Genomic DNA, 60,948 nt, shown 5'->3' with positions numbered 1-60,948 from the left:
GTTGAACTCATATGTGGTGACATTAGGACTTGAGCCAATTAATGATGCATTTTATTTGTTACTGACTTTGTCTTAACACAGATACAGCAAAACTAGGTCATCCTGTTTTTACTTTAGATTTGCCTTAGTGATGTGAAGCGTTACAAATGCACAACAAAGCACCTTTAAACTAATTATTTTTTATTATTTAATCACTCTGTATGCAAGAATAAAGAGAAAAAGATTGTAAACAACTGGTGCCTCCTGTGGCTTTCTAAAGAACACTATGAAGAGAAAAAATAAATACTTCCTTCATGCTCTAGATGTCAGCATAGATTTTAAGCCATTTTCTCACATTGAGGCAACACGTCTCAGTGTGAGCTTTACCTCTCCACTATCCATTAGGGTGTGCAAATGGGCGTAATGTACAGTATGTGACCGATGGAAATGAACCGACTGACCCCTACACAAGCGGTGGCTTTTGATTAGTGAACCAAAAGTATTTTATAAAGCTGCACTGCAAACATGCTTAGTCAATAATCACTTCAACACTGTTTTAATGCACTGAGCAATATTTTGGGCAACTTTATGCATCAACATTGCTTTAAGAGATGCTGCAGTGATACAAAAAAGTATATTTTTTAAATCTGTCTCACTTGTGAGGTTTGGGGTTTGTCACTGACTCTATATATTACTATAGTCAGAAAAGGAAGGACCCCTGAAATCTGTAGAGACAGAACGCGGGCTAATGTAAACTTCAACTATATTTTCTTGCTAATTCAAACTCTCTCAACTAAGAGAAGTTGATTTGCACCCCCGGTGTTAGCTGCTAGCAAGTCATGCTCAAGGTTACTCAGTTCTGACCCAGTTATAGATCTAAGCTGCTTTGGTAACAAGCCCAAATCTATCCAGGTAGGAGTCAGTCAAGATTACAGTTGTGCCACTCTGGATTTAACAGGAGCTTTAAATTTAGCTTTACAGAGAAATTTGGTGGAAATATACCGGGAGCTCCCAACACCTATGGTGATTAACATAGGTTTTTGACCACAAGTTGGAAACATTACAAACATCACTGTGGTTGTCAAAAGCCTTTTGTGCAGAGAAACACACCTGCTCGCCTGGGCTTTTTCTTTTTTTAAATCAGGTTCCCAGCATCCTCAGGAAAGAGAGGAGTCAGAAGTCAGGGAACGACAGACACAATTTCTTCTCTCCAGCACTCTCTCCAAGTTCACACACACACACACACACGCACACGCACACGCACACGCATACACACACACACACACACACACACACACACACACACACACACACACACACACACACACACAGAGGTCCATTGTGTGTCTGTTTCAGTGGCTTCTCCTCAGGAGGCTCTTGTTACCATCTCTTACGGCAAACAACAAAGAGCTGAATGTCTTTGCTATCAAAGAGATGGATGAGAACAAGCGAGGAACATATCCACAAGGTATTTTAAAACATTTGAAGGCTCAACACTGCCTGTGTGTGTATGTCCATGCGTGTATGCATATGTGTGTTCATCAGTGTACGAGTCCCTTGAGGAGTTGTCAGTGTTGCCTCTTAGATTCTAATCTTACAGTATCATACCTGTATCAAATGAGAGCAAATACCAAGAGTAGCCGATATATCTGTGTATGATGTACAGAGATCTGTGTTAGTCTCTGTAACAGTTCCCTTCAGGTGAATCAGAAAACAATGAAGAAATGCATGTCAACCTCTCACAGTATCTTCAGCAGGCAGGTTGTGCAAACTCTTTACAAGTAAAGAAAATGAGAATAAATTCATTACACATTGCTGTACAGGAAATATGGCCAAAGTCAAAGGGTGACAGATTAGCTGCCGACCATGCTGTTACAGTAACATAGAAAAACAAGCATTGTGCCCATGTGTCACTGAGCACATAATGGCAGTCGCAAGTTCAAGCCTCAGTGTTGGCAAGTATCGAGTTAACACCTCAGTGAAGTGTCCTTGAGCAAGACACTGAATCTCTATCAGCTCCAGGGGGCTCGTCTTTTGCAGAGGGGAATTATCTTGGCCATTCAATATGTCATTATATCAAATCACTTTCAAGAGCTGAAAGTTAACAGCAAAAGTTTTGTTTCAGAGAACATCATCAGAGGCGTTAAGTAACTTGTAACAGTCCCTGTTATGTTTTCAGCTTTTTCATGTTCTTCATTAAATGATCTATTTTGTAAGTCGTGTGGTCTACAGTGGAATGATGATGAAGAATTTATGATGAATGAGGAATTCATTCAATATGCCCTTAACCACTTTCCCTTCTAAAATACAGTAATGTGTACATATGTAACAAGGTAACTGTTACAGAAAGGTCTTCAAAAGACTGCTTCTTTACTTTAAAGCAGCTATAATCTGTATGTTTTGATAACAATGTATCTAATGGCAATGTGAACAGAATAGGACAATGTGAAAGGGGGCCCTCATAGCGTGAACCTACAGAGAAGTATTACCTGAATCTAAAGCTCCTCTCAGCTTTAAGGAGCTTTAAGGAGTTGTGTAGTAAGTTTCAACTCATTGTTTAGCTGTCCGGACTACAACTTTACTGTTTTTCGTTCACTCTCACCGCTCTCATAGCATTGTTTTCAGCCGCAGCAGACAGCTGTATTCAGCAAAAAGGCTCTGGTAAACCCGCCGTACACTACCTGCCCAGCACCAAATAGCAGACAGACCGAGTTAGTGACTAGCTGGTGAAGATAGTGGAAACCAAAAACAGAGCTTAAAGAGAGAGTGAATATTGGACTTACATTATACAGAAACACAGCTCCAAATAAAGGATAATGTGGCTCCGTAACTGCTAAATGAGCAACTGCTTTCTAACAAGTTTGCCATATCAACATAATATGTCAATGTTGTGTTCACAACTTTTCTTCGCGTCCCCTAAGTGGCCAAAAGAATTATTGCATGTTAAAGTACAGTAGATTTAAAGCTTTAGTGTGTAACTTTTAGATATTAATAAACGTCCGTTACATTCAAGCCATTGCCAAATGAGTTGCTACAAGGCTAATTAAATTGCTCTTCTTAAACTTAGAGCTTAGCCTTGTTTTAAATGTGTTCTCTGTCTTGAGCTCATTAAAACACCTATCATGAGCTAATGTTCTTATGCAGTCCCCTTCCGTGCTGTAATGCACACACAAACACAAAAACAAACAAAACAAACATATATTTATAGATACGTGCATATGACCTAAAAACATTATTAACCAATGAAATCCTTTAATGAAGTTCTTGGCTAATCTATGGACTGACAGGAAATAGCAGCTGTATGGATGTGTGATGTTACCTGTCAGCTTGTTACTAAACACAAGGAGGTGTGTTTGCCAAGACACATCCAATCTATTTTAGGTCTGTTGTGCAGAATTGATGAGGTGTAACTAAAAACTACCTTGTTGTGAAGGTACTTAATGAGCCACATTACAAGTCTTTGATAAAGTATATTAAAAATATTCTCTACCAAGTGTAAAACTTAAGTTGAGCTTGTTACAAATGCTAAAAAACTCCCCATGTGTATGAAAGACATACAATACGAACAGAATTGCCTGAGGGACCAATGGAAAGAAATCTAAAGTTTTATGTGCTTCAAAGCTCAACTGCATGAGTGAAAGAGCACGTACTTTCCTCTAGTTCCTGTGCTAAAGCTGCACTAATGACTCAGCAGTTCAAATTCATAAGTGTCCAACACTCAGACTACCTGCTCTACAGCTTCAAGACCCCCCAAGATGTTCACTTTTCCACCATCTCACCCTGATCGTTTCTATCTCTGACCTTTGACATTTACTGGCAAAGACTTTTAGTCTCACATTCTGTTCCCCCCTATTCCTTTTCCGACAGAAAGCTAAAGTTTAATGACCTAATGAGGACAACAGAAAAGACCATTGTTGGCAAGACAAGAGAGAAAGATGAGCATTTTTTATTTATTTATCCAGAACCATTTTAACTGAGTAAACTTAATAAGAAGAGTTAGCTACTTCAAAATAATATTTCCTTAAATTGCTGTCTAAATGTGTTAAATTGTTTAAGAACAATCTTTAATTGCAATACATTCAAGCCAAGAATTCAGTGTGGAGTCAGCCTTTCAGCATACAGCATTCACACCTCAGTTTCTTCACAAATTGCATTCACTAGTTGCAGTACAACGTCTCCTGTGGAAACAAGCTATCTCCCACTAATGAGCTACTTACTCAATTAGTATCTCTGAGCTTTCTTGCCTGATCTTACTGTAGATTTAAAACTTAGATTAAAGAAAGCCTCAAATTGAAATTACATGAAAATATTAATAATTAATAATAATTAATTAATTAATAATAGCAAGCACACCTCAAATGTAGATAGTATTTTAAATTCTATAGAGCCATTTTAAGTCACTCTTTAGATACCGACTGTTAACATTAACAGTTAACATTAAAGCTACGTAGACACACAGTCTCTAAGGAACATCTTTGAGAGTTGGCCTGCGAACATAATTAAAGCTTTAATCTCTGTTCTTGGCTAAACAGTTTTGATGTAGTCCTGTGGCTTTGTGCAGGAGAACCCTGTGACCTGTGTATCTCGTCAGATAGTTGTTGATAATGGTTATTCTCAGCTGCCTTCTTCTGTTTGCTGAGTAACCACGACAGGACTGAACACTTTGTGAAAAAAAGATTTTAACAATTCTTTGCAATCAGAGGTCAAAAATCTTGATGGACTGTAAATACTAAGTGTGATATACAGAGTTATGTAACCAGATAATAATGATTTAATTCTTGGTGAACCATTGTTAATACAAAACACTCAACATAGCTACTATCAAATTAATAAGACGCTGTGACCTACAAGAACTGCATTTGCACTGCATTTTCTGCCACTAACATCTCTAAAAAGCATTATTAAGCAAATAAGAAATGAAGCACACTGCCCTACACATCCTTCAAGCCTAGTCTAAGCTGTACAGTACATATGTGTCCATGTGAGACATTAAAGCAGGTTGGATAATCCCAGTTGTGTTCCCATATGACTGTGTGACCCTGTCGGACCTGACCTCATGTCTCAATGGACAGAACAGCTGACGTAAGAGTAACTTATAAGAACACACATACAGTACATGCAGACACACATCATGACATGCTCTAATTGATAAGCAGGGCTTGATTAACCCTCTGGGCGCCTGGGCACTTACTGACTTTTTAGGATACACTTACGATAAGTCCCCCTATTTAGCATTCATAAGCAGTTTATAAATATTGTGCATGTGTGTCTCTTGATACAAAACTAACATTGTAAGTGATTGGTAAGGGCTATCTTCACAGTTCAGGGAGGTAAAGGGATATGGATGTTTCAAATGCAGTTTGAAAGGTAAAAATCCCAGTCTGCAGCCCCAGAGCAATTGCTTTGGCTGGTTGGTTCTTACCGTCTGTATTTTGAAAAATATTACAAATATTTTAAAGCTATATGGTACAAACAGTATCTAGCAGACAATTCATCCTCCTAATGCTGTGTGAATGGTGTCAGTTTGTCCTCCCAAATCTATGGGTTCCAATAACATGAGGAATTCCTAATTTGTAACAAACAGTAATTTTAGGGCAAAAACAATCAAGATGATTGATTGGTGAAATACACATACACATACATATATGTTGGTAACCAGGGCCACTTAGACTGTAAATAACCACTGTAGAGATACTGTGGGAATACACGTAGCAGAAAGTGTCTCAAATGAACAGTTGACCCACTGATGACCTCAGAGGTCAAAAGTCACTGGCCTGCCTGCTGACGGGTGATGGACACGTCCTAACAGCCAGTCATAGCCTGTGTCAGCTGGTGCTAATGAAAAGCTGACACCAAACCACACAAAAGCAATTCTTTATGAACACTACTGAACAAAGAGCTTGTTGCACAAAGACACACAAAGTAACATCACAAACTGAAACAGGGCTCTAGAGCTAAGCATTGTTTTCAGTATAGATTTTGATAATACACTGAGGGGAACAATGCATAACATCTTGTGTAAAACAAAACTTGTCTCTAAACCTTTTCTGGGCAGAAAAGATGTTAAATTGTCAAAAACAGTCTGAGTGTGTTTCTTTTGTTTTTTCCTGTAAGTTCATACACATTCCCCGCTGACTTAATGTAGATATTGAAATGGGAATTTAAGAACCTTTGAATCAGGTGAGTGGTCTTAACAGGCGCTAAACTGTGGCTATTTTAAGAGGTCAGCCAGCCAGCATAATGTGTCATTTGTTTCCTCATCAGAGGTCTTAGAGGAGGAGGAGGAGGAGGAGGAGGAGAGAGAGGGGGGGGGGGAGAGAGATATTTCATTTCCTAATGAAATACATAACTAACTCCAAAAAGTCCTGTCTTCTGTTTGTAAAACACATTATACTCACATTTCTACATCAAACAGGAAAAAAATGAGTATCCTAACTCACAGACTTGACTGTAAACTTTGGGTTTTATTTTATTCAACAAACAGTCTTTGTCTGTAGTAAATACGGGATTGGCCTTCAACAAAAAGATAAGATTAAAACAAACCATCCAGTTGCTTTCATGTCAAGGACTTCAAACTGACTGAAGAATTGTTTTAGTCTCTGAAAGCTGGAAGGATTCGGGAGAGAAAAGCTTTGACCTAAATAACAGATTTTAATACTTCAACACATTGTTTGACTGTAATGGGGGAAAAAAACAAGAGCTAGATTTAGATTTTTATGTGGTGCCTGTGTGTCTTTCTGTATTTTTGATTAAAAAAAAGAAGAAAAAAAATTGGGCCTAGATTTCCTCTTAATCTTTCCAGGATTCCTGGTGCATCAGATCAGAAATACCTATGGCAAAACAGTTTCTAACAGGCCTACTGTACATTTAGATATTATTAGGGCGATTAACAATTCAGAGTGAAATATTGAAAATTTTACTTTACTCCATTTCCATGACAGCTATACTTGCAGATTAAGATTGTACATATATATATATATATATATATATATATATATATATATATATATATATATATATATATATATATATATATAGCCTATATACTGTACATATATGTTTTTGTACGAGTAACTTACTTACTCAAGTAAAGTATCTATTATACTTCTTCCACTACTGAATAATAGGTCAGAGTATATTATTCAAACAAAAAACGGATTTATCTATTTTAAATACAATTTGACTCCCTGGTCAGTCAGCAGCTTCCAAATATCCGTTCCGTGTTTTTCCAGTCATTCAGAATATGAAGAAGTTACTTTATTCTGCATGAATGCGTAACTCAATGCTTGCATTGGCCAGAGATGAGACGTATGACCCCTTCCTCCTTCTACCATGGCAACTTCAAGGAACCGGAGCAGCGGGGAGACTGTGGGAGGAGCGACGGGTTGAGATCCAGGTGGTCGAGCCTGCGTAAAAACGCACCAAACACAAGTCAAAACCGAAATAGTGAGTGTCATAGAAAGAAAGCTCGATGCTCGCACTCCTGGCACTTCTATGAATGAATAACCTGTGTTCCGAGAACGCCTCCTGGATCTGCTGCTGCAGAAATAACCAAAAGAGCGGAATGCGCTACGGTGGTGCGTTGCTGCCATCTCCACAGAAAACGGACAAAACAGGACCAAACGGTTCGTTGTGAACTCCAGATTTGTGACCGAAGAAGGCAACTTGTATTTAAACAATCAAGACGGCTTGTTTCAGCGACAAGTGGAGATATGTTCAAGAAAAGCAAGAGTAAAGTCCTGGTGGATTATGCGTCAGAGGAAGACGACATGTCCTGGCACTATCATCACTCCTACAAGGTAAAGAGACGGATGGCAAGGAAACAATTCACCACTAACAATGACCGTCACTTATGTTGGGTTTCTTTCCTACAATAACAGGGTTAAAACATGGCAAAAGGATCATGTGTTACTCTACTAGAACGTATTATTCCACTTGTTCAGGCCATCGTTTCACTTGTTTAAGTTTTTTTAACAAGTGCCAACATGAGGCTCAAGGGCTAAACATCAAAGCTGGGCCAAAACCCATTGTTAACAGTTTTCACCAGATTTATTTTTGAAACAGTTTAAATTATCAGATCATTCTTTTTTTCAAAGATATTTTTATTGAAGCCTTTTTTATATGTATAATTTCACAAACAAGGCAAACAAAGGAACAGACATACAAATCAGAACCCCTCATTATCAGATCATTCTGATGGATTTTGTTTTGGACAAGTGCTCAAACTCCTGTCAGCTGAGAAGGAAAGTGACAGAAAATGCTGAGAGGTCAAAAAAAGAGTTAGCTCATTGTCTCCCCAGAGAGAACCAACGTGATATTGGAAAAAGAGAATTACCCACCACACACACACACACACACACACACACACACACACACACACACACACACACACACACACACACACACACACACATACAGCTTAAAGATCAGCTTGGATTTACACATAGCACTTGATATTGGAAAAAGACAATTACCCACACACACACACACACACACACACACACACACACACACACACACACACACACACACACACAAACAAACACGCTCCTTCACACAAATCTACGTTTCTCAGGTGAGCAGCGGTGTGTGAGGTCTAAAAGCCTCTGTATCAGCACTTGCTAGCAGCTGGGCTCTGTCAAGGTGCTGGACAGCATAGTGGACAAGCCATGATAAGCCAATGACAGGAGAGACAGCACAGTACTTTGCAAGCCGTCTAGCCCCCTTTTTAGGCATCCCAAGTTGTTAAAGCCCCCTTACGACCAGCATGTGAGTGTGTCCTAGGCTGCCAAATGGGAAAACAAGTAGCGTGCTCCTATCCAGTTGTGAGAAGGTATTTAGGAGTAGTTGGCATTAAATGGCCTTGGTCAGAATCTAAGGTGCAGACTACCTCTAGAACAAACACTTTTTTGGACTTTTCATTGACCACTGCAACATCTGGTGTATTACCAGAAAGATGTGAAAAAGTACCTGGGTTACTATTGCAGTGATGAAACATGAAAGTTTTTTTTTTGAAAGATAATTTTTTGTGCTTTTCCGCCTTTATTTTGATAGGACAGCTAGGTGAGAAAGGGGAGAGAGAGGGGGAAGACATGCAGGAAATTGTCATAGGTCGGAATCGAACCCTGTACATTCTCACTGAGGTTGGAAAATTGTTTGATGTGTCCTTTACTATCTGTCATGATGTGCTATGTACATTTCTTTGTAAGCATAACAGCCATTCAAAATGTGTGACATTGTTTCAGTGATCTGTTTTATGGTGCAACCCAGCATGGTGTTATGCCAACAATGAGGAACCTGAGTAGGAGTAAACTAGAAAGAAAGGTTGAGTCTGGTGGGAAGGACTTGTTGTCTAACTATGAATGTGACATTGTCCTCATTGAGCGTAGTGTTCTTAAGAATTCATAACAAATCATCATTTTATGGAGAAAGCAAATCAATATATTTAAGCATTCAAAGGCTTACTAACATGACAATAGGGCATGTGTTACAATTCTTGGATCAGTAGATGATCAAAAAAGAGACAACGCAGAGCAGTCAAACAAAAAAAGGGATAATTTTGAACACAGAGAAGAAAATTATTTAAAAAGTTCATTTTTAAACGTGAACTTGTGATAAAACATGTTTTAACCAGTGCTTGTGTTCAGTGTATTGCCATACAGCAGTCACTGAATGTATAAATGTGTCATGTAGTAGGCAATTGGGAAGATCAACCAACACCACTTCCCAGCATTTTCCATCTGTTGTTGTGATAATGTGGAGATCTTCGACCCTTGGCTGGGTTTTATTGGCCATTCTTGACATCCAGCCTGGGAACCAACGCACGCCACAACGCATGTGGCCCTTAGATGCTTTGAGTTCAGTTTGTGACGCTGTCTCCAGTGGTGAACTACTTTAGATGATGAGAGCTGATCTGAGATCTGAACAGTAACTTATCCTCAGAATTCCTGGGAAAGTCATCAGGGAGGTCTCCGAGAGTTGGCATGGTGATTAAGTACATGAAGCGGTCAGGGGTCGGATCATAAAATGTCGTAAACACAGTGAAAAGACAGATCCAGCCTAGCAGTGATACAGGATGAAGCAAGGATAAAGAGTTATGATAACACAGTCTGGATATGCAGGCTTTTCCTTCCCCTGACTGTCTGATCTGAGTGAAGCAGAGAGGCCAAAAGATAGATTATCTGGAGCATCTCTGCATCACGATCATATTGCATGAATCTTTTACCCTCTTTTTGAATTCTTTTGAAGTCAACAAAGATATTCAGACTGTCAGACTTTTTAAAGTGTGAATTGAGACAGATTCAGACATACCTATGAAATAATGAAATTAAGCCTATATATGTACAAAGTAGTATTTTCTGTACTTATAGTCATTACAAGATGCAGTAAGTCTTGTTCTTTTGCACTTATTTATTGTTATCTCTGTAATGGCAGAACAGATGATCTTCATGTCGCACTAACCATCAGCGTCACCCATACAGACAGACACAGACCAAAAAACCAGCAGGCAGATAGATGGAGACAGACAAGTATACTGTAATAAAGGGATAATACATCCATAGACGCACAGAGGAAAAGAAGGGGAAATTAATATCTGCCCTCCCTCCACAGTGCTCTAGGGCGACTACAGTGCAGGCCCTGTGCCGCAGCTTGCTTTCTCTCACTCTCTATTGAAGTTCAACAGGCTGAAAGAGGCAGCTGGGAGCTTGCAGGAGGTGCGTGTGCCTGTTTGTCTATGGCTTAAAGCGGTAACACACTTAATACTTCAATAACACTACTCTAATACCACGGTTGAGGCCCTCTTTGTGAAGTGGGATCATGAGAGTACAGATCAGGTCTGAGCAAAAACTTCAGACGGCCTCACATGTAAATCATTAGGTGTACGGGAAAAGAAAGGTAAAGCTGTGTGGATCATCTATTGAAGGAAGGGGTTAGGGTTAAAATTGTGGAAATCAAACGTTTGTGAGTTTTGTCTTACACGTTCAAACCAAATCATCATGATGTAAAAAAATGTCTGAAGCCTTTTTTAATTTAAAACAATATTTTGACTTTCAAAATATGATTATTATTCTTACAGAGATTTAGACCAGAAGATTGATACTCTGCTCTCATATCTGTACGCTAAACATGAATTTGCAGCCAGCTTAGCACACAGACCGGAAACGGGGAAACAGCTAGCCTGCCTCTGTTCTCATAGCTAACCATCTCCCGGTTGTGTAGCTTCATATTTAGCGTTCAGATATGAGAGTGGTGTCAATGTTTTCATCTAACTCTCGTCAATGTTGAAATATTCATTTAAATATATTTGGTCAAATGTTTGGTGAAACATACTGCAGGCAAAAATACTTTTTTGACACCCTGGGCTTGGAAAATGTGGAGTAGGCCTACTGTTGGTGGTGCAATGGCTTTTGGAAAGTACTGTTGGCACTTTTTAAATTCAATGTGTGTCTTAAGTGCCTAGTAATCTGGCTTTTTTAAAGACAACACTGCAGTAACATTTACACACTTGCACACAGACACAGTCAAAGAGGGAAAGAGAGGCAGACAGAAAAAAATGCCCCCCTGAGGTGCAAAAGCAGAACTCGTTTTCTGTTGTCAGGAGCGTTTTTTTCTCCCCAAACAGTACTCTCTTTCCCCTCCCCTTACTCTTTCCCTCTGTTCCAAGTTGTTAATGCTTTTACGCTCTAACAACAGTCAGCAATCAGGTTGTGTGTGAGAGAGTGTGTCTTTGATCAGCTCAGATGGCGGAGACCCAGCAGACTTTGCTCAGACATGTCCAACCACTGTTTCTCCTCTCGCTCTCTGTCTCATGGAGTTGTTAGATGTTAAAGGTTCTTACAGCTTTGATCATTATATATGAATTCTGGCTCCACACTGGTAATCTCAGGCTCAGACGCACGTCTGATGACTTTTGCTGCCCTCTTCTTTTGATTTAATGTTTTTAAGATGTTTGGAGCAAGTCCAAGTCATGTCATACAGGCAAAGGCACAAGTCAATGACAAAAGTAAATTTCAGTCAAAATGGATATCCAAGGTTAAACACATTCTTGATGAATTTGTGTTATCATATTTATGATTTATGATTACTTTTAATTATGGACATATACTGTACATCCAGAAAACATTAAATTTAAGGATACTCTATAGAGGTGGCATGATGAGGTTTATAACTCGTTTAATTTCATGTGAAAATATCTTTTTTAGCTGAGCCCTGTGCACAGAATGAATCTGTCTGTATTTAGGAGTAGTAATCATAATCTGCCAAGTTAACAAAGATAACTGTTTGGTGACTATGTGCCAAGACTGCTTTCCAGTGTGAAGTCTTTAGGGAGTCAAGTCCCCATATTTCAATTAGGTTCAACTTTAAAGTCATACTTGCATGCCACAAAAGGCACATAAGCTGGTGTGACTTTCTAAAAAAAGAAGAAAAACTAAAGAAAAGAAAGCAGTTGTAATAAAAAGTATATATAAATTATTATTTAAATTATTTCAAGTCTCTCTCACAGCAGTTACGTTTTTGACTTCAGTCCAACTCAAGTCCAATTGACCAAGTTTCAGGCCTACAGCTCGGTCTTATCAAAACAAAGTACCGTCACATAAAATAATAAAAACAATGAAACTATGACACAGACATTATACAAAGGATATATGAAAAACGGGGGGAAGAAAGGCTGTAGACTGAAGCACAATGGAGCCGAAATAGCTCCACTTATGGAGGATACCCAAATAGTGTCATGTACTGTTGAGGCAATAGGTCATGCATTTATTTTCTTTCTCTTTTGTTTAAATCTGCCCTGAGTTCAGTTGCTACCCCTCATCCTCCCCGGTCCATCTCGCCCTCCAAACACAGCATTGTGTTTATGTTACACCTCTGAAAAAAGCTGCCCTCTCTTTTGGAGGAAAGCCTGCACACACACACACACACACACACACACACACACACACACACACACACACACACACACACACACACACACACACGTCTCTGCTGCAGTGTGTGGATGGTGTTGTGTTTGTGTTTGGGGGTTGCTATCCATGTTAACTCACTGCTGGGGTATGTGTGTGTATTTGTTTGTCACAGGACAAAGACATAGAAGGAGAGGAAGAGGAAGAGGAGGAGGAAGCTGTCACTGCAGTATCCAAGGTAAACAGCACACCGTCACAGCTAATTCCGACCTAACACAGACACATACATATTATTTGCTTGCAATATGTTGCAAGCAAATAATGTTTTTTTTTTTTTTTACTAATTTACACAGTTATCCCCTAAGATATGCATTCGTCCAACTCTTATCTTCTCACACATTGACCGAACACACATGCACAAGCCCACAATATTGCACTTTTGACGTCACAAGAATCAGTCTTATGTCACCCAAAACATCAGATCGTTTGATAACTCATCACCCCCAATATACTCACATGCACAGGCAGTCTTTTCTTGTCAGATGGCCACAAAGTGTTTCACGGTGCAGCTGAGGTAAAGCATGAGGGTCAGAGGACTGCTGTGTTTATCTGTAAACACCACGACTGTCTGTTAGCTGTTCGTTTGTTATGATGGATGCTTGTGTACGTGTACTGTTATCCTGATCCTAAAACAGATAGTTTGGAACTGTGGAATGAGGTCTCTGTAGTTTAGGGTCAAGATTTAAAGGATCATTGTGATTCATTACATCTTGGGTCTTATATTTTTTTGACCATCATTTTCTTATCAGTAATAATAACATTGTATTCACCATGTTAATTGCTGAGATCTGCGCGCTGCAACAACGTTAAAAATATGATTATACAAGTTTTAAACAGAGCCTTCGTCAAACTTATTTGGAAGAAAAAACGAACATTGCACGTGCAATGAAGGATGATTACAGAAAATGAAGGTTCAGTGACTTTCAGTATAACTTAAAAATAAAGTGGTTTACAAAAAATATGCGTACAAAGTATTTATGCTCAGTAACTGGCAGGTGTCACGTAGCAAACAGAACCAACTGACAAAGCTAATGTAAGCTTGCTAGTATATTACCCTTTTAAAATGATGTAAAATATTTTTAAAATTACATTTCACAATGTATCTCAAATGATTAAAAGATATGCCAATAACGTTTGATTGAATGACCAAGTAATATTGGTTAGCTAAACTGCATGGCTAACTCTGAATCGCACTCGATGTGCACATATGTACAGTACATAAGTAAGAGTTACAAAGGTTGAGTACAGTTAAGTAAAAGGCCTGCATATCCAGACAGTTAAGTTTAATACATCATTTGACCGCCAAAACTGTTATTTTTGGCATTTTTGTTATACAGTAGTTGTGATGCTGCAGTGACTTTCCCTTGCTCTTGAGTGGATAGCACTAAACTTGTTTGCTGGCAAACTAGTTAAACATTATAAAGAAATGTCTTATTAGGCTAAAGGTCATAGTGAGTCTGGTGGAGAAAATATCTTTGTCATCATCTCTGTAAACTTTCAATTTGTAAATAATGGTTTTTAAGATGCAGGTTTGACAACTGGCCTTTTTGTGCGCAGGCAACTTTATCTGCAGCTGTGCCCACCCTAAACAATTAGGGTTAGGGGTGTGTATGTGTGTGTGTGTGTGTGTGTGTGTGTGTGTCTGTCTGTATGAGAGAGAAAGATTATGTACTTTGTTGTGTGATTATGTGCTTTTCCATGAGCGAAATGTCACATCTCCTGATCTGTACTGACGACAAGTCTTTACTCAAAGGTGTGGTCATGTCTGAACTCTTCTGAACCATGTAAAGTGTTGGCTGCCTTCCTACTGCAAGTATAGCTACTGTAGGTGACTTAGTTCACAGGACATATTTCAAGACCTGTCCTGTTTATGAGGACAGGGGTGGCTGGGCTGGAGAAGGGAAGGAAACGCAGCATTCTTTCGAGGAGCTGGGCCTTTTGGACGGGAACAATCACTGTGGAAGAAAAACAAGGCTGAAAATAGCCACAGACTGCTCTGACACCGTGGAAGGCTACAATTCTTCCACCATCAGCTGCTTTATGCTCATATTAGGACACACAACGTAGATATGGAGTCCTGGAAGTGGAGGTTACCTTTCACTGTAATTCCATGCTCATTTTACAGTACTGTTTAGCCAATTTTCCAACATAAAAGTCATCAAGCTTTACTAAAAAACATGTTTCTTAAGCAGACACTTAACCCCCTGTAAAACCAGATTAAACAAACAAGATATTGAGGTGAGGTCAGAGTTGCTGGTAGGTGGATTTTGTTACCTTCCGATAGAGCTAGCTGTTTTCCCCGCCGACTGTATTGTTATATTGAATGGATGGATATGAGAGTGATGTCAATCTTTAATCTAACTTTTGCAAGAACGCAAATAATTGTTACTATTTCTTCAAGTCATTTATCACACAGAAATACCAAACATTTGCTGATCCAAGCTTCTTGAAAGTGACAATTTGCTGGTTTGTGATCTACAGTTTACTGTTGTTGGACTAAATAATTAATCAATAAAAAATGACATGTTCATTTTAAGCCTTTATTTCCACAAGGCAGATGAAGACATGAAAGGGGAGAGAGAGGGGGAATGACATGCAGCAAAGGGCCGCAGATCGGAGTCGAACCAGCGGCCACTGCATCGAGGGGTAAACCTCCACCTCTGTGCGCCTGGTCTACCAACCGAGCCAACCCGGCCACATGACATGTCAATTGATGATGGAAATAATTGTTAGATGTAGCCCTAATGAGAGATGTTCCTATACCGATACTGGTATCAATATCTGCTCCGATACTGCCTAAAACGCTGGTATCGGTATCGGGAAGTACTGCAGTTTATGCACCGATCCGATACCACGTAATAAAGCCCTAAAGAAAAAATACGTTAAAGTAGTTTATTTATGTTCTTTTTCCGTTATAACTGACTGTCAAACTGGATAATAAAAGAAAGTTCTGTGGCATTCATGTTTCACAAAGAGTTTAACCTGAGCCAGACTGACAACAAAGATAGAAATAATATCACATCCATACAGGGATAGTAGTATACAGCTGTTAAAACATAATAAAATATATGACACACTGGTATCGGATCGGTACTCGGTATCGGCCGATACGCAAGTTCAGGTATCGGAATCGGTATCGGGAAGCAAAAAATGGTATCGGACCATCTCTAGCCCTAAGGCATACCATATAGCAGAGAGACACAGGAAAAAAATGCAAGCAAATAAGGTTGTGGATGGATCATTAAAAGTACATGCAGCCACTATACCTGAAGCTGAGGCTTCCACATAACCTCCAAAAGCAATGATCTGATTGCTGTCTCTAAAAAACTGTATTGTGTCTGATAACCACAATTAGCAATATTTCCAAATTCAAATACCTTTCTAATCTCCCAGCTTTCCACTCTTTTTCGGTCCAGGAATTCGGTCCAATAAGAGCTCTATTGTTCTTCCAGGCATGGAGCTGTAGGTAAAGCTCCCCCACACAGCGAGCCTCAGTGAGCTGCTTGGTTTACCTACCTTTTGGCCGGAGAGATTACTGGGCACTGAGCTGCTTTGGATCTAGAGGCCTGGAGGTCAATGCTCAAGAGAATGGTGAATAGGCAGGCCTCTGTATGTGCATACAGAACTGCAATATAGCTAGTTCACGCACGCACACACACACACACACACACACACACACACACACACACACACACACACACACACACACACACACACACACACACACTGATACACTCAATCTGTGTTGGCATCTCTGGTTTTCTGTTACTGCAAAGCTCGAACTACAGCAAATTTGATCCACGGTTTACACTTGACGGCACACAGGAAACAAGAAGCAGAGCGAGGAAAGAGACAGAAAGAGTAGAGACAGGGTGTTGAAATAGCTGAGATGAAAGTTTTGTAAGTATTTTTTGATGGTAATAAACTCCAAGAAAGTGGCACCGTTCTTGCTCTGAGGCATGTTCATGATGATGAGAGGTGAGACGAGAAGGATTTGATTTGTTTATCAGCAACAGTGCCTGTCTCCCTATGAGATACCACAGTGAGCAAAGTCTTCAAATCCATCAAACGTCACATAGTTTTGAATATGATAAGAGATTATGAGTAATCTGTGTGTGCGTGTGTGTGTGTGCGTGTGTGTGTGTGTTAAATGAACAAACAACAAATGTAGGTAGAACAAACAGTTCTGTATAAGTTCATGTTATCTGAATTGTGACATTGTGAAGCTTGATCTCAGACTTGATGACAGATCTTATTGTACGTGTTCCTGTTTGGTTTAAGAGATGACTGCTTTCATGTCCAGCTAGTTGTTTGCTTGTTGTAGTTCTCACATCCTCAGGAGAGAAGTTTTATGTCTGTGTTTTCCATACATGCAGCGCTTTGAATTGAGCACCTCCTCGATAAGAAAATAGAAAAAACAAAGAGAAGCAGTTTAAGTAGGTCGCTAAGGTTAGATGCATTCATCAAATGATGTTGTAAGTTCTGAGAATGTTTTGTCAACAGTAAAGCAAAGGCAGGCACGGATATGAGAAGGAGTCAATGTTATGGCCTTGACAGTTGACATTGGGAATTCTTCCCAGGCACGGCGAGAAACTGAGCCAAAGGTTTGTTCCATAATCGCAGAGGATGGCAGTATCTGTGCTTGGTGGAAAGCAGCGAAGGCAGGGAGGAATTCTGATGTGACGGGGGAGACCGGGGGAGTCTCAGAGGGAGTGGAGGGTCTTCCACTGGAATGTGCTGTGCATTACTGCCAAGTAAATGCCAGTCAGATGCTCTCTCTCTCTCTCTCTCTGTATTTATCTATCTATAAAACAGAATATGTAGATATAAGGTTTTTGTCCGACAGCAATAATAAAGTTGCCTGGTATTTTTTAGGTATAGCATAATCAAAGAAAAATGTTTTCTTTCTACCTGCGTGATAGTGATTACTAATGTTAACTTGAAAAGAGTGGCTTTGGATGATGGACACATAGGTGATTAAGGTTTGATGGTGAGCACATTTCATTAGTTCAGAGCCAATAACAGAATTTCAAAACGTGCACATTCATCAATCTGAGCATATGGTTGCTTTTCTAAATTCCTGTGAAGTTGACTTCACCCTGTTCGGAAAGCATAAATAACATTTACAAATATGCATCAGAGATAACAAGCTAACATGCAACAGATGCAAGTCATCATTTGAGCTCTGCAATTCAAACTCAAATGCTCTCTTGTGTGCCGGTTTCTGTCAGGAGGCCAAGGTGAAGAAGATCATGTCCAAGAAAGAGAAGAGGGAGAAGAAGATGTTCTCCTCTAAAGATGATGAGCACTTCTTGTTGACCGGAGTAAAGCTGGCGGACCGCAAAGGGTGAGGTTACACACACACAATAACTATTATAACACGTGTCACTCCATCAAGTAGCATCATAGTTTGTTGCGGTAAAGCCACACTATCTCAACTTGAAACAACATTAAAGACCTACCTAAGTTAAAGTTGCAATAAAAGATTCCTCATAATAAGTACTTTTAAAAAGATTTAAAGGAATAGGTTGATATTGTGGAAATAATTTATAATTTATTGTTTGTTATTAAAATTTCCTCAATTACCTTATACCCAAACTAATAAACAATGCAACATTTCCATTTATACAAAATATCAACTATAAGGGGAACCCGTTCCATATGGTCATACATAGATTCATTTCCTGGGTCTAACCCGTGGATGAAGGGGAGAAAGGTGTCAATTAAACCCTCATTGTAAAAGACTACAACTTTTTCAAAAAATTGCAAAACTGACACAAGTCTTGAGGAAAAGTATTTGCTAAAATATGAAACAAAAGACATCTGGTTCACACTTCTTTTTTTTAAAATGTCCTACTGCATGTGCCAAAAAACATTCTGATATTGATTGACAGGTGGATTTGAAGCCACAAAAAGAGCATCTGTATATCAACTGCTTTTCAATCAAGACCGCATTACCATGACCAGCATATGAAATGAATGTCAGACCTGCTGGTATATATTAAGGGGCCATTACTGGTCAAGTGTGTGTAGTAAAAAAATATTTACAAACTTGATTAGAAATAATGGAGTCACGTCCAACCACTTGTATTTGTTTGAATGTAAGACAGAGCTTCATTCGCCAGCAGTTATTAACTTTCAGACCCCTTGAGGAAGTGGAACATGTTTGTTCAACATGAGGAAAACCTAAATCAATCACCCCTCCGTGACAAACAACCGGGAATTCTTATATAATGGCTTTCTGTACGGGGAAAGTTCCACTCCCCAGTGTAAAGATGTCTCGTACCTCACCCAGTCAGTTCTATTTATAGTTAAGATGTGAGTGGTCGACTGGTTATTTTATTTTGCCACTTTTATATTTATGCTTCTCTCCCTCTCTCCGTTTTTCTCTAAAGGTCTCACAAGAAAATCAAGGATGACGAGAAGGAGAAGGAAAAGAAGGACAAGCCAGACAAGGGCCACTGTTTCTGGGAGAGCGTTACCATGACTATGAAGCAAATCTCCCCCACCAAAAAACTGGAGAAGATGGAGGGCTGGGAGCCGTCTCACCTGGAGAACTTAACTGAGACTGTGACCGACGAAGCCCCAGAGGACAAGAGCCAGAAAGGGGGCTCGCCAGTGTCCTTCCCCGACTCTCTAGGCCTCCCGTTGGAACTGGCCTGGGCGGGCCAGGGTCTTGAGGAGGACTCCTCCCGCTATGCTAATCTGTCGGACTCCAAGGATTCAACAGCTGCCGTCAGGTGGACAGCCCGCGCCAAAGTCAAGCTGGCTGGCATCAGCAGGATGAGCAGAGGGATTGTGTCAGAAAGTGCTTGGGAGGGGTTTAAATAGGAGCCATTTGACCTTCTATGGCCCCTCCCTCCTCACCAATGTACCATCAGTAAAGAGGATGAAGATCTGAACCAAATAAATGCTCGTCTCTGTTATCTAGTTCTGGACGAAAACGGTGTTAATGTCAACTGGTATTGAGATGCTGTTGTAAAGTCCCTGAACATAACACATGCCGTTTGTCCCTATTGTTTTAGCTTTGAAGACCTTAAAGACAATATATGTTTTATGAATGGGCTTTTTTTTGGCTACTTTTAAATCACTGGCATAAACTGTAAATTACAACAAATAAAAGCCTTAAACTACTGTACGGTTTTAACTGTGATACCCACAGGCCTGCCATTTAGACATTTTATATTGCCAAAAATGAGAAGAGTGATTTTCATATAATTATTGTGGCTGTCAGTGGTAGAGAATCAATATGAATATGCAAACCTGCTACTGAAGACTTGGTTTTCAGTTCCTTTCTGTCTATGCAGTTACAGCATCTATAATTTATTCATCAAAAATGGGCTTAAAATCTGTGCAATCATGAAACAGTTTATGAAACACGTTTGATCTGGAATATCAGTGTGTTTGTATGCGTGTGTGTGTGAACAAGAGGTAGAGGAGAGGATACAGTATGAGTTTGTTGATAGACAGGCATGCACATTTGTACAATAGAATGAGATTTGAAGTTCTGTTATTGTGTTGGGAATATGTGGGGGGGAATAAATCTAAGCAACCCCTACAGTGTCATAGATTGATACGTTTAAATCCGATGCTGAATATTTTTTTTCATTTGTAAGGACAAGATGACAATGACGAGTCAAACTCTGTGTATACGTGTTTCTCGAGAAAAGCAGTGAATCCATGCACCTGTGAAGTGCCTTGTATCAATAGAATGGCATCATGTGTTTGCTGTACATTTGAACTAGACCGAAAACTGAGCAAAAAACTGCTGAGCTCATCACAATGTCTACGCATGTGGGTCAACCCAACATGAATTTGTCCTGCATCAGCCATTAAAGTGCTCATATTACGCTTTTCCCCTTTCCTTCATTGTGTTATATATCTTTTTTGTGCATGTTATAGGTTTAAAAAGTGAAAAAGCCCAAAGTCCACCCATCTCCAACAGAAAACACGGTTCACAAACTGCTCCAAACAGCTCTATTGTAGTCCAGCCTTTACTTCCGTGACAAATGTTGGTCACTTTGTAACACAAGTTGTAATGCTCGACTAGCTGCTAGCGTGGCACGCCCTCATACTCTGCTTCTTACAGTAATGGCTAGTTGTCCATACCTAGCTACTGCGCATGTGCGACTCTCCACAAATATTGAACAGAAGTGAGATGCCTCACTCGGTAGCTAAAACAGAGAGCTCAACACACAGGGTGAAAAGAGGAGCTGCAGCAATGTGCAGTACAACAAAAAATTAAAACCATGTTAACCTATTCTGGTACAACCTCTAAATATAATTATGAACCTGAAAATGAGCATAATATGAGCACTTTAAGACAGTAATTGGTTTCCAATCACTGGATGATGTTAGCTTAACCAGCAGGAGCAACAGAAGTGTTTTTGCACTGCGTTATAAAAGCCTGGTCTGTTTGTTAATTCAATTTGCATATCTGTATATTGTATTGGACTGAGACAATTTTTTTTCTTTTAGGTGAATGAGAAATGTCATGCTTCTCTTCTTTTTCTCAGATTTTATCTGTTTACTGAATTTGTTTGATACTGAAGTCTGCTTCATTGCAGCCAGAAGTGAACACAGATACAGGTCCACTTCCAGGGATGCCTGTATCCTGTATTTATTCACTAAACAGCTTGGTCACATTTTCTCAAGCAGAATAAAGATTTAATCTGGCTCTACTTTATTCAACACATTGCAGTCTGGAGTAAATCTACACCTTGATTTAGCAGACTTTGCTTTAACAGATGGTTTTCACCAGTACAGTGGTTAGTTTTATATCAGCAGGCATTTGAAACTGGTCAGACACTTACCAATATACTGTCAAGTTACTAAAGAAATTATTGTTATTGTAAAATAACACTTTGCCACAACTACAACAATCTTTACATTTGCACATTAATGTTATCTATTTCTTGTTTCTTCCCATTGAACAGCCTTTAGAAAGATTCAGTCTAGAGATTAAGAGGAAGAATAATAATCAGGAAACTTTGCTCCTGTGACCAATGACAAACTATTTTTCCTTGCTGTTTAAGATGCAAAGACATTTATATCCAAATCCAAGAAGCGGAAAATACAATTAGGTCAAGTCTAAAAAAAGATCTTAATACAGTTAACAAAAGTCCCTGCGCCTCACAGTATAAAATGAAGAACAGAAACAGGTTTTTAGAAATATTTACTTATTTATAACTAGTTCCTGTCCCATATAGTTCACAATAGTACCATCAAGAGAGTAGATAGCAAATGAATATTACAAAAGTTGGAGGAAGGATACAAAACTCCCACCCCCCCATAAATAAGGTTTAACATTTCTTCCGTCTGTCACTTGACAGTTCTGACAAAGTCGATTGTAAAAACTTGTACGGCTAAAGAAATGATTATATTATAACACTTCCAATGTACACAGAGCACAGCAATAATTCACAAAGGACAACATACAGTAAGTAAACATAGACTCAAACATGACATGCATTCAGTTATTGCAGAGAAATACCACCAGGACAAAACGGAGCAAAAGGCAGAATAGTTTAACCCCATTAAATAAACAAGTAACACAGGCATCTTATCCTGCCACCCTGTAAATGTTGCCATTTAAAAAGTGTTACCATCTATCACCACCTACCTACATATACATATTATTATTACTATTTCCTCTGTTAGAAATAGCATTTTTTGTCAAGAAGACAAAACATTTATGCAGGAGGAGGAACAAGATAAATGTTCTTTATATTTCACCTATCACCAACATTCTTAAAATATACAAACATCCACATTAAATCTTTTCTATGCCTTATGGAAACACTTGTGCGTAAGGAAATGAAGACATAAAAAAGTTATCTCTTTCAGTTGAAGCCCTTTGTATTTGAGTTTATGACATTGAGGTCTCGTACACACTCTTGGTTGGGGAGTAAGAGTAAACGGACGCTTCGCTTGAAGAACAACACGGAGGGTTTAGAATTTGAAGAGGTCAATAAAGTGCTGCGGAGAAATGGGCATGAGGCAGCTGTCTGGGTTGTTGGCTGAGCATGGATGGCCACAGTCCTGGAAGACAGTAAACAACCACATTGTCAGAAAGAACCAGAAAGACCAGGAAACCCAAGGAGCAGCTATGCAGCAACCAGTAGTTACTAAGATCATGGAAGGTCTTCAACACAAACTTAGTGATGGATTTACAAATGCCTGGTGCAACCAGATTCTGGACATTAGTATACACAGAGAAACATTTACGTTAAACTAAATGACAGTTTTCTTTCAGACACATGAACTCAACATTCAGAGGAATCTATGAACTTTAAGAATGCAGTTAAAGGCCATTAAATGTCAGTGAAAAAAGCGGCACTGTTTACTAAACACACCTCGAGCAAAACATGATGACATCAAGTGAAATTAAGAACAGTACGAGACAAAGCTTAACAAATGGAAAAAGATAAGATATGAATCAGACCATCTGGGAAACATGAGACAAACTGGCAACTGACAGAAAACAGAAAGGCATGATGGGACGGAAAGTACCTTGAATAACAAAGCGAGGTGGCGATCCTTAAAGAATCAGGGAGAAGGGGAACCAGGAGAAGAGCCAGGAAGGAAGGGCGACAAGCAAGGAGAGGGATGCAAAGAGGGCAGAGGTTAAAAAAGTATGATGACCCAGTCAAGGAGGATGACAGGATTGTTGTATTCGCAAGGAGTATGGGAACAAATACTGTAGGAACAGCTGCATTTTGTAATCCAAGTACTGTTAGTCTGTGAAGATACACATCTTCCCCAGAAGTTATTAACGCAAACTTAATGTTACACATGGTTTAAGGTACGATCACATGTGTCATGAAGGGCAGACAAGTCATTTGTTTGCCTTCTGGTCGCTACATAAACATGTACAGTATGGGCTAAACAAGTTCACAGCATCCATTGTACTGATAACAACAAGAATCACTATAACCATCAGTGATAATGTATACGTATATGTGTCACTCATAAGTTCCTGTTACATAAACAGAACATGGAGGGTTTTTTTTACTACATAAAAATAGGATTCAATTTACTATTGAATATCTTTCTCACGGCATGCTAGAGACAGCTATCAGTGTGAGAGAGGCAGCGTGATTGGACCAAAGTGTCTCTGAGACTTTCCAAGCGATTCAGTGTGTACCAAAGAGTGTACAAAACGATAATGGGTGTTTTGTCTCGTACAAGGAAACACAATGTGCTCTGGTACAAACTTGAAACTTGATTTGATAGACTCTCATGTCTGATCTATGTACAGTTTAAAAGTCTCTGATAAATGTCTCTTTAAACACTGCAGGTTTCATTTACTCTACACACACTCTACTAAGCTACAGTCTACAACACTGAAAGGCCATAACCCTAACCCTAACGCTGAACTAACCAGTTAAACTTGCACTGAACCTAATTTCTTTTAATGTATTGAACAACTTGTAATTTACATGCAGTCTGATGAACAGTACTGACTAGTCATATGGTGTTTCCTACATGAAATGAATGTGGTTGCAGGTGTGTGTTAACTTGTTCTTTACCTTCCAGAAGAGGATGCTACAGTGTTTGCAGAAGTGCAAGGTGTCGCCGTACTGCTCCCTCATTGGATAATGTTTCTTCAGGGTGAAGTACATCAGCTTCCAGTCCACACTTTCACTCTTGGATAGGACCAACTTTCTACAGAACTGAGTGTGGATGGAAGGAAACACACATTTAAAAAAAACAACAAACATTTAAAACCCAGGGGACAAGAAAGTAATTATAACTGGAGCAAAGTGTAATTAGATATAAATGAGGACCATTTCTCATTAACACCAATCCTGAGTGGGTGTTTATATGATGTGTGTGTGTGTGTGTGTGTGTGTGTGTGTGTGTGTGTGAGAGAGAGACACAGAGAGCGTGAAATAGATCAATGTGAGTAAATAGTGGCAATTCTGCCCTCTAGTGGTCAACTGGTGAACTACTTTGCAGCCATCTATTTGGATGTTTTAGGCATATTCCTTTTAAAAAGCATTATTAAAATCACAGATTTAGCTGTATATACTGACCGTCCATGTCTAATTAAACTGAATATGTTGTCCTCTCACCTGTTTGTCTGAGAAGTGAAAGTGACAGAGTTTCTTCCACAGTATCCTGTTCTCACTGAGGCTGTGCAAAGTAGGCGTGGCCTGCCCCAGGTTAATGATGTCATAGGCATCAGATAACTCGCAGAGGATCTTGTTTTGCATATGTAGCGGCAAGTCGTTGAATGACATGCCACTGCATATTTGCTGGGGAGACAATTAAGATTGACACATTAAAATTCAGAGCTGGACTATAAAGAAAAACTCAAATATTCCGAAATCACAGGAGTGTTTTTTTCCACTGAGAATTATGTGTTACAAGTCATACACAGCTGAGCATTAAATTACCTGGTCCAACAGATTAGTTGTCAATTCTTCACATTCCATATTTCATGTTGCTCACCCATTAAATTCAGCTTAGTGGGATCAGCATGTAAAGTGAGCAGCGGTGAGGTCAGTAGATGCAAACCTACTGCACTATTCCCTTTTTAAAAGTCACATTTACATACAGGCAGCTTAAATTGACCTGGATGCGTGTTGAGGCCCAGAGCATGCTGAAAAACAAGTTTTGGGATGGAATACACACACATGCAGACCCATGCACGTACACACACAAACAAACACCAGTACACCTTCTACCTTGGGGATCTGCAGATTGTTGAGCTGCTGCTTCCATTTGTGAATGGTCTCCAGTCGGCATAACCAGATGTTTACGTTGCCCACGAGGACACACCTGCCAACATGGATGGTCAGACTGTGCAATGTCGAGCTCAGGTCGTGCAGCAAATCCTTAACAAGGCGCGGGTTGTAGTGGTCGTCGAGAACTAGTAGTGAAATATATAGTAAAAAAAAAAAACTATATGTAAGGAAAATGCATCCTTTATACATTAATTGCTGAAAAGACCGTATATTTCACAGTACAAAAAAAGAAAAAAACATAAGATTGAAAAATACTTACCAACCACAGTTTCAAGTGAACACTGCATGATTTTAAAAGGCATTACTTTACCATATAGGTTTCACCACATATGTGGTAGAATAGATCTGTACTTTGCTCCACGAGGAAACGCAACCCCATGAACCACAAAATACTGGCGTGACGAAACAGTAGTCTCAAAAACAACATGTTCTGGTTGTTTTGAGCCTTAGACCATTTGGTAAAGAAATGTTCTTTCTGGGAAATATAAAGCTACTTTTACTAACACAACAAGAGCCTAAATTAGGTCTAGGATGCATCTACAGGAGTGCTGAGAAAATGTCTGTACAATATCTCTGCCTCAGGTCTCCTTACCCTTTCGTACAATCTTCTCCAGTATATTGAAATAGTTTTTCTGTGCAGCTCCACTCAAAGAGGTCAGCTGAGACCTGGCTATTAGCTGGAAAAGCTATGGGAGAAAAACAGAGTAAGACAGTTAGAGGAAAAGAACAAGTCGGTATCAAAAGGATTCTTAATCAACATGTGTGATCATTATTGCTCACTTTTGCAACATAGTTAAATCTTCTTAAGTCCTGAATGGCACTGGAAAAGTCTAGACGGTTGAGGGCTTCACCAAGCGTGCAGTATCCATGTCGCTGTGTGTTAACATGAAAATACACACATTATTTAAAATACAAATATGTTTCGATCAACAGACAACAAACCCTTCATGTGAAATTTTCTAGTAACAGCTGCAGCACTCACTTCTTTCGTGCTCCCTTTCTGCACATAGATCCATTTATCCGTGAAAACAACTGGACAAGGAAAAAACAAACAAACACATTAGTTAGCAGAGTTCATTTATTAAAGTGTTTTGATGTAAATGTTATTATATTACATTATCCCTCAGGTTCCAGTACAGGATTGGGACCAGCACTATTCCAAAAATAGTTATGGAGACCTGTGTCGCTCTGTACCAGGTCATAAAAAAATACTTCCTGAAGGTAATTTCTGGTTACCACTTACTGTAACACACAGATAATATGCTCTGTTAAGCAATGTTGCCAAGGTCTCATCTCACAATATTTATACTTTGACGATGTACTGCTCTTATTAATTTTTTTGTATGTATATACATTGTAATCATAATGTAAGCGTTAAAGTATTTGTGAATTCCTATGCACAGTACTGCAGAAATGTTTTTTTTTTTTGTTTTTTTTAATCATCTGTCAAATATAAGAATTAGTGTACTAAATGAAGTTTAACTCCTAGCCTTAACTGTTCTTTTCTTCTATTGCTAGACACCATCAACAGAGGCAGAATGGTGGACAATAGCCCGGGACTTTGAACTGAAATTGCAGTTTCCACATTGCCTTAACGAAAAACACATCCACATACAACCTGCAGCCAAAAGAGGCAACCTCTACCATAATTACAAGGGTTGTTCTCTGTGGTAATGATGGCTGCTGTGGATGCAAAGTATAAGTTCATCTACACTAGTTTGCGTAACCAAGGTAGGGTCTCAGACGCTGAAGTGTTCGCTCACTCTGACCTGCGCAAAGTGATGGACCAGGGCCTGCTGGACTTGCCTACGCCTGAGCCTTTGCGCAACTCCGACATAATGATGCCATACATGTTTGTGGCCAATGATGCATATCCCCTAAGGGCTGACCTCACGTTGCTGTATCCATTCAGGCAGACGGCCCACAGCTAAGGGGTAATAAACTACTACTACTCTAGGGCACAGAGAGTGGCAGAAAATGCATTTGGCATTCTTGCAAACAGGTTGAGAGTTTTCAGGTCCACTATATGCTTAGAGCCAAAGAAGGTGGTTAAGATATCTATGGCCTCCTTATGCATCCATAACTTCCTCCACAAGCGCAGGTCTGAGGCATATACACCACCAGCCTTTGAAGACTGGGAGAATGCTGATCACAACATAGCTGATGGAGCCTGAAGGAATCAAGGGATGGGGGCTTTGGAGCCATTGGAGCATAGAAGGGAGAGCAACCCAACTGCTATTGCATGACTGCTTTGTCTCACCAGAAGGTTGCTTCTCTTGGCAGGAGGAACACATATTGTGGGAATGTCACAGTAGTTATTAAAGGGGCACACTAGAAGACTTTCCCTTGGATTTTTAATAATTGCCTTAATTTGCATAATCTTAAGAGTTTCTTGAGAGTCTTGTTTTCTTGCTAGATATGTTTGTTTTTTTATGCAATATATACTCCATTACAAGTAAGTCCTGCATTAAGGGTAACAAATCTTAAGTAGAAGTATGCGAGTACTGTCAGCAAAACTACTGTACTTTTGTTTTCTTTTTTTATATAAACAAACAAAAGTTACAATTTAGTGTTTCTCACTAAATGCATTATGTGTGTCCTTGGGATCTCAGAAGTATGGAATGCCAATTTATATAACAATGCTTCATATTTTGAGACCATCATATAATTTGTAAGTAAATCTTAACCTACAAAGCATCTATTAACTATAGCAGTCAAAAAATTGTTTGTGTGGTATAGAGTACAATATGTCTGATAAGCAGTGAAGTAGAAGTATAAACAGCAAATAATGGAAGACCTCAAGTAGAGTACGAGTACCCTATTTTACGGTCAGTAAAAGTACCGCTGATTAACTGCGCAACTAATCTTAGGTGATACATTACCAAGTAAATAACAAGTATTTAGTCCAATAAATCTAAATGCAAACAAAGCTTTCAATAGATGATGGCCCCTTCACTCCAATTATGACTTGTGATTCCCTTTATTTCTTATCTGCTTTTTTTCTCCTTTTTTCTTTTAAAAAGGATTTTTAATTTTTGTACCACAAACTTTTTATGAAGTTAAAATAGTGATTGTGTTGCTGAAACTCACACTGGGATTTGGTGTTATTGTTGTAGAGGTCCTTTTTCCTCTTTGTGGTGGCGAGCTCACACACATCTCCAACAAACAGATTCTCTTTGTTGTCACTGCAGAGCCTGTTTAGACAGAGAAGGCATGGGAGGAATTTGTTAATAGCATTGCATGAAAGTGTCACCAGTGCAACTGAAGTACAATGTAAAGACGCCTGCAGCAAGTCAGTGACTCTTTAATAATGTCCTGTATATCACTCTGTTGCAATGGCATGATAGATCCATCACAGGAAGGGCTGCAGTATTTTGGGGTTAACAGAGCCAGCACATATGCAGGAAAGTAAATCAGCTTGAAGCTGCTTCATTTTGCTAAGACAGGTGTAACAGGAGTCAGAGTAGTCAAGAGATGTGACATTGTAACAATTCAGTGTCTGTTATGATGGAGGAAACACAGCAGATGGCAGACATATATCGGTCTGTGAGACAGAATCACAAATGTGACTCAGACAGTATTTTCTCAGAAAACAGGCAAAACATTTTGGGATCTCAATCTGAGCTCTGTTATTTCTGGCAGCCATTCTGGGCCTGCTTGATTAATAAGTGGCCTTGTTATTTCTGATAAGATAGATCTTAACATTTTGGCAGCTGACCTCAACTTGAAGTATGTTGACATGGGAGGTTTGAATTGGTCCAACTATAACACAAACCCAAATGAAAGCATGTATCATGTGAGAGCATGTTAATACACTTGATGTACATGGGTGTGTGTTTGTGAGGGTCTGTGCACATTTCTTGCTATTTACATTGAATTTAAATGCTTTAGAACAGTGCAGAGCTACATTCTCACCTCTTTGTATCCAGTCTTGCAAAATGAATCAGTTTAATGAAATGACAGCAAGACCATTGCATGTTTGAGTCTTATCAATGTCTTCATTTAATATTAACATTTGCACTCAAATGTGTCAAATCAAATAATAGCTATGTTAATGTTCTACATGCAATAACTATGTATGCAAACACCTGTGTTTGTAGTTTGTGTCTGTATGTTCTCTTTATACTTGCGGCTACAACTACTTAGCCATCAAACTGTAGCCTCTTGTACCTTTCACTCACTGTGCCTTTTGTAATATAAATGACTTTCATAATTGCAAATTTCATCACCGTCCTAAACAGGACTGAAAGACGCCTAAAATACCCTTGAGAAGATATGAGGCCTGAGGAGAGCAATATGTCTCTTTGCACAGTACTACTATTGTGAAAACTTGCAATATTTTCTTCTAATGCAAATAAAATATAATTACATAAAATACAATGAAGCAGTAATTGTTAGATGCACTAAGATCTATTCATCTGTAACTAGACATTCTAATACTAATGACCTTTAACAGATCAAAGGACTGGACTGGTGATTGACTCCCCAAGCATTGATAATCCATTGGCTGAAGTTGAGCACCCAACTGGCAACACTACCAACCAAGAGTCAGCTGATTGTACTGGGAAATAATACCGTCACAATATGTTATTAGTATTGGGGCTGATATCAAAATGATTCCCACTACATCACATTATTTCCTATTATCATATATGTGAATGATTAATTATTAATGTGTGTAAATGTGTGATTTCATTTATTTCAGGCATATTTGTCTTTATTTGTGGTTGTGGTGCTGGAGCTGAGCAATGAACAAGCAATATGAGTACCTATGATTGGGCTCAAAAACATTTTAATGGGCATTAAATGGGTCACTATTTTTGACATTTTAGAGTAAATAAATAATAAATATAAGATAAATATAAAATAAATAATTTAGATAATGACGATAATGAAGATAATTGTTAGTTGCAGTCATAGAGCTAAACCACCTCTGTCTGCACAGGTGCCCCAACCAACTAGCCTAGCAACAAGGACATGATCCATCAACAGCTTCCCACCTGCAAACACTGTATCTGCAAGATATTTTGAGTTGCCATCCTTAAAAACATTATAATAGGCATATGTCACTATTTTCTGATTATCTATAGAAACACTTGAATGCAACAGGGTATTTATTCTTATGCAAAAATACAAGGGCTATGTTCTGTTAGTGAGCTTTCAGAAGCTGGAGGAAATCTTTACTTCACCAATCACAATCTGGATGATTTCACACCGAAACTAATTTACTTTTCCCTCCAGAATAAGTGAAGGCAGGGCTTTGCTTGTCTGACTGTGAAGTCAACAGGTTGAATGGGCACTACAGTAACCTCTCGTCTCCATCCATTTATCCAATTGCTAAGGCATACACACAAACACACATGCAAGCACAGTAATCCGTCACAGTGAGTTACAAGTGAGGAATGCAATAGCTTGACCTTTTAACACAGGTTGCATGCAGAGCACCGGCTTCCACAGAAACAATAAAAGACATCACACAGCAGCAGGAATGTTGTGAAGGGTTTGTGGATATTTAAAATGTACCCTGAAATACATAAGCTAAAGGGATGAGGGTTATGTAGGAAGTCAACATAAACCAGGAAGAAAACAAATAGAGTATGTGGAAGACATTTAGCTGTTACACTTTTCTTACTCACTGTTAGATAGATGCATTCAAGTTTCATTTATGACGTGCTTTGACAAATGCAAGTTGACTTAACAATCAAGGCAATTCATACAGTGTCAGATAAATGATATGTTACAGAAATTGACAGTAAAGTGGTGGTCAAATACTTAGCTCAACTTTCCAGCACCTATCTGGCACTTGAGTGTTTGCAGATAATAGGTGATAGAGGTTTGTTGATGGGAAAAGAATAAACTACTTCTGTAACACAGTATACCAAGCCAGGGTCCACCATAATGCTTTTCTTTCTTTCTGGCCCTACATGTGTTGATCTGCCAAGTGTACCTCTGACTGTTACATGAAGTCACTGGCCTTTCTGAGTGAAGCTGCATTTGGAGAGCGGCCAATTTGAACAGATGACATCATTAGTTATTGTCTGATGTTGTGTCCTGTGCCTTTTTGTGAAAACACTGCTGACCAAGACTGTTGACCAGCTAATGTGACACTGTAAGGTACTGTTAGTTGATCAATAGAAGAGGCGACACTGTGACTTGAGGGAGATATCACCAACTGGTGCTGAGCTTCCATCTTTCCTCCCATCGGCACCAGCAGGACACCAGCGTCCTGCTCACTGTTTAAGTGAGGCTTGCTAGTCAAATGGTTAGTGTATCGTTCTATCCCTGCTGAACACTGCAACGACAAACTTGTGAGTTTACACAGTTCTATTTTTATTATAGCCGGTAATAAGTATTTCTTTTATGTACATTTGTACTCATTGTTTTTGATGAAATGAGGCACATCTTTACATGTGTGATGCGATTTTGCTGTCTTTGCACTTGTTTTATGTCTTTTTAAAATTGTATTTGTTCTTATGAATGATAATACCCAATTTCCTCCCACTGTATACTGGAGAAAATAAAAAAAAATTCTAACTTGTACCTTGTCGTCAGAAAATCAATTGCTCTGGTCCTTAAAAGCAAAATGAGCTATCATGTTTGATTGTAACCCCTGCAGCTAAGTTAGGCCCCGGCCCAATCTCCTTAAAAGGGGGAAGAGGCTGACACCATGTACAGTATGAACAAACTAGTGACAGAAATAGTAAGCCTCACAGGACCACACAACCCCTCAACACATACTATATAAAGAAGGAGCAGACAAATATAGTAAAAAGGATAAATAAGTAGTGTAGATGTAGCCTAAGAATGGGACCCTCCTTTTTTCTCTCCTTTTATGTGACGACTCATAGTCAGTTGGCATGCATCAAAACAAAACATGTTTCCTGCAGATAACAAGGCAAGCTTTCCTGCTTGGAGGCAACCCAGACTGCCCACAGGGCCACATGTAATATAGACCAGAAAGCCTGAAATAGGATAACTTGTTTAAGTTCAGCTGCTTTTAACAAACAGTGGTTGTTAAGTCTTTTAAAAGTGCACAGCAGGCATTGACCGTAGTTGTTTTTTGTGTGCTCCCGTCAGAAGAACTGGCATGTATGTATGGTAACATTCATCAGACAACTCCAAGCAGCAACCCCTGTTCCAGGATTTACATGTTGCACCAGTTCCAAACATCCGAAAGTAACTCCAGGAGACGGATCCCAAACAAGAAGTTCTATATTGACTTTCTATAACTTTCTGTGCTGGTCTGGCACTATGTAGGATTTCAGGGAATCTAAAAAACATGCCTTATACATCAACATGTTTTACTGTAGTTTTATATAAAGGCTTACTCCATTGTGCCCTGACAATCATAGTTTGTGAGGTAGTACACTCTCCTGTCTCTGTGGTGATGGAACAACACAGCTGAGCATTGTGTTCATTAAAGATATTAAGTCATTTAAGAAGTCAGACATCAGGTATAAACCTGTTTCCTGAGTCTTTACCACGACTAAAACCTAACTTGATGAAAACAATAACAATTACCCAATACTATGGAATCTTTAGTTTTCAATAATGACATAGGCCTTTGCAGGTTAAGTCAGTGTCACTATGTTACAACAGGTTATATACAACAACCAGGTTGCATGACTTCTTCTGAATGTGTGCCCATAAACAACAAGAATGTGTGTGTATTTCTTTGAGGGGAGAGTTTGCACAATATACTCAGTTCACACACACAAAAACACCTGACCTTAATAGTTCAGATTCTGATCCACAATAAGGTAAAAAACAAACATATCTTATAAGTCAACTCAAAAACATCTTCCTCTATTAGGCTGAGAACCTCCACCTCAATTATTTTGAATATTTATCTTTTCTTTAACATGATAAACTAAGAGGTTTGTAAGTATCATGTAAATTTAGCCTCTTGAGTAAACCCAACCCTATACTCAACTCTGTCTGTTGCCATGACGCCCCTTTGGCAATAACAGGCTGCAATTGTGGGATGCAAATCACTTCATCAAAGACTCTCTGCTTTAGCCCTGATAAGAGTTGGTGGCTCAATTATTTTTTTCTTTCTGTACAGCAGAAGTACAGCAGCTATGGTCAGTGCACATTTTCCTCTGTTATTATCTACTGATTCCCTGACATTATTCCTTTCCCTCTAATCTATTAAGCATTTCTACAAACAAGTACATTTAGTTTGCAGCCAGGCATTAAAACATACTGTAGCTCACATAAATACATCAACCACAGCAAACATCAACAATCCATGGTCAAAACAGATCCCTTTTAGTCATTGCTAAAACCCAGTCTTGGTAGGTCTAAGACAAAGACTATGCAACCAAAGACACTGCCTCTGTTGCATGTCTAACCCCATCTCTTTCCCTTTATATTCTGTGAGCTTTTCTACTATCCTCTGTTTAAGAAGCACAAAATACTCTGTGGAGGTTGGAAGATGTCTGACAACCAAGTCAACGCTCAAAGTGAGCCCTGGCAGCTGTAACTAATCATTAGAGTTCAATTTTAAACAAGAGTTGCAGGGCTAATAATATCTAATCTACTCTAGGTTAGGTTAGCTCACCCATCTCGTAGGAGCGAAGCTTAACATTTCATTCAATACAATTATGGTACAAAAGGAGCACTAACGCCACATGTCTTATGTTGACAAGGTGGATGCAGATATAGGAAACTCCAAAGGCAGTCGTAATATTTACCTAGCAGTCTAGGCTAACGCTGTTGCGCTAACGTTAGCAAAATGTCGGCGTAGCGTTAGCTAGCTGTCTAAACTTGTAAAAAGCCGAACAGCATCCCCATCCAAGTAATAAATAAACACTAGGCAAATATGTTGTTACTGGAGCTAGTAAGCTACCATCAAAACGTGAGATATCTAATTGAAAATGTGTTTACAACGTCGGGGGATTTCACAGGTGGGACTGATTGGCAAGTTAGCCCATAGCTAGCATGATGCCTTCTATTTCTAGATCTAGCTAGATTACCAGTACTTATCTGAGCTAACGACATGATCACCGTCACTAGATATAAAGAAAACCTTGACTTTCACTCGATGCTATTCACTGACAGTAAAAACACCTCTTCCTCATCCCAGTCAGTCACCATAGTTCTAGTACTAGGCTGAGGCACGTCTCCCCAACGTGACGTCATCACCGAATTGCATTAAAAAACCCAATAATACCAAAACCGACAAAAACTGGCCTTTAACACTATTTGGAGACATTTTTAACAATTATATACATATGTTGAGTGCTTTATGTACCCATTAATCAACAGTGGTGGTTAATCTGCAACATGGGCTTTAAGTGCTCTTTAATGTTTAATTTCTTATACTGCACTGTAACTTTTATTCTCGTATTTTATCTGTTTTTAATTTTTTTTATCGTTTTTATGTAAAGCACTTTGAATTGCCTTGTTGCTGAAATGTGCTATACAAATAAAGCTGCCTTGCCTTGCCAAGCTGCCTATGTTATTAAGATATATCACGTATTAAAACCTGTAATAAAGTTGGTGTCCAATGCAATGAACTGTAATACTGTTAATTAAATCAGACAAAACTCAATGTCAAATGAAAAACTCCACAAATTAATTGTAGTAGTTTTTAATTCAATTTTACTCAGAATCATTACTTTAATTTTCTTTACATCACACATTTTAATTATATAATCAAGATATGATACTAGTAAAAGTCAATACATGTTTATATTCACATGTCATCCAGCCCTAGCATATACTACTGCATGCTTGTAGAAAATAATCTAAGCACAGCAAACTACTGAGGACTATATGGATAATATAGTTTTATTCTTAAATGCATGTGGCAACTGTAAAAATGTGTATGCAGTCAGTTAAGCCCAATCTAACCTGATAACACACTGACTCATAAAGTATGACACTGGAATAACAATGCCATTAAAGGCAGATATGGATGACAAAGGTGAACAATATAGTACTTACTCTTTCAAGTGTATCTCTCTGTTGCTATCTTCCAACTCATGTCCATAGAAGATAATCCTCTTCCATCCATGCTCTGTCTTTGTCCAGCTCCATCCTGGTGACCTCCAGTCCTTGCCCAAGAAAGGCATTTTAGCTGGGAGGGGGGACTGTGAGCAGAGAGAAGACCTGTAGGGTTAACAAGATGCAGGAATTGGCTTTGTGCTCTGGGCTCTTTGGAGGAAAAGAAAGGCCATAATAAGCAGATGAATACCTAATTGAAAATGTAGTAACTACTTAATACTTAATGTTGGGTTTAGGGCTGGGCAATATATCGATATTATATCGATATTGTGATATTACAAATTTTGGATATGGCTTACGTGTTTTCTTTTCCTGGTTTTAAAGGCTGCATTACAGTAAAGTTATGTCATTTTCTGAACTTACCAGACTGTTCTAGCTGTTCTGTTATTTTCCTTTAACCACTTACTTAGTCATTATATCCACATTATTGATGATTATTTATCCAAAATCTAACTGTGAAAATATTTTGTGAAAACACCAATTGTCAACCCTAGAATATCGTTGCAATATTGACACCGAGGTATTTGGTCAAGAATACTGGGATATCTGATTTTCTCCATATCGCCCGGACCTAGTCCTCTCATGGGTTAAAAAATCAATTTTCCTAAAAACTTTATTGATGTTGCTCATATTCATTTTCCCGTCTTTAAATTCATATCAAGGAATAAACTGAAAATTAAACACTAAAATTCAAGATGAAAGATTCAAACTTGAGTTTCGAAATTGCACCAATTAAAATGGCCTTTTGGGCATTCAAAGAGAAGAACTTAAAACATATACATTCAAATTTTCAAAATATTTCAATGCTAAAAATACAGTAATATTAAAATACCAACAATAAACGTTATCATGGCCTTGGCTAGTCTGCAGTCTACAACTACATGTTCATAACAGGTTACTGTCTGACAACAACTGCCAAATAAACAAGAGGGCCATTAGATTTATAAACGTTTATTGAGCATATAATCGCTATATTACGGGTAAACACTAGGATGCAAAATGACCTAGCTACTAAGCCATATTGCTTTGATAACACTCCTGACATCGACTATGACGCATTTATTTAACTTTAGCATTTGTAAAAAAAAAAAAATAAATAACAGCATTAGCAAACGCTGTTCAAATCGTTTCAACGCTTAACGGCGAAATAAAATAAAAATAAAAAATTAAGTCAAGCTGTCAGTTGGTTCAACGCATATAATCGCCACAGGAAGAAAATAAAGAATCTCAACTGCACTATAACAGAGTTGGACATTTCTACATAACGGCTAAACAAACCTTAAGTGACTCCTTTGTTGTGTATCGTCTGTCAGTGCTTCTGCTTCTTCTTCTCTGCTCTGCTGCAATTGCTGGAAATATTGACGGAAGTAAACACAGTGCGGACACTGGAATTCGTCCACGCCCCCTGATGCTCTCTGATTGGACGAAACGTCAGTATTTATCTTGTTGCTACCCAGAGTCGCGTCGCTGATTTGCTTGCAAAGGCTGTCAATCAATTATTTCTCTTTATCCATTAAGTTTTGTTGAGGCTTTCTTCCACACGTGACAGAGGACTGCGCACATGTACTTATGTTTTGATTTTGAGATGGGGGATGGGAACAGGACCACTGGACGACGGTTAAGTAATGATGATAATGTGGTTATTAAGGAATACTTTTTTAAACAGATATAAACTTAGAGTTTTAATATAAATACATAATTTTTTTTTTAACCACAAGTTCTGTGAACTTTATTATGAGAATTAGGGATACCATATTTAGTTTAATTGACCATATTTTTTAAACCACAATCAAGTCTCAAGTCATTCAGAGGAAGTATTTATTCAAGTCACAAGTCCTTCAGAGCAAGTTCAAGTCAACTCACAAGTCTTTATGCGCAAATTCCAAAGTCATGATGCAGGTATTCCAGGTATCTGAATGCTAAAATGACACAATGAACTGCAAATTGTTCTTTCAAAGCTGTGTTAATACTGTGTTTTACATAGCTGAGACCTCTCAATGCTTAGGCCTAATAATTAGTCAGAGCTTGTCACTAGAAGGCTGTTTTCACATCCATCTGTTTAAGGTGGAAAGTTGTCACAAGAGGGACAGGGTCTGAATAGCTGCTGCCATTAGATGTTATGCTTTGTTGGCAAAATACTATTGCAAGAACTAAAAATAGCATTACATATCAAGCATCCATCTAGACTGGTTTATGTGTGGTTATTGTTCCTTTGTTAAGGTTTGCCTGGCCAGCCATCATAGAGTTGCTGTGATTTTAACACTAATTAGGTTCAGTGTTGTTGTTAGATACTGCCCCCTTTAGGCCACATACAGTAGGCCTACATTCGAAATATGTAACCACTACAAGCAGTATGCTATACTGTATTCCCACTATTATTGATTCATTCACGAACAGGCCTACCGGGCAAAGGCCCAGGAGCCTAAAGTGCCAGGGCACCACAAAGAAACATAAAACAACTACAAAGAGATGTTAAGCAACTGCAAAGAGACACAAAACCACAGAGAGATGTGTAACAACTACAAAGACACACAAAACAACAAAAAAAGAGGCAAAAGCATCACAAAGTCTGTATCTTGCTCCTAAGATGGTGGGGCCTTTTGCATGTCTGTGCCCAGCGGCCCATTGCCTCATAATCCGGCCATGCCCACCATGGGCCTTATTGATATTTACTATTCATAAAAAATAATTGTATTATATCTATACAGTCAATCCTATACACATACATTTAAGCAACAGTTTACTTGTGAGAAAAATTGCAACTTTATTCACTGTAGCAATTTTTGCAGTACTTCCGTATAAAATAGTGTTACAAGTTTTAAGTGGTGGATTAGTAATACTAAAACTTTTACATCATACAAATTCCAATATAAGAAGACATTTACAAGCCTTTAGCAATGCAAGTAGTCTACATTTTCAGTCAATACATTTCTGTAGGTTGAACCACATATGAAACGTTAAGTGTCCCTTTTCTAACTAAATTATCAACTGCATTTTAAGAAGTAGCTGGCAGTAAACAAGAGGAGAGGGCATGACATGACTTGTCTTGATGTGAAACAGTCAGCCAGGCTTCTGGAGAAGTGAGAGGCGTGTCAACAACATGGGTGCAACATGGGTGCAGCTGAGTAATGAGTATCTATTAGCATATACTGCACATAAATATTGTTTGTTTCTGAGTGGGTAATTCCACTTCAATAGTCTGTCCGTTGCTTTTTCCCCACTAATGTTACAGCCTCTGATCAGCATAGAAAGTTGGCTAAAAGACAGAAAGAGAGAGGAAGTGGTCAAGAGATAAAGCAGACAGAGATTACAGTAGCAGAAGCAGAAGCAGAGTTACAGTTACATCGGGTCACTGGATTTAAGCCTATCTGATCATTAGGTACATTCCTCTTACACAGAACTCAGCGAGTAACTGATTCTTTGGTTGGAAAATAACCACAACCTACAAGCCTTTTTGTCTGGCTGTAGTTAAATTTAACAATGCAGTTGTATTACTGTTAACAATAAATGCTTGACCACAATTATACATGAAAGAGCAGATCTCTCTGCTCCTGGTTTGTTTGTGTGTGTGTGTGTGTGTGTGTGTGTGTGTGTGTGTGTGTGTGCGTGTGTGTGATGGAATGTACACCTTTCACCTGGAGAGGAATGCCGCGTATACACTTAAGAAGCAGGTTACATAAATTATGATTTAAGGGCACTTTAATGCTAAAGACCTTGGTGACGAATAGGGGTGAGACCGTGTTGAGTCTCGCATTGCCAGACCTATCTCCACAGCGCTGCAGAGGAAGGTCTGGCCCTTCCACACAATATTTCTGGATAGGAGAAAAAAAATGGTCAGGGGTTGTTTGCATTTCTTTAAACCAATCACAATCGTCTTGGGCGGCGCTAAGCTCTGGACGCAGCGAACGTGGCTTTTCAAAATGATCTCGGGAAGGAACTTGTTATATATGATATACAGTGGACTAATGCCATCCTTACTTAGGATTCCTAACTTGAAAAATCCCTAAGTTAGAATGGTTCTGTAATAACTAAATTCCTATCCTAATTCCTATATTTTTTCCTAAATGCAGTAGTTATTTTGTAATACCAAAAATCCTAAATGTCATCCTAAACTGAGATAAGATAGGATTTCAGATTGTAGTGAGGAACATCATTTATGATAATGAGTATTGGACCCCCTGAAATGTTTCATATGCCATCACATCAGCTCTAAGCCTTTATGCTGGTGCCACTTTCTAAAACTTTTTATAAATGTTTCATAACCAATAGCTTATTAGATGGATAATATACTATATTTGACTTATGTTTTATAGCTTAGTTACAAGCCATTAAAAAGAAACATTTCTGTGTTGAGGTGAATGACGGCAGTGTACCTTGCAGCAGAGCTGGACAAAATCAATTTATTAAACAAATTATTAAGCATTTATTAATGGAATAATGACATTTGAGACGACTGCATTATTATCAAATAGAGGGGAAAAACAACAGTCTAAGGATTTGTTTAACAACCTGGCAAACCAAAATGTGTTCTTATGTAGCCTACTCTTCCAGATTTTCTGTATTAAAGTGTGCACATATGCACATGTATTAGACCTTAAAATACAAGTTTAAGATGAAAATTTGAGGACAGCTTTTGTATTTCTATGTGTGTGATGTGGGGCTTTCTGCACAATTTATGTGGCCCCAATGTGGCAGAGCTAGCTTTATGCAAGTCTTAACAGAGCAAACACGCTAAACCTTTTTTTCTGTGAAGTGTCTGCTGAAATTGGAACACAATGACACAATGACAGCACAGAGACCAAAAGTCAGTCCACAAACAAAAGCCAGGAGTTAGTGTCATCTATACATCAGTCTTACTTAAGCATATGGCCTCTGTCTTAATCTCAATCAAGGTCTCTTAACTTTTTTCCGGTCTCTATAGCATTTCTGCAGCTGTACAGCCATTTGATAATCCTTGCATTGCGCTCAATAACTGACGTCTCTTGACGTATCTTTTCATGTAGCTTGTCTTCCATTAGTCCGTCGCTGTCACCACTGTTCCTGGAGAAGCCGTCATCTGATGTAGAGATGCTGACACTCCGGATGTTTATCGCAATTTCATCTGAGTGCACCGAGAAGTTGTCCTTCCCAACAGATTCAATAACCTCACTGCCCAGCCCACAGTACTTGAAAAAAACATCAAAGTCTGCAAAGTTCTTGGAGTACCTGGAGCTGATGTCGGAGTGAGAACGACTTACTCCTTTGCCAGACCTGCTTTCAAACTCAGGAACCGTTAGGAGCCCAGCAGATTTCTTCACAACACCTGCTGTCATCATAGATCCAGGATCACTGTATTCTGTGCTGTGTTGCTCTGCTACTCCATTCCTCCTCCTCCTCTCTGATTGTGAGCTGCATTCCTTTGCTGTTCCCTCAGGTGTGGTGATTTTGTTGTACTCAACTTCACACTCCTTATCTGTTGTCTCAGGTAATAAAACATTTTTATGCAAAGAGCTGAGCAACTTGCATGTTATAGGATGTTTCCGGTCATTTTCTGATCCTCTCAGTAACTCACATTTCTGTCTGTAAAGCAGAAGTGAGTCTCGTCGGTTTTTGGAGCTGGACCGACGTACCTGCCCTGGTAAGCTGTTGATTTGTGCACCACATGTAGCCTCTCTTGAGTTACTCCCTATGACAAGATTCCCACAATGGTTCAAGCTCCTGTTAGAAGACCCAGTGCTACTCACCGAGGCTGATCCAAGACTGATCACTGGCTCCTGAGTTGAGTTGACCACCTGTTGGCTTTTGACATATTTTGGTTTGCTTGCAGCGAGCCTCTCCACAGCACTCATGCGTCCTTTTGACTCACTCTCCAGTTCCATTTGCTTTCGAAGGTATTCAGGACCCTTCTCCAGGATCTTTGTGGTATCACCGGTTGCCTCCATTGTGGTTTAAGTTAACATTCAAATCAGTTATTTCCAAAGAGTGGGTAATCCTTTAGCATACGGTCTCTCCAGTGTTAGACGTAAAAGATTCCATTCATGCCCGTTCTTTGCCTGAGCACGTATTACAACAGGCGACTTTACCTTGTCTGTTCAAACACACATCGTATTACCCCACCCACCCTGTGCAAGGCTAGTTTAAACGAAACACCGACCTGTTCAAAGTACACCTGATACCATCACAGGTGAGAACAGTGAAAGCTGACACTGCTGCAGTTTTGTTTTTCTCTTTTCCTAGAGGAAATGTGGGCCTTTATCCTTGTTGCTCAATACAGGACGAAATCTTACATGATCTCCTACCTAGAATACTGGTTTCTGTCAAAGTACTCTCTGTTAACTTTTTTGACTCATTCACCAGAGAAACTGACTCATCCACTAGGCTTGCCGCTTATTACAGTGCAAATGTTGTGCAATAAATGTTTTCCCCCAGCCTATTCAAACTTAAATCATGCACAGTTTGTATGATGTATCCCACTGATATTGTTATTATTAAGGCAGGCAGTAAGGTGTTGAGTGTGAGCTCTTGATCTACGGGACATATTTATTAGTAGTGCAATATGTTGCAGACCTCTATTAACTGTTACACCAGCGAACAGCATGCTGGGTACAGCTCGCTCGTCATTGCTCGCAAAAGTACATACAAGGTGAAGAAAGAGAGACCGGACATGTTACTTGTAGCAAACATGTATCTCCATCTCCAAAAAGCAAAAAATAGCAAAACATTTAACGTTGTACTTCAAGATTCTGGTTTTGTAGGCCTATTTGCTCAGTAACTGTATCTTACTGGATGAAAAAAACACTGCCACTAACTGTATTGTGAGGTGTAATTGGATCCTAGAGATAAATAGGCTAAAAGAAAAATGTTTTCCAAAACGACGCACCACATTCTCTTGTGAATGGAGTAGCATACTATTGTGTAAATGACAGTGTTGCTGCCCTTCACCACCAAGCCACCAGGTGTGCAGTACAATATTGCTCCAACCTGTTCTATGCTCTATGCCTGTTAATGAAAGTGCGTGAGCTGCAAACATACTTGGAACCCTATTTCTTTTTATTTATCTCAGCTCCTAACTTTAGTTAATTTAAAGACTCTCCACAAAGCTCAGATTATAACTCGAACCCTGCCCTAGACTACTTGACATTTTTGCAATCAACCAGTATTCATTCCTGGCCTAGCAATACTAATATTAATTGGGTCTAAGCAAATGCACAAGCAGTTCAAAGACAAAAACACTGATAGATTCCAACATTTCCACATGCTTGTTCAACTAACATGTGCCCAATATGAAAAAAATGTTTTGTATTGTATGTGCAATTAAACTCTTTTTAGTGCCTCTGCTTAAACTTAATGCCTTGGCAGTCTGCACTAGCCTACTAGCATTCTTTCATGTGTGCATATAAGTAGTCTCGCTTGCCAGACCTATCTCCACAGCGCTGCAGAGTAAGGTCTGGCCTCTCCACACATACACTTCTGGATAAGAGAAAAAAACTGGGTTGTTTGCATTTCTTTAAACCAATCACAATCGTCTTGGGCGGCGCTAAGCTTCGGTCGCTGCGAATGTTGCAGCGACGATGTATCTGCAAATTGGTCTCGGGAAGGAACTTGTTTTGGTAAAACATTTGCACCCCGCAAAAGAAAATGCCACATAGAATATTAAAGGAAGTTAAAGTAACGTGGGCAATTTATATTAGCTGGATACATGGTTAAATGTTATTTGCTCTTACCAGTGTGCTGTGTGTATTTTGTCTACAGCAATCCCCACCATTCGGTCCCAAAATGTCCCAGTTAGATAGTAAATGCCATTACATGTAAATCTTTACAATCATTCCCCCGAAAGAACCAAGCAGGCCTGCCTTGTTGCACGATCCAAATTTTCTTCAAAACTTGCCATTTTCAGTGAATAGCTTCCTAGCTTGAAGTTTGTTGATTTTTGCAAGGTGAGGAACATCCAGTGGAACATCTGGCGGCGATGGAACATCTGGCGGCAATGGAACATCTGGCGGCGATGGAAGATCCGGCGGCGATGGATGTTCCAGTGATTAGCCAGTAAATGAATTGTCGTGGATCCAGACTAGCATATAAGTAACCTGAATAAACACACAAATTAAAATCACAAGTGATAATGGCAACATACATGTCTAATTTTCTATGCGTGTGAACATTTTTAACGTTCGCTAAAGTGTGGTATCACAAGTGGTACTGATAAAACAAATATGCAACTTGTGTCTAATGGAATATTATGATTGATGATAATCAACCAAAATAAAATACTTTGGCAACAGAATAAGAGGTTGCAGCAACAGAAACACCTTTCAGCACGGCCCGGCTCTACACACCACATGTTGCTGAGTGAGTCAGTGACTACATTTTGGCATCTTTCCACAGCTGAGGGTTTTCAACAGCAAAAAACTTAAGGGTCCCATAGGCAATGCTGCTCCTGAAACCCAACTAGACCAATGTTACAGGAATGAATGGTCAATCGTGACATTTCCATTCATCTCTTTTCTCCCTTAATGAGCTTAAAAACATGTTCTGGCTGTCTCTTTAACAGGACATAGGTACGTGTGACTCAGGGTTTAGATGAGAGACAGAGAGAAAGCAGCATGAGCATGGATTTAAGCAAACTTGAAGACATGTTTTTTATAATATTCACTTCAGACTAGAAACATCTCAAGCACAACACTCACAACAGTGTTGAAACCCTGTTGGCTTATGATGGCCACAAGATCAAGGTTTGAATGCAAAGTAAAGAGGTAACAACTGACTCCCTGTTCTCTGCTTCTTTGTGTTATTGGAAAGATTCACTGAACTAGAATTTGAAACATCTGTTTACAAACTGAACCTTAAAAATATCAGATTACCAGGTTTTTACTAGGCGTTTTTATTGATTTCTCTGAAATCATTTAAGTGGACTCATATTTTGCAATGTTTGTACACAACAATCATACCACATCTGTTTGTTGTGGTGATTGCACTTATTTATTTCCAGTATATGATTTCATTTTGGATTATTCTGGATTGGCTTCCATCCGACTGAGTTGTTCACTTGGGGATTCTGCTGTGTTACTTGTACTTTATCCTTTCTTGACCCGAGCTTCATATTAATCATGATCTCCTTGAGACAAGTTCACAGATTTTGAGGTGTGGTGTTTAGGCTGAGGCATGCACGATGTGTCAATAAGCAAGACATTCTTATACAGTGTTTAATCTGGCTTCTTGTCTGAACAATACGAGTCTGTAGCTAGCGACTTTGTGAAGTATTTGGTCATAAAATGTAACCAAATAATGGCAGTAGATGAAAAGGGATGATCAAAAGTTACTACAATTCACCCCGAGGGGCACATGAATGTGTGTACCAAATTGCATGTCAATCCATCAAATAGTTGTCAAGACATTTCACTCAAAACCTCAAATGTAAACCTCATGATTGAGGAAAAGTCAGGGTATCACCAAAGTCAGGGTTTTATCCTCTGGGGGACAGTGAGTGTCTGTACAAAATTTTATGGAAATCCATCACGCAGTTGTTTGACATATTTCACTGAACAACTGACCAATATTACCATCCCTAGAGCAATGGGCAATCAAAAACAAGCATCTCAAAATGTTAATTTTGTGTCTTTCTGTTGTACAATAATCATCAGTATTCACATTGAGTTCATGTGCAAACCAAATACATCAAGGTTTTAATAAGCAGTAACGGTTTACATATATAATATATATATTCACAAATCTTTTGAAATGTTAGAGTTGAAACTAAGTGCAATGACAGCGTTTGCAATCGTTTAGCATGTTGTCGGACTGACTGGTGAAATCTGTTTCTGATTAATTGGAAAAAAACATAGAGGGAGCAGACTCTGGGAGGGATGGAGGGGATCAGAGTAAACATGAACATTGTCACTATTAGTCACTTTTCCCCTGAGCCCTCTCACCTTTATTTAATTTGTAAGTCATGCCGCTAGTTGGAAAAACATATTCTACACTTTAATGTGACACTGCATCATCTGCTAATTGTGTTTTTATTTAGTCATTCACAATAATTGCCATTCATCCTTGAGACGTCAATGAAACTGGCTGACTCAATTAAAAAGGACTTGCAAATTATGAGATATAATTGCTGCAGGCATCTTTTGCTTGCAGTTATTGTTTGACTGTTATGTAAAGTAACTGATAATTGGTAATTATGCATGCAGTGCTAATTACCAGGACTATAAATGTCACCTCCCACTCAATTAGTCAGTGTTTATTCATCACAAGCTTATCTTACTGTATTTGAGAAAACAACTGTTTTCATGGTACACCAGAGGTTTTTAATTTCCTTTTACTCTATCTTTTCCTTTTGGCCCTGAAGACAGTAACACACTCTTCTTCCATCTAACACAGTGAGGAGAATACATTTTATTCACAGACTGGAAAACTGACATCAAAAGTTATCGAAATTTAAAGATGCTGTTTTTTTTCTAGGTAGCGGCTGGCATGTAGCGGACAAATAATAGATTTTGCAGACAAAAACTTTGCTTGTGCTCATCAGAATCAATTTATTCATAATTTGCAATATAAACCTTTTTTTCTTTTACTACGTTGTTTTGACATGTTCATTTAGGTACTGTCATACTGTATCTCGTATGAAAAAGACTTACAAATAAATACAGAATCACTCACATTGCCTATTTACACATTTCAGCATTCAGTCTATTTACTGAGTAATACATTCTGTTGGTTCAGTAAAATAAAATAGCAATATCTGCTGCCACACTTCTAAGTTGTCTCATATAACCTCAAAATAAAACCTAGCATGCTGCTACTATTTGTATATGACCATTCAATGCATGAGCTTAATGTTTTTAACTTTTTAGGCGCTTCTATGTTCTGCAATGTATCTACCTAAACATTTTAACAATCGTATGTAACACATTAGACACATATTATGATCTACCCAAATGTTCCTGGGGCCAAAAATAAAACTCTAATTGAAGTGACTTGAATATTACAGCTTGACGCCGTACCATCTTGTAACAAACACGACCCCGGAAAAATCCCTACTCAGTTACACACAACCACATCAATATGTTCTTATGATAATTTCCTGGCTACTCTGATATTACACAACATCTTTAAATAGAAAAACCTAGAAAGTTTACTTAAATTACTTTTTTATACCAACCAGACAGGAGAAATTAATGTGACAGGGCAACTTCGCTTCGGTTTGTTTAGCCTCGCCAACAACATCTCACTGTAAAGACCGTGCTAGCGCGAAGTAAAAGGCTAAAGTGCCCCCTGCTGGCTACAAGGTAGAATGTATTGTGTACATACTGTTAAAAACATACAAAATTGATTATACAAACAAAATACCTAAACACAAATGTGACCACACATTGGTGGGTGTCACATTTTGACATTAACAATGATCAAATGAATGACAGGGGTCGCTCGCTGTTTTTAATGAAAAAGCTCTGATAAACCCACTGTACGCTACCTGCCAAGCACAAAACCGCAGACAGATGAAGGTAGTGACTAGCTGGTGAACACAGTGGAGCAGCTAAAGAGAGTTAGTAGAGACCAAAACAGAGCTAAAAGGAGGGTGATTATTGGACAGGTGGACAGAAACATGACTGAAGTGAATGCTAAACATTGCTCTGTGTCTCAGAATGTTTGCTAACAGGTTGACCGTATCAAAGGTTAGGTTAACAGCTTGTTGCACTGCTCCCAAAATATGCTGTAATCAATTTTAATTAAACCCAATTTGTTGTGCTGCATTTTGAGAAACCACTGGAGGTCAGCAAAAACTGTAAAAATAATAAAAATGCAAAAGAGTATTTCGTGTTGCCCGTCAATGTACAGAGTGAAACATTGCTTTCAAATGTGTTTGTTGTTTTTACACCTCTGGGTTATTGCCTTGTTTGTTCTGTTGTTAATGGCAGGTTGTTTAATTTCTTAACCCTAATAGGCTAAAAATTAGGCATTAGGCATTGTTGCAGTGTTCATAGCTTTTATTTGTTGCTGGTCGTTTTGTGTAATTGTCTAAGTTTTATCCTCTTTTCTGGCTAATTCTAGTAAGGCTATGAGAAAGGTGGTTGTATATTTATAGATGTTAATCACTTCAGCACAGGCTACAAATGTTTCATCAAATGAACGTATTGTTGGTTGGGACATCACGAGGCACGATGTTGTTTCACCAGTGTACATTGAGATGTTGATGGATTTTATTCTGTAGCCTGAAGGTGTTTTTAATTAAAATAGTGACATCATGTAACATAAATATTAATTGCTGCTGCTGCAAAATCTGCCCGCAGACATAAACACCTTGCAAAGTACTTAAAACTGCCTCCGTGGTAGTTTTCTGCTACAATAGGTGTCTCGAGGACCCCATGTTGCCATGATAACACACACACATACGCACACGCACAATTTTGACTGATGCTAATTCTAAATTTTACATAGTTGTGTTCAGCATTCTTTTCCATTCCATTGCATCCTGATTGTCATTATTATTTCGACAATTAATGCCAAAGGTAAAGAGAGACCTTGTCGACCTGATGGAAGCATATTGCTTCTGAGGAAGAATGCAAACAGACTCTATTCTCCATCTGAAATGTTTTACTGAAAGAGGTCACACAGCATCCTTGCCGTACTACTATTTTGTCAGCCAAGAGTGAACTATTTTGGCTACATTTTGAGAAATGGTCACCGGCTCCTCTCACCAGACAGAGTAAAGCTGCTGTCTGCATTGACTCCTCCACAAACAAAAGCAGAGACACGCTCCCTCTTTGGCATGATCAATTATTGCTGGGTCCTTCATGCTGCAACTCTGGATGCTGCACCTGAACCAATTCCATTAACTGAAAACATGACATCTGCATTGAGAGACTTGAGGGCTGCTCTCACATCAGCACCAGCTTTGGGCTTGCCAGACTATGATCTGCCTATTCAACTGTAGCCTATGTGCAAGAGAAAAACAACTTCTTGGACGTCTTGGTTCAGAAACATGGCTCTCATAACTGCCTGGTGGCTTTCTGGTCTGCCTCTTGTAATGCAGGGAATGCCAGCTACGGTTGCAGCAATGGCTATCCTAATTGAGAAATCAGCCCCATTGTTTCAGGCTCCAATTGTCAAGTTTTTGCTCCTCATGCTGGACACTGTCACTAGTCAACACATACGCTGCACGTAGATTTGGTTACAATGCACTATTTATATCCAGGTATAACATTTTGGTTCATAGAGCAACACCTTTACACCCAGATACATTGCTTCCATTGATTGATTTGGTTGATAAATAAAGTATTTTCGTTTGACTACAATAACAGGACAGAAATTCTAAACCATTTATGAAAAAAAACGCCAGCAATAACAACAGACAGTGATTTCCTGACAACCCTGTGGATATAGTTAGTGACATCAAATGGAAGTGTTTATAGGTAGATGGATAGGTTTTGTAGAAGAACATCTGTAATGTGCATTCATACAAGTCAGATAAAGACAACCAGGGGATGGTTGTGATTGACTATATGTCAAGGCCTACCATGTTTTAACCTAATCAAGAAAAGTATATTCTGAATGTCAGTTGCCAGTTATCAATACAATTTATATTTCCTAACACAAAAAGAGAGAAGGGAATTCAAACTTCAACTTCGACTTTAAGTTTGTGCCTATGTGAGGTTTTGACCGTAATTGTAAGAGTTTAGAAAAGGGCATGCAAATGTTTTTAGTGTGCTGCAGATGTGCACAGTAAAGGTGGAGGCTGATTGTGAGAGAGAACAAGTCTGCGTGGAATTTTAACTTTGTGTTATTTGATTTTAGTTGGTTTAATTTCAAGGACATAGCCTGCATTCACATTGTTGACCACATAGAGTTGTGAAAACGGCATTAAAAGGTTCTGAGAATGTGGACACACTAATGAGATGTTATGGCCAAGCTGTTATTTACTGGGTTTCAGTCAATGTGGAAACGTTTTCCAATAACAAGTTAATGCTCTCTTAAGAACAGTTAAGACAGCCATTAAAAACATAAAACCATTCTTCTCTCATTATTATGTCAATAAGATACCATGTCAATAGGTCATCAGGCAAAGGTGTTCTAGATTTACCCAGAATTAAATCCAGTTCCGGTGCTCTCTGAAACAAGCTGCCGCTGTTTTAAGGCCTATGGCTAATAATTGTGTGCAGTGGCGCCGGCAGCCATAATCCTGTATGCACCGTGCATACATTTTTTTTTTATGTAGGCCTAACTCTGTTATTGTTGTTGTTGGAAGTAAGAGAGCTGTTTTCTGTGTTGTTGTTGTGACAAATATGTATGTTTTCTCTGCACTGTTCTGAGTGGTTTATTAAACCATTCCAATGCGAGGAATTTAGCTGTTTCTTGTGCAATCGCGGATACATGTGCATCTAGTGATAGGACAGGGGTTTGATTTGATTGATGTTTTGGGTTTTTTATTGCTGTGTGTTGGGTGTATGCTTCATTAGACGTTTTTGGACTGGAGTAACTTTGTCATAGTTCTAAGGAACCCCCTTTTTTATTGTGTCCGATAAAGAGTAGAAACCATTGTTGTCATTTACACTGGGGACGCTGGGGACGCTGGGGACATGTCCCCAAATGGTCGCTTTTGTCACTATCACTTTTTAAAAGCAAATTTGTTAAAAATGTTGGGAAAAAAAGAACACAGAAACACAGATATGTGGAATATGTTTTGAATATGCAGAAAGTTATGAACATGAGCAGGAATCTTGCTGAAACACATCTAAGCTATTAAAGTCCAGGGGTTTATGAATTAATTAAAATGCATTCATTTATCATTGATGTAAACAGGCTCATTTAAAGAGGTTGCTTCCAACACAGACAGACACAAAAGAGGAGGGAAGAGTAAATCATGCATGTGTGTTGACTCAGCAGGGCAGCAGCAGCATTAAATGAGATAAGTTGATCTGCAGGAGAACAAATATTTGAAAGCAACACAGAATGTCTGCTGAGAGCCTTACTGCATTATATTTCATTATAGTTTTACATTTTGAATTGTCACCTGCTGCATGAACATAAATATAGACGTTTCTAGAATGCGGAAAATGAAGTGTTTAACTCTAAAAATGTTGCCGCCATAGATGCTGATGCTGAGGGCAGTACACACTTTAGCAAGGTGGCCATGTTCATCCACTGACAGTGCAGACTCTGTTGGTATAGTGAACCTACATCAACATCAAACAAGAATCATTGAGCCTCTTTTTCAGTTGGCAATTGGGATTTTTCCATAAATGTGAGGCAAAAGCTCACATTCCAGACAACAGAGAGAATGTTTTACAACACCCTCTAGTCTGTTATGAATGTCTTACTCTGTCTAGGTCCAGGATTTTCTCATGACCTGCATACTTCATACCACGTCTCAGCAAAGCATGACTCAAAATACAGTATGGATTTTATTACTACATCGACATCACTTAATGGATCGACTGTGGCCAGATTGTGTCTCTAATTTAGGCTACATCAAGGAAGGGTCTGAGAACATCTTTTATAAAGTGATAAGGGTTATTTTGCTCTCTGTAACTCTAACATTTATTATTAACACTTCAAAGCTGGGATTGACTAATCTAGCAATAAAATATGTTACAAGCTAATGAAGCCAGATTCACATGTGTTTCATATCATCACAAAGGTGTCCTTTCCTGTCTAGATAGAGAACAAGTCACTGTAACGATAATGAACCTACAGTCTACAAATATTATCAGTAAAATGCATTTAATTATCAAAAATAAAAGTACTAGTTTAGCAGAATAGGCCCTTTCTGTGTTATGTATGTCATTATGTATATTATTGAATTACTATTACTGATGCATTCATTTGTAAGCAGTAGTTGGTCATTGTTGATGTTGTATAAATGCATTTGTTTTTACAAACAATGAATTGGAAAATAAATGTTATAGATGAGAATGATCTTAGTATATTAGTACATTTTCTGTTTCAGGACTGAGAACACTACAATGGAATAAAGCTCATTTGGGTATAAAAAACAAAAACAAAATCAGTCTCCAATAGAGCTCAACAGTCCCGCCCACAGCGGGTTCCAGAAGTAAAAATACAATGCAATTTCTCCATTGACAAATTGGAGTATAAGCCATAAAATCGTAACCGTCGATAGTAGACTTAAAACCAGCATGCCGACATGACCCGGCGATTGTATATGCTCATATAGACACCACAAATCATGGGGCACTACCCTTGTTTTGAGATAAATGTCTTTTATTAGCAATGTCTTGGATAAGTACTTCATTACCCACAATCCTGAACAATCCCACAATTCCACAGTGATGCCTCTGATTGGTGGAACTCATGCTGGTGAGGAGGGGGGGTGTCAGTACCCGACTGCACGATTCACGATCTGTTCCGCGCTTCTGACGTTAGCCTCTGCCAGGAAGCTAACGTTAGTTTAGCTAACAGCTAATTCGGCTATCCGCTAGCTGACAGCTTGATTCAGTCTAAAATAACGTTAACTCAAACTTAACACTAGGTAAAGCTGTCTACAGCTGACGTAACAGCCGTTATATATGTTAACGGTTATTTTAAGGTTTTATTTTGAGGGTCTTTTAAAGTTATTACATGCTGTCTCAGCTAGCGGTTAGCTGAATTAGCTGTTAGCTAAACTAACGTTAGCTTCCTTTGTTCAGTGGTGCGCGGTGGTTTATGGGATGAGTAGTTCCTTCGCTCTGAGATGACGATATGTCTTGTACCTTTGACTTTTTGGGGATTTTCTGTAAGTTTTTTTACTCGAAATGATACGTTGTATGCTTATGAGTCACGTACCACCTGGTTAGCCTAAGGCATGGTCTAAAACTCTTTATATACGGGTTTTTCCAGACGTCAATGGGAGAAATGAATGGGAAATTTACTTCCGGAACCCAAGGTCTCTCAGAGGAGGGGTGGGACTGTTGAGCTCTATTCATTGTCTTTGGAGCAGCTCCAGATTTTGTACTTGATGACATCACAAGTTTGTTATGGCAACACTCATTTACTTATTCCTTTGAGGATTATGACGCCAACAACTTTGTTTCTGGCTTTGAGAGAGACTAGCTCATGTTCATAAATATTGATTGAACTTTTCTAGGCCATAGAAATAACATATTGGATTTTTTTTAAATTTAGGTCGTATTCCCCTTTAATTTTGGGATTTCTCTAAACGTAAAACAAATTTAGCACAAACAAATGACTATCATATCTGCAGCATTTTCATACTACCTTAATAATCCACAGGAGTTTTTCAAACTTCAAAACGTTTTGCTCAGGCACTAGTTGGCCACCACTTGCGGCGTCATATAGGACCCTTCAGAACAACATGGCGGCCACTGGTACGAAGTCGGTTTTGTTCGTTTGCTTGGGTAAGAGACATCATTTTACCCCAAATAAGCTCATGTTATCTTCCTAGAGTGTGGCAGTATAAAACGAATATCACATTCGACCAGAATACCTTTTTTTATAGACTTTAGTAGTTTCTTTAGTTGTTGTTAGGTTTACTTAAGAGCGTCAGCTGAAATGTAACAATAGCTAAGTCGCTGCGGTGAGCTTTTATATAAACCTTTTATTCAAGCCACTTTAATTAGTAAACTGGTAATTTAAAATGTAAAACAGTTTAGTGTGTTTTTATAGAAACGCTGAGTAACGTTACAATACCTGGACGCGAGCAGTTTTGGTGACACAGCATCCCGGAAGTTCACTCATGTCAGATTGTGACAGGTCAGAGTCCATCGTGAAAGCTGCTTGGTTATGACTCTCATATAGAGCTGGGCGATATATCGATATTGTGATATGAGACTAGATATCGTCTTAGATTTTGGATATCGTAATATGGCGTAATAAGTGTTGTCTTTTCCTGGTTTTAAAGGCTGCATTACAGTAAAGTGATGTAATTTTCTGAAATTACCAGACTGTTGTAACTGTTCTATTATTTGCCTTTACCCACTTAGCCATTATATCTACATTACTGATGATTATTTATCAAAAATCTCATTGTGTAAATATTAGGGCTGTCAAACGATAATTTTTTTTAATCGTGATTAATCGCTGAATTTCTATAGTTAATCGCAATTAATCGCTTATTTTATCACATGATTAAAATAGGGTGACCAGACGTCCCGAAAAATTCGGGACAATCCCGAAATCCAAGCAGTTATCCTGAATCCCAAATCCTGCCCTAATTGTCCCGAAAATTAGAGCAAAGTCTCAAGAGCAGACTCTCGAGTAGCTATAGTCTGATAGAACATTAAAAACTGTTGCTGCTCATTGGCTGCTACAGTACGTAGGCGGCTAGGTGCGAATTTTGATAATATGCATTGCTATTTTTCATTCATTCATTGTTGAAATGGAGGCTCATTTTAAGGGAAATACCCCTGGATTACTGCACTTTCACCTGATGCAAAGAAAGCGTTTTGCAATGTATGTAGGAAGGAGTTTGGTATTTCACATGGGGGGGAGTCAGACGTCAGGCTGCATGCTAGCAGCAAACTACATATAACTAACAGCACAACTGTAGAGACCAACACTTTGGTCTCATCCTTCTTTAAGCGGGAGGATGACTCCATGTATAATAAAATGGCTGCTGCTGAGCTGATTTTTTTATTTGTATTTTCGGGTTTACATGACAGACAGTTGAATTCCTGAATATTCATGTTACACCCCCCCCCGTCTCGTCCGTCCCGAATTTGACCCATTCTCATCTTTACTTGACTTGAACTGACATCCAGTGATCACCGGTTAATGAGACAGCGTTTGCAGCACCTTGCAACAGTTCCAGTTGGGCTGCTTTCTCCGTGTCGTACAGGCTGTGTATGCGTGAAAACTACTGTCCCCCTACGGCAATGAGACAGGTCAGAACATGCCAACCGTAGTACGTCTTTAAGACCTGAGTCTTCTACGATGCTGACAGGTCTGCAGTTAGTTGCCACCCAGAGCTGTAGTAATTTTTTGGGATTTGGTTTCATCCACAGGTCGGCGAGTAACACTCTCCAAAATAGTGCTTTGCCTGAGTGGGTAGCATGCTAGTCGGTAGCATCAACCTGAGTTACGTTAATTAGCTCGTAGGTGGTAGCTCAGGCTTGACGTGCTATTTTAATTCGGCTTAACACAATGGGCTTTCGACTTGTCTACGAGCCGTCTGGGAGTTTTGGAAAATAAAAAGCGCCATTCAGAGTTGTGTTGCTGCTGTCTTTCACCATCATGCCTGCAGCCTGCAGCAGGAGGAAATATCGCAGCTTGATGATAAGTAACGGTGCGACAAAGGGTCAAAATAGTAGCCTGTTAGGCACGACGCAAAGCCAAGTGAAGTGTAAAATAAATTAATAAATGCCGGCATGCGATTTTATAAAAAAAAAAAAAATAATTTATGCTTTATGCTCGGCCCTTAATCGCATCGCGATTAACGCGTTAATGCTGACAGCCCTAGTAAATATTTTGTGAAAGCACCAATAGTCAACACTACAATATCGTTGCAGTATCGACATCGAGGTAGTTGTTAAAAAATATTGTGATATTTGATTTTCTCCATATCGCCCAGCCCTACTCTCATACACAGTCTATATGTTTTGACTCCTACTTATCAGCAAAGTGTTTGTAGTTTGTATGTAACACTATACCCTTGCAAAACGTATGTGGAACTTAACTCAACAAGTTCAGAAGTTGCAGTTAACGTTTGGTGTAATGATGTAGCACCATATATTTTGATACAGTGTATTCCCTGGAAAGTGTTGCAGTTTACATGTTTTTTTTCTTAAACATGGCATTAAAGTTTGTCATGGTGTTTTGAACAGGAAATATTTGCAGATCCCCCATCGCTGAAGCAGTCTTTAGGAAGATGGCAACCGATGCTGGCGTTGTTGATAAGGTAATGTCATAATTCATTTATTATTACATCGTACAAAACAGTATTTATAGTACAGGTCACCATAATTGGCCCAATATGACATATACTGACAATCTTCGGCTAATATATTTCCAAAGAGAGCTTTTTCAAAATCACAATTATCAAATTAGCACCAGAAATAAAGCATCAAGCACATAGAAACTACATTTGTTGCAAATGACATGTTCTGTATATTACTACTTACCATTTTTCAAAGCATGCTTCCACTGTTAGTTACTGATGTTGGTGGGAAACAGATACTGTAATTATTGGTGGCACATAATAAAAAAAAAAAACTATCCATGGATGAGATTTAGTAGGGTAATAATCACAAACTATAAAAAAAAAAGATATTTCTATCACCTGGTTATTGATAGTATGGCAATATGCATATATAAAGTATTGGTGGGGAATGATGACGCTGTGGGTGAAATGGTAAATAGAATACATTGATATAAGAATGTCTAAATTGGAGTAAGATTACTGAAGTAGACTAGTTAATAATTTTTAGGCCTAATAATACATAATAACCCAGCTGCAGCCTCTAAAGATCATGACTGAGGGCAGGATGTGTTTCAGAACATTTGTCCTAAATTCCGACTTTTCAGTCTCACTCCTGTCCTCAAGAGTACAACATTGTGCTGCAAATTCTGCATCACCTTCCACATACAGTATCTGACTGTACTTGAGAGTGAATCATTTTTGCTGTGTCATTGTTCCCCGTGCTCTACTCTGCCTAGTGGAGGATAGACAGTGCTGCCACCTCCACCTATGAGATAGGAAACCCTCCAGACCACCGCGGTCAAGCCTGCATGAAGAGTCATGGCGTGCCCATGAAGCATGTGGCCAGGCAGGTACGACCCCCACTTATACATCTCTCTTAGCAGTAGCTAGAGCCCCCTTTTTTGTTCTCTGTTGTTGCAGTGGGTCATAGACAGTGGTGCCACATCTGACTGGAATATAGACAGCTCACCGGATGCCCGTGGTCTGGCCTGCCTAAGGAAGCATGGTATTGAGACGAGCCACAGGGCCCGACAGGTACAACAAGATGTCCCGTGGCTCATAAGTAATAAGTTTTACATTTTCAATTTCAGATTTTCCATTTAAGCCTCCTGTTTCATTAAAGATTCATCCACACGTACCAAAACGATCTTTCTTCCCCCGTCTTCCCTGGCATTGTTTCAAGAATATTAGCGTCCAAACGGATCCATTTGTGAATGACTCAACATGCTACTTCATATTCCAGGCCTATAGGTGGCGCTGTTTCTGCTACAGAAATTCACCAAAAACGGAGAGGAGACTGAGCATGCGCATAAAGCTTGTGCGCTGTATACAAACAGACAGTAGAAGAAGAAACCAAACACAAGAAGAAGACGACGAAAATGGCTAGTGCAAGGAAACCAGAAACTACACAAGCATGTAGTCCGCCGTTGTTGTTATGAGATGTCGTCGCGGGATAAGAGGTTGAAGGCTAGAGGTCGAGGGGTGTGGCGATGACATCATCGATACGCAAAGTATGCCACTCCGCCGTCCAAACGAAGACGCAAGTTTTCAAATTTTTTCACCCTGGGACCAGGTTTCAAAAAAGTGCGTCTTCAGGCAGTGCGTTTACAGGATTTGTTTGGACGATCGACCAAAACCTGCGTTTACACCAAAAAGCGTTTCCGTGTGGATGGCCCCTAAATGAATCCTGCTACCCCCATCATAGATGAAAAGTTATTTAAACCCTGACTCTGGGATCAATTAATGGTGTAATAAAATTACTATACAAATAATTTATAAACTAAAAAAGGTGCATTTTGTGTAAAGAGGGAAAAGTCGTACAAATACCATTACCAACACAACTGGTGTAAAAAAAACCCTCTAATTTAAGCATGTTATTAATACGTAGTCAGACGATGGATGCTACAATTATAAACTGAAAGTGTCTGCTCCGTACAGCAACAGCAAGTCACAGCACAGTGTCAGGAGTCACATAGAGAGTAAGGAACGTTAACAGACAAAACGATGGCAGAGAGTTTTGTGTCAAAGTGAAAAGCACCTGTTTGCAATATTTCTGTGCTAATGGGAAAACCTGATAACCTTAATGAGGCAAGCTGTAAACTGTAAACTTTGGCAGCCATCTCACAGCTGGAATGCTACAGAACACCGGCTCTGCAGTAGAAGCTTGATCGTAGAGGCCAGAGATCAAAGTAAGCGCTGTACAGAACCAGCTCAAATTCACAACAAAAGAAGGGAGACCAAACGTAGTTAAGGATTAAATTAAAACCAATGTATTTAACCCAAATTAAATATCTATCTATAAATTGCAGGAACGTCTATCTGTCTGTCTGTGTGTTATGCGCATATCTCTCGAACCGTTAGTCCGATGAATTTCAAACTTGACAGGTGTCTTGCTATGGGCACGAGTAAGTGCAGTGCCAAAGTTTGACGTTGTTTAGATTAGAAATGCAAAAGATATTGTTAAATATATATATCGGTAAAAGAAGCACACATTGGCTTTTGCCAGTCTAGCTCCTGGCCATTCCCCCTCTCACACTGCACAGAGAGGGTCGAAGAAAGCAGCAGAGCTTTAGCAGCTGAAATGTAACATACACCTCAGACCCACAAAAATGTGTAGTTACTAGTAAGTAGCACTACTTTGGACTGTCTTTGACTTTGAATAAACAAACGACAGTGTTACCGCCTTTGACCTGCTTCCAACGTTAGCTACATGATTGCCAGATATACCAAAATAACTTTTCTTCACTTTCCTGGACACGTGCGGATAGCTGAAAGGAACATCGCGACTGTAGTGTGGAATAAGGTTGGCGAAAAAAAGGCGCTATGCTTTTCCGTGTCTATTTTTTCGCTAAGAGGAAACTCAACATAAAGCCATTTGCCAACACTATATATCAAATAAAAGCCAGACACTATAGGCTACAGTATTAAATTGCTGTGAGCTGTAGCCTACATTCACCACTTCTAACCAGAGGCAGAACATAACATAATCTCAGAGCTGAACCGGGCAGACACAGCACTTTTCATCAGACTCACCCCAAGTTAATTAAGTAGCCTTACTGCTAACTAATAACATTTCCATCGCCAAAATACGCCCCGCAAATCAAATCACCTACTTCACTATTAACGGTCAAGCCACTAAACCTGTATGGAAATTAACACCCCTCTCTCTCTCTCTCGCTCTCGCTCTCTGTCTCTCTCTCTGCGCACACACACAGTCCAGTTCTGATGGTTGATTAACGCAGATATGTGCTGATCAGCTCTCATAACGGGCTGGGTGGGTAGCGCACTGCCATGAGTCAATGACGCTAATGTCTGATTACTCCACATTTTTATTGTGATATTTTGTAATTACATTCTGAATCTGCAACATTCTCGGTCAGGTAAATCAGTAAGTTAGTAGTAGGGTATACAGGGGAGTTGCATATGAAGTGGTTTGGGGTCCTTCTGTAAGTAATTTTGGGGTAGAATTTGGTGCAATGCTGTGCTGGCTATCCTCTCTGTCCTTAAAACACTCTATTTATGTTTCCTTGAGAGAACTCGGGGGTGCATGAGATATTCTGTCTCGTTGGTTTGTCTCTCTGCAAACTATTCAGTCAGACCCTTGTCTAATCTCCTCAAAGCGAGGATGGGGGCACAACCCTTGGCTTTAACCCAGCCAAATCCACACAATGAGCTTTGACAAGCTTTTGCTCTTTCCCTTTTTCCTTTATCACCCTTGAATTTCTATCACTGGCTTTTGCTCCCACGCTCTATTTTCCTATATTCCTCTCAATTTTTGTACTTGGTGAACTTTGCTGAAAGCAGCTGTGAGTATTGGCAGCCTGGGAGATGCTGGAAAACCACATCAACAAATATGTTTGTTTAATAAAGCAAACATGCTCCAAAGTAATCCATAACAAATTATTTTCTTATCAGAAATTAACAACCCAACATTAGATTTATACAGCTGAAATTTAGATGTCATACTTATCAATGTGTTATCATTGAGTTGTTGCCAATTTTTTAACTATAACAAAATCCAGAGACAGCCAAAGGTTGCTCTTTAGGCTGTCATTTAATTTGTCATTTGATGTCATATATTACATATATTATATAGACTCTTGAAACTTGATTTTCAAATATTTGGTAACTTTACTATAAGTCCCCCTATTTAGCATATATAAGCAGTATAAACACATTTAATAAATGGTTTATAACGCACTATAATCATGTATACTATAATTATGCAGATATAAGGACACTGAAGTGTTAATGATGTAATATTTGTCAACAATTATAACTTCTATGGAGACATATTTCATTATAACTGCTTCCTACACTCATTCATTATTTGTTTTTACACCAGCCTTCACTTATGAATGCACACAAGAGTTATAGATGTTGACAAATAATAATAATACATTTTATTTATATAGTTTTTTATACTTCTCAGACACTTTACAATAAACAAGCACATTAAAAACAAGTAAAACAAACACTACCTTATAACTACATTAGAGTGGGTCATAAACAATGTATTAGATGTTTATATACTTCTTATAGTAGGAAATTATTGCTAAGTATTTTTAAGAATTTTTTTTTCTAAATAACTTATTTGAGGAAATATGCCTTTTTCACAGCAGACATTTTGACTTGTCATAGTAGTAGTAATATAATATCTATGGCTTTGTTATATTCAAGTGTCCCAGTAAGCCGTGACAGTGAGTCAGCATGCAGGTCGTCTTTTACTGATAAATTATACACAATTTTACAATATTGTTTCTTCACATTTTCTCAAGGGTTTATCTTTTGAACTTGCTGAACTTGTTATGCGTGTCTCCCTCCTCGTTCCTCATTTACAGTAACAGCCTCTCAGCTCACTCCCAGCCAGATATTTCAGAAATCAGAAAGCATTTTTTTCATTCACTGTTTCAGTTAGTGTGTGAGATGGAAGGAGATGCAATTGAAGGTAGACATGAGCAGAGAGATCAACAGCTGCTGTGATTATCACCACCATCCTGTGAGAGAAATTGGTCAGATCTTTTAGCTACAAGCAGACCCTCTGGGAATATAAACATGATTGATAAACAGTCCTAATAATATATATGTGTGTGTATATATATATAACAGTCCTCCTCTGCTGTTACATGAATGGCCACAGCTGTCTCTGTGAGAGAGCATCGCAGAGTTTTATTCTTGTCTTCTGTTCCTCTTTTTTCATTTGGCTCCTGCTGCCCTTGCCTCGATCTTGGCATTCCTATAAACTGACTCTCAAAACTATTCAGGTTTTTTTTTATTTCCGCTTGTTCCATTAAATCATCACCATCTGAGAACATTAATCACTCTGCTAAACACCCCTCCATATGCTTGCACATGTGCAGCTGCGATGCCTTTCATCAGTTACCTGTGA

General features: G+C 38.9%; 4 protein-coding genes across 8 annotated transcripts in view; 2 read left to right on the top strand and 2 right to left on the bottom strand.

Moving 5' to 3' along the window:
• The first annotated feature begins 7,326 nt into the window (after positions 1 to 7,326).
• On the top strand, positions 7,327 to 21,639 carry LOC144533241 (testis development-related protein). 2 transcript variants are annotated; one of them, XM_078274480.1, is made up of 4 exons: positions 7,328 to 7,778; positions 13,060 to 13,122; positions 18,176 to 18,291; positions 19,340 to 21,639. In XM_078274480.1, the coding sequence occupies exons 1-4, from the start codon at positions 7,692 to 7,694 to the stop codon at positions 19,773 to 19,775; spliced, it is 702 nt and encodes a 233-aa protein (XP_078130606.1). In that variant the 5' UTR covers positions 7,328 to 7,691; the 3' UTR covers positions 19,776 to 21,639. The 2 variants fall into 2 exon arrangements, with proteins under 2 accessions (XP_078130607.1, XP_078130606.1); XM_078274481.1 differs by lacking the exon at positions 13,060 to 13,122 and having other exon boundaries at positions 7,327 to 7,778.
• A 463-nt stretch (positions 21,640 to 22,102) lies between these two features.
• Positions 22,103 to 37,066, bottom strand: fbxo25 (F-box protein 25). Of its 3 annotated transcripts, none has more exons than XM_078274477.1 (11): positions 36,986 to 37,066; positions 35,648 to 35,812; positions 28,787 to 28,890; positions 26,679 to 26,728; positions 26,477 to 26,569; positions 26,289 to 26,382; positions 25,637 to 25,821; positions 25,022 to 25,204; positions 24,476 to 24,619; positions 23,457 to 23,483; positions 22,103 to 22,985 (listed from the first exon to the last, which is right to left on the bottom strand). In XM_078274477.1, exons 2-11 carry the CDS (start codon positions 35,773 to 35,775, stop codon positions 22,896 to 22,898), a joined length of 1,098 nt encoding a protein of 365 aa, XP_078130603.1. In that variant the 5' UTR covers positions 35,776 to 35,812; positions 36,986 to 37,066; the 3' UTR covers positions 22,103 to 22,895. The 3 variants fall into 3 exon arrangements, with proteins under 3 accessions (XP_078130603.1, XP_078130604.1, XP_078130605.1); XM_078274478.1 differs by having other exon boundaries at positions 35,648 to 35,793; positions 36,986 to 37,058; XM_078274479.1 differs by lacking the exon at positions 23,457 to 23,483.
• A 3,027-nt stretch (positions 37,067 to 40,093) lies between these two features.
• fam110c (family with sequence similarity 110 member C) lies at positions 40,094 to 41,878 on the bottom strand. Its single transcript, XM_078274806.1, has one exon. It carries the CDS (start codon positions 41,626 to 41,628, stop codon positions 40,591 to 40,593), a length of 1,038 nt encoding a protein of 345 aa, XP_078130932.1. The 5' UTR covers positions 41,629 to 41,878; the 3' UTR covers positions 40,094 to 40,590.
• An 11,064-nt stretch (positions 41,879 to 52,942) lies between these two features.
• The window catches only part of acp1 (acid phosphatase 1), an 18,042-nt gene continuing 10,036 nt past the window's right edge, over positions 52,943 to 60,948 (top strand). Inside the window, exons 1-3 of one of the 2 annotated variants that reach the window (XM_078274503.1) lie at positions 52,943 to 53,040; positions 55,465 to 55,538; positions 56,297 to 56,410. In XM_078274503.1, the coding sequence (XP_078130629.1) occupies positions 52,998 to 53,040; positions 55,465 to 55,538; positions 56,297 to 56,410 (231 nt within the window). In that variant the 5' untranslated portion in view covers positions 52,943 to 52,997. Of the gene's footprint in view, positions 53,041 to 55,464; positions 55,539 to 56,296; positions 56,411 to 56,480; positions 56,595 to 60,948 lie in introns of both variants that reach the window. The other variant, XM_078274501.1, reaches the window with a different exon arrangement.

The sequence above is a fragment of the Sander vitreus genome, chromosome 18 (genome assembly GCF_031162955.1).
Source record: "Sander vitreus isolate 19-12246 chromosome 18, sanVit1, whole genome shotgun sequence".
Lineage (NCBI taxonomy): Eukaryota > Metazoa > Chordata > Actinopteri > Perciformes > Percidae > Sander > Sander vitreus.
This window is presented reverse-complemented; position numbering and strand designations above follow the sequence as displayed.

Excerpts from the sequence above, each read along its gene's own strand:
- fbxo25 (XM_078274477.1), bottom strand. The coding sequence starts at position 35,775 with ATGCCTTTCTTGGGCAAGGACTGGAGGTCACCAGGATGGAGCTGGACA. Across the intron at positions 26,729-28,786 it reads CAATAACACCAAATCCCAGT|TTGTTTTCACGGATAAATGG; the intron begins GTGAGTTTCAGC and ends TTCCTTGTCCAG. Across the intron at positions 26,570-26,678 it reads AGAAAGGGAGCACGAAAGAA|CGACATGGATACTGCACGCT; the intron begins GTGAGTGCTGCA and ends GTTAACACACAG.
- fam110c (XM_078274806.1), bottom strand. The coding sequence starts at position 41,628 with ATGGAGGCAACCGGTGATACCACAAAGATCCTGGAGAAGGGTCCTGAA.
- LOC144533241 (XM_078274480.1), top strand. The coding sequence starts at position 7,692 with ATGTTCAAGAAAAGCAAGAGTAAAGTCCTGGTGGATTATGCGTCAGAG. Across the intron at positions 7,779-13,059 it reads ACTATCATCACTCCTACAAG|GACAAAGACATAGAAGGAGA; the intron begins GTAAAGAGACGG and ends TGTTTGTCACAG. Across the intron at positions 18,292-19,339 it reads AAGCTGGCGGACCGCAAAGG|GTCTCACAAGAAAATCAAGG; the intron begins GTGAGGTTACAC and ends TTTTCTCTAAAG.